Source organism: Perognathus longimembris, chromosome 12 (genome assembly GCF_023159225.1).
Source record: "Perognathus longimembris pacificus isolate PPM17 chromosome 12, ASM2315922v1, whole genome shotgun sequence".
NCBI classification, from domain to species: Eukaryota; Metazoa; Chordata; class Mammalia; order Rodentia; family Heteromyidae; genus Perognathus; species Perognathus longimembris.
In genome coordinates, this window is record NC_063172.1 from 57,950,455 (window position 1) to 58,022,543 (window position 72,089).

Genomic DNA, 72,089 nt, shown 5'->3' on the forward strand with positions numbered 1-72,089 from the left:
TAGCACAAGTTTAGGCTAGTCACAGCAGAGGATCACAAGAGCCTAATAGCTATGCCCTTATGAACACATATAAGATGATGCTAAGTGAAATGAACTCCATGTTATGGAAACGAGTGATATATCACTGTTGTAATTACTTTCAACATGCCATGTAAAACCGTAGCTTCTATTGTTGATGATCCTCTTGTATCCCCTTCCTGTGGTTGTACCCGCACTACCACTGTATCTTATCCGAGTACGTTGGAAACTGGGTATACTGGTATTAGAACTAGGAAAGTGAAAGGGAATATCAAAATTGAGAGACAAAGGATAAAAAGACAAATGACTACAAAAGCAATACTTGCAAAACCATTTGGTGTAAACCAACTGAACAACTCATGGAGGGGGGAGGGAAAAAGGGAAGGGGAAGGGGGGAATGAGAGAGGAGGTAACAAACAGTACAAGAAATGTACCCAAGGCCTAATGTATGAAACTGTAACCTCTCTGTCACTTTGACAGTAAATAAGAGAAAAAAATAAAAAGAAACCCCCAAAACCAATTGTCTATGATTTTCAGATCCACAAGTGAAGATTTTCTCTGAACATGTGGTTATCTGTGTATCAAGATATGGAAGTCATTAGTTCATTCATTTAAACCTTTCACAACGATTTTGCATTTGAACACAGAATATGTCAGGCGTCTCCAGGTTGGGTATACACGGATGGCAGCTGGGCTATCCTTCCTTGCCCAGCTGAACACATGACGACTTCCAAGAAGGTGTGCAGAATGGGATCCTTAAAAGAAATGGATTTCCAGGACATTAAACCCCAGGTGTATTCTGTCCTGAAGCAGGCCTGCCTGGGAATTGTCTGCGACCTACTCTCTCACCTCTCCTGCTCAACCTTGTCCTATTGTACACAATGTGGGCAAAGGTTGGCCAAGGCACAGATGCTTAGTTCCCAAAGAAGAGATCCATGATAGCAAGAGCCAAATTAGACACATTGCAAGGTGCTTCTGAGGGCACCGAGTTTCCTCATCCCTGTGGGTGGCTTGTCACAGGCTGCTCCATGGCTTCTCTGTTTTTTTGTTTTTTTGTTTTGCCAGTCCTGGGCCTTGGACTCAGGGCCTGAGCACTGTCCCTGGCTTGTTCCCGCTCAAGGCTAGCACTCTGCCACTTGAGCCACAGCACCGCTTCTGGCCGTTTTCTGTATATGTGGTGCTGGGGAATCGAACCTAGGGCCTCGTGTATCCGAGGCTGGCACTCGTGCCGCTAGGCTATATCCCCAGCCCTCCATGGCTTCTCTGTCTTAGAGCAAGAGAGGGGTGAGGTGTCACATTATCTGCTGTTAATCCTCACTTCCAAGTCAGAGGAAACATTTTCTAACAGTAAGTTTGTGATTGTTTAGACTCATTAGTTTGAAACACTCGCATTGGTGCTTTTGATTACAGGTCAGACCTTCTACATCAGTTGAATGTAAATGCATAGCTTCAAGTATATGATGAAAAATAGTCTTAAATTATATGTAATACAGACTATACTGGGAAGCACATCTTTTCAGTTTCTTGCATTTATTATGTAAACAGTTATAAGTGCCAAATAAGAAACACGTCGTTTTAGGATTAATCAAGTTAGAATGAATGCTATTGACACTTGCCATATTTTTTTCTTTCTTTAATGCTTATTGCCTTTACAATGATTGCTTTCATTTTTTAAAATAATTTTGGTAATTTCAGTAATATGTTTTGGAATTTATGTCTCTTAATCTGCATATGTATTTTCTGGTACTAAAGCTTGAACTCAGGGTCTCACATTCTCACTTGGCTTTTTTGCTCAAAGTTGTTTCTCAATGACCTGAGCCACATTTCCACGTCTGAATTTTTGCTGGTTATTTGGAGATAAGAATTTCACAGATTTATCTGCCCAGGTTGGCTTCAATCCAAGATCCTCAAATCTCAGCCTGAGTATGTAGGAGTATAGGAATGAACCACTAGCACCTAGTTTTAATTTATAAACAAATTTAGAGCTTCTGGGAGCCATTGGCGTATGCCTGTAATCCCAATTATTTAAGTCATTATCAGAAACCACATGTATCAAGCAGTCATTTTACCTTCATCTTTAACGGACAAAGCTGAACCAGTTATTCAGAGACCTTGTGGTGTAGTCCTACAGTGGAACGGCATTTGACTATGGAAAGGAATGGATTGTTGCCAGACATTTGTGGATGACTCTCACAAACATAATGCCAAGACAAAGAATAATACCTACAAATACGTACTGTGTGATTCTATGTACATAAAGCTCAAACCTAGAAATATAAATCTATAGAGTAATGTCTGAGCGAGGATGCCAGGAAGTCTCTGAGATCTCCCTATGGTCCTCTTTGAGACCAGCATAGTGGCTACATGGTCTTGTTCACTATGTAAACCCCACCCACCTAGGTGGGTGTACTAGGTATATATACTGGTAGGTATATACATTGGTGTGTACTTTACAGAATGTAAGTTCTAAAGATTAATTTTAAAAAGACATTACTTTGCTGAATGGCAACACCTTTGTGCAACTACTTAAAGATAATAAAAATATTTTTTAAAAAGACATGATTCTTTTTATATTACTTATTTATTGTCAAAGTGATATACAGAGGGGTTACAGTTTCATACATAAGGTAGTGGATACATTTCCTGTACAATTTGTTATCTCCTCCCTCATTTCCCCCCTCCCCCTTCCCCTTTCCTTTTTCCCCCATGAGTTGTTCAGTTGGTTTACACCAAATGGTTTTGTACGTATTGCTTTTGGAGTCGTTTGTCTTTTTATCCTTTGTCTCTTGATTTTGATATTCCCTTTCCCTTCCCTAGTTCTAATACCAGTAGATACAGTATCCAGGGTACTCAGATGAGATACAGTGATAGCGCAGGTACAACCACAGGAAGGGGATACAAGAGGATCATCAAGAAAAGAAGCTACCGTTTCACATGGCATGTTGAAAGTAATTACAACAGTGATATAACACTTGTTTCCATAACATGGAATTCATTTCACTTAGCATCATCTTATATGCGTTCATAAGGGCATAGCTATTGGACTTTAGTGATCCTCTGCTGTGACTAGCCTAAACCTGTGCTAATTATTCTCTATGAGGTAAACCATAGAGTCTATGTTTCTTTGGGTCTGGCTCACTTCACTTAGTATAATGTTTTCCCATGTCCTTCCATTTCCTTCAAAATGGGGCAATGTCATTTTTTTCTGATAGAGGCATAAAATTCCATTGTGTATATGTACCACATTTTCCTGATCCATTTGTCTACTGAAGGGCATCTGGGTTGATTCTATATTTTAGCAATGAGAAATTGTGCTGCAATGAACATTGTTGTGCTGGTGGCTTTAGTGTGTTCTTGTTTGTAATCTTTTGGGTAGATGCCCAATAATAGGGCTGTTGGGAAGACATGATTCTTATCATCAAAATACAACTGTGAAAACTGTTTTGAATTAAGTTTTCTTTTCATTCATTCAGTCATTTATGAATGAATGATACTAGAGATTGATCCAGGGCTTTGTTCACTGAACCAGGACTGTGTACCTATTAGGCAAGCCCTCTACTACTTAGCTACATCCCCATTCTGAATCTTTCTTTGATCTTTTATCATTGTTGACAAGGGTGATGATATTCAAGTGACAATTATGCCATTTGGAATATTATTTAGCTGTAACATGTGCAGGTAATGAGGCTTCTTCAGGCCATACCTCCTAAGGATTCAAGATCCTCTGAAGCCCTTCTGGTGCAGGCTGTCACTGCTAGGTAGGTGTAACTATGTAACCAACTTTCACCTGAATTCTGCTTCTTGAGACATCTCTTATTTCTGGCAGGAGAGGAAGAATTTGATAACACCATGAGAGGATTTCTTGCCTAATTGTCAAGGCATGTCCTTGGCACAGAGCCTGTGAACTTTCTCTGTGGGCCCTTTGGGTCCTGAACCAGCTATCCAGAAAGACACCCAAGCACAGGGGACCAAGCCTTAGGCAGATGTGCGGTGTGTGTGTGTGTGTGTGTGTGTGTGTGTGTGTGTGTGTGTGTGTCCTGTATAGGCAGGTCCATCCTTACCTCCAGTCACTCACTAGAGAGAAGCGCCCTCCTACTCCTTTATCACCCTCTACCCAGTCCCTTCATCTTCCCCACTGGTCCCCACAGTGCCTCAGCAGAGTACCCTATAAACATGAGGAACCTCCAATGTGAAATGGAATCTCTTACTTTGATATTTGATCCCACAAATCTTTAATGGTAGATCCATGTGCATTCATCAAGAACATATGCATGATCAAATTTCAGATTATAATTTCTGCATATGTTATGTCTTATATTCACAACTTAAAAAGTAATAGAAATAGTAACATTTGGACAAACATGACTTATACCTGCCATAAGAGAAATTCTGCCCCTTCAAGTTATCTCAATGATGATCTCCACATCCAAAGCATGTGTATCAGGGACATAGTTGCTGCCAATATGAATGGCCAGCATACCTGACTTGCCTCTTGTTGTGTGAGGCCTTTCTTTGCCCTCTCTGTCTCTACACATGTGTCACTCTCAGATGAGTCTGGAACTTAGCCTTACTCCTTCTTGAAATATGTTTTCTTCAAGCAGCAGAGTCTGGGCACAGAAAGAGTGTTAGCTTTTCATCACTGTGATGCTAAAGTAGTCCAATTAAAAGCAGAAAGATTTATCTTGACTTACCATTTCAGAGTTGGAGGTCTGCGGTTGGTTGGCAGTTAGGCTGCCGTGAGTTGAGAACTTTTTTCTCCACCATGTTCTCCTGACAGGTTATTCTATCTCATCACTGCTCCTCAAACAACACAACCAAGCAACTGTAGGCATAACAGCATATACCTGTCTTGGTTTTCATGAGGAATAAACTGTGATAATGAAAAAAACTGAATTGCTAAATTGTTGACATGAAGTGTGTGTATGTGTGTGTGTGTGTGTGTGTGCATATGTGTGCGCATGCTTGCGCATACCACATTTGAACTCAGGGCCTGGGTACTGTCCCTGAGGTGTTTTTGCTTAAGGTAGCACTTTACCACTTGGGCTATAACTCTGACTTTAGCTTTTGGGTAGTTAATTGGAGATAAGTCTCATGGACTTTCCAGCCTGGGCTGGCTTCTGTGACCCTCAGATCTCAGAGATCTGAAACATGTCAGAATTATCCAAGCAGTTACAATTGTCTCTGGGCTTGGTTTACTTCACTCAACACGATTTGTTCTAGGTTCATCCATTTCCCTGAATATAGCTTTATATTATTTTAATGGCTGGGCAAAATTCCATTGTATGTAGGTACACATTTTTGGATCCACTTATCTATTGTAGGGCACCTGGGCTGTTTCCATAACTTGGCTATTGTGAATCGTGCAGCAGTGAACATGAATGTGCAAGTGTCATTTGTGATAGTCTAGAGGTTGCAATATGAGAGAGAGAATGCAATATTTGCCTTTCTCACTTTAGCTTATTGCACCTAAAATGATGATTTCTAGGTACATTGGTTTTTCTGAAAATGACATTATTTAATTCTTCTTTATGGTTTAAGAATAGTCCATTGCATAGACTACTTTCTGTTTGTCTGTTGATAAACATGCAGGCTATTGTGAATAATGCTGCTGTCAGCATGGATGAGCAGTGATGTTTATGAATGCTGACATGTGTTCTTTTGGCTATATGCCCAGGAGTGGTATAGCAGGGCATAGGGTAGTTCTATTTTTGTCCTTGGAGGACCTTCCATACCGACTTCTATGGTGGGTGGTTACATTAATTTACATTTTCACCAATACTGTATAGGGGTTACTTCCCTTCTTCCCCTTGTAACAAATTTCCAACATGCTTAGCTCTAATGGAAATACTAATAGAAACAATACAAAGATTTTATGCCCTCCTTGCACTTGCAGATTGGTAATCATCAAGAAAAGAAACAAAGGCAAATGCTGGTGAGGATGCAAGAAGAAAGGAATGTTTATATGTTTCACTACAGAAATTAGTATGGAGTTTAGTTGACAGGAATAAAGTGGATCTATCATATAACTTGCTATATAATCTTGGGCGTATATCCAAAAGACACCTGTTTATATCTCAGTTCTATTTACAGCAGTGAAGCTGTATGTGTCCAACAACCAATGAACAAATCATGAAAATGTAGTATATATATGCCATGAAGTAGTATTATTGAGCCATAAAGAAAAATGAAATTATGTCATTTGCAGAAAAATTACAGAATTGGAGACCATCATTGTTGGGGCTGTTTCTCTGACCCGGCTCGGATGCTTATTTCTTTCTCTCTTATTACCCTCCGTATCGTCCTCTCCCCTAACCCTCGGCCTGCAGGTATGTTGGGGTGAGACGTAGGGGTGACTCCGGCCTGGCGTGCACGCGACCTACGTGGTAATGTGGCCGCTATCCTTCCCTGGGAGCTAGCGTACATAGACCACGGAGTAGGCTTCTGAGAGTGAACTAACTTTATTGAGGGAAGGTCAAGGGGAGATGATTCCGAAGGGAGGGGGTTGGCCAGGATTCCGATAGGCTAAGCGGCTGTCACCTGAGTCCCAAGGGGCTGGTCACTTGACCTCCAAGGGGCTACGTCACTTTGAGCGCACCAAACCAGGGCGGGGCTGGTAGGCGCCAGGCTGGCTGCCAGCTAAGTCGGGGGTCTATTTGCCCAACCAGTTTCTCCGGATTCCAATGTAGAGAGGATGGAAGGGCCGCATTCCCCAGCTGGAGGAGGTGCCTCAAGCCCCTTCCATCCAGGGGAGAAAGATGGACCCCAACACATCATGTCAAGCTTCAGCCAAGCATAGGAGGACAATTATCTCATGTTTCACTTATAAACAGAATCTAGACTTGAAATGATGATGATGATGATGATGATGATGATGATGATGATGATGATAATGGAACATGTGAGAGGGAAGGAGGGGGAATGACAATGAGAAAGGAGAGTGAATATGTTTTATTTACCACTCAATTTCAATATATATATACTGACATAAATATATATTGAGTGACTGGACAAAAGGCTCCTTAGCGTCAATGGTTGAAAGCAAAACAGTTCTGACTTCAGAAGTAGCAGGATACATTCTTGTTGATGAATTTGGGACTATTTTATCTAGAGCTAAATAAAAGATACTGTTGGCTGTCAAGTTAGATGAAAATATGCTAATCTTCCTGGGGTGTTAAGGAAAATTTGGATTATGCTTTGAATATTTGCTTTAAAAGGCAGAGAGATGTGAACATTTCAGGAAGCTTTGACTCACAAAACTATTAAAAGAAAAACAGTTCATTTCCTTACAAATATTTATTCTCCACTTTTTTTTTCAAATTTTTATTATCAAACTGATGTACAGAGAGGTTACAGTTTCATACGTTAGGCATTGGATACATTTCTTGTTCTGTTTGTTACCTTGTCCCTCATGCCCCCCTCCCTCCCCACTTTTCCCTCCCCCCCCCCCGCCCCGAGGTGTTCAGTTCACTTACACCAAACAGTTTTGCAAGTATTGCTTTTGTAGTTATTTCTCCTTTTTTACCCTGTGTCTCTCAAATTTAGTATTCCCTTTGAATTTCCTACTTCCAATACCAGTAAACACGGTTTCCAATATACTCAGATAAGATTACAGAGATAGTGTAGGTACAACCATAGGAAGGTGATACAAGAACATCATCAATAATAGAAACTACACATACACGTAGGACGTTGAGAGTAGTTACAACTGTGATATAGCAATTGTTTCCATAACATGGAGTTCATTTCACTTAGCATCATCTTATGTGTTCATAAGGGTATAGCTATTGGGCCTTGTGATGCTCTGCTATGGCTTGCCTAAACCTGTACTAATTATTCCCAATAAGGGAGACCATAGAGTCCATGTTTCTTTGGGTCTGGCTCACTTCACTTAGTATAACTTTTTCCAAGTCCTTCCATTTCCTTACAAATGGAACAATGTCATTCTTTCTGATAGAGGCATAAAATTCCATTGTGTATATATGTACCACATTTTCCTGATCCATTCATCTATGGAGGGGCATCTGGGTTGGTTCCAGATTCTCGCTATGACAAATTGTGCTGCGATGAACATTGTTGTGCTGGTGGCATTACTGTGATTTTGTTTGTGGGCTTTAGGATAGATACCCAACAGTGGGGCTGCTGGGTCATAGGGGAGTTCTATATTGAGCCTTCTGAGGAATCTCCATACTGCTTGCCAGAGTGGCTGAACCAGTTTACATTCCCACCAACAATGAAGTAGGGTTCCTTTTTGGCCACATCCCCTCCAACAATTGTTATTATTAGTTTTCTTGATATATGACATTCTTGCTGGGGTGAGATGGAATCTCAATGTTGTTTTGATTTGCATTTCCTTTATGGCCAGTGATGTAGAGCATTTTTTCATATGTCTCTTGGCCATTCTCATTTCCTCATCAGAGAAGTTTCTTTGTAAGTCTTTAGCCCACTTGATGAGGGGGCTATTGGTTCTTTGTGGTTTTGTTTTGGAAGAGGGTAATTTTTTTAGTTCTGCATATATTTTAGAGATGAGGCCTTTGTCTGTTGAATGTCCGGTAAAGATCTTCTCCCAGTCTGTGGGCTTTCTGTTTATCTTGAGAGCTATGTCCTTTGCCGTGCAGAAGCTCTGCAGTTTGATGCAGTCCCATTTGTCCAACCTTTCTTTGATTTGTAGCCTTTCAGGGTCTTTGTTAAGGAAGTTCTGTCCTGTGCCAAGGAGCCCAAGTGTTTCTCCTACTCCTTCCTTTAGTGTTTTCAGGGTGCCTGTTTTGATTTCAAGGTCTTTAGTCCATTTGGAATTGATTTTGGTGCAGGGTGATATATAAGGATCTAGTTTTAGTTTGTTGCATGTGTTGAGCCAGTTTTGCCAGCACCACTTGTTAAAGAGGCTATCTTTCTTCCATACTATTGTTTTAGCTCCTTTATCAAAGATTAAGTAGGTGTAGTTCTGTGGGTTCAATTCTGGGTCTTCAATTCTGTTCCATTGGTCTTCAGGCCTGTTCCGGTGCCAATACCAAGCTGTTTTTATTACTATAGCTTTATAATACAGCTTGAAGTTGGGTATTGTAATTCCTCCAGCACTGTTCTTTCTGCTTAGGAGTGTTTTTGCTATTCTAGGTCTTTTATTGTTCCATATGAATTTCTGGATTGCTTCCTCTAGTTCATTAAAGAATGGTGTTGGGATATTAATGGGTATTGCATTGAATTTGTAGATAGCCTTTGGCAATATTGCCATTTTGATTATATTAATCCTCCCAATCCAGGAGCATAGGAGGTTTTTCCATTTTCTTAGTTCTGACTTAATTTCATTTTTCAAGCTTTTAAAGTTCTCATCAAAGAGGTCTTTCACTTCTTTGGTTAAGGTTATTCCTAGGTATTTTATGTTTTTGGGGGCTATTGCAAAAGTAGTTGCTTTCCTGATTTCAGCCTCGGTCTTCGGGTTGTTAGCATAGAGAAAGGCCACTGATTTTTGAAGGTTTATTTAATATCCTGCAACTTTGCCAAAGTTTTGGATCAGCTCTAGTAGCTTGGGGGTAGAGTCTATGGGATTCTTTAGGTATAGGATCATGTCATCTGCGAAGAGAGAAAGTTTAACTTCATCTTTTCCTATTTGGATCCCCTTTATATTCTCTTCTTGCCTAATTGCTCTGGCTAGGAATTCTAGTACTATGTTGAAGAGCAGGGGAGAGAGTGGACATCCCTGCCTTGTTCCTGATTTTAAAGGGAATGGCTTTAGTTTTTCACCATTTAGAGTTATGCTTACTGTTGGTTTGTCATAAACTGCCTTGATTATATTCAGGAATGTTCCCTGGAATCCCAGTTTTTCCAGGGCTTTTAGCATAAATGGGTGCTGGATTTTATCGAACGCTTTTTCCGCATCCAGAGATAAAAACATGTGGTTCTTTACCTTGTTCCGGTTGATGTGGTGGATTACATTAATTGACTTGCGTATATTAAACCAGCTTTGCATCCCTGGGATGAATCCAGTTTGATCGTGGTGTATGATTTTTTTGATGACCTGTTGAAGTCAATTGGCCAGAATTTTGTTGAGAATTTTTGCATCTATGTTCATCAGGGAGATTGGTCTGTAGTCCTCTTTCCGTGATGAGTCTCTGCCTGGTTTTGGGATGAGGGTTATACTGGCTTCATAAAATGAGTCTGGTAGTGAACGTTCTCTTTCAATTTCATTGAAGAGTTTGAGAAATATTGGTGTGAGTTCTGTTTTGAAGGCCTTGTAGAATTCTGCGGTGAATCCGTCTGGACCTGGGCTTTTCTTGGATGGGAGATCATTTATTGCCGTTTCTATTTCAATACTGGATATGGGTCTGTTTAGAAGGTTTAAGTCTTCATGGTTGAGTTTGGGGGTATCAATTTTTTCTAGGAAATCATCCATTTCTTCCAAGTTCTCGAATTTGTTGGCATAAAGGTTTGCAAAATAGTCCCTTATTATTTTCTGAATTTCGGTTATTTCTGTGGTGATGCTACCTGTTTCATCTCTTATCTTGTTTATTTGAGTGTGCTGCCTTCGTTTTTTGGTCAGGTTTGCCAGGGGTCTGTCTATCTTGTTGATTTTTTCAAAGAACCAACTCTTTGTTTTGTTGATTCTTTCGATGGTTTTTTTCGTCTCTAATTGATTTAATTCTGATTTGATTTTAATTATTTGCTTCCGTCTATTGACTTGGGGTTTGGCTTGCTGTTCTCTCTCCAGAAAATTAAGGTGCTTCCTTAAATTACTGAGTTGCTGTTTCTCCAGTTTGTTGATGTATGTACTCAGAGATATAAATTTTCCTCTGAGTACTGCCTTTGCTGTGTCCCAAAGGAGCTGGTACTTTGTGTCCTCAACTTGGTTGAAGTCCATAAACATTTGAATTTCCGTTTTAATTTCTTCAGTGATCCACTGATGGTTCAGCAGTGTGTTCTTTAGTCTCCATGAATTGTGGGATTTTCTGTGGTGGCTGAATGAGTTGAGCTCTAATTTTATTCCATTGTGGTCTGAGAGAATGCAGGGAATGATTTTGATACTTCTGAATTTGTACAGATTTTCTTTGTGCCCTAAGATGTGATCTATTTTGGAGAATGTTCCATGTGCTGCCGAAAAGAATGTGTATTCTGTCCTTGCTGGGTGGAATATTCTGTAGATGTCGATTAAGTCTAGTTCGTCTATGCAATTGTTTAGTTCTGTGGTTTCTTTGTTCAGTTTTTGGCGTGTTGATCTGTCCAGAGGTGATAGTGGAGTGTTAAAGTCCCCCACTATCATTGTGTTTGGGTCTATGAATGTTTTTAGAGCCAGTAGTGTTTGTTCGATGAAGTTGGGTGCTCCTGCATTTGGTGTGTAGATATTTAGGATGGTTATTTCTTCCTGTTGGAGAGATCCTTTTACTAGTATGTAGTAACCTTCTTTGTCTCTTCTTACCTTTTTTAATTTGAAGTCAATTTTGTCTGATACTAGGATTGCAACTCCAGCCTGCTTATGGGGGTCATTTGCTTGATAGATTTGTTTCCAGCCTTTCACTTTTAGAAGATGTTTACTTTTGCTGGATAGATGTGTCTCTTGGAGGCAGCAGAAAGATGGATCTTGATTTTTGATCCAACTTATGAGCTTATGTCGTTTGATTGGAGAATTAAGTCCATTAATGTTGACAGTTAGGATTGAGAGGTGATCGTTTGTTCCTTTCATTATCACTATCTTGTTTAAAGCGGTGTCTTCCCATTTCTTGATCTAGTGTTTACTAATTTGGGTTCATTTCTCTGTCTGTGTTGGGATCTTGATTATTTTCCCTGTATAGTACATCTTTAAGGATTTTGTGTAAAGCTGGTTTGGTGGAGATATATTGTTTCAGTTTTTCCTTATTGTGGAAGACTTTTATTTGACCTTCGGCTATGAAGGAGAGTTTGGCTGGGTACAGAATTCTTGGTTGGTAGTTATTTTTATTTAGAGTTTGGTATACTTCATTCCAGGCTCTCCTTGATTTCATGGTCTCTGCTGAGAAGTCTGGGGTAATTCTGATTGCTTTTCCTTTATATGTGATTGTTTTCTTTGCCCTAACAGCTTTGAGTATTTTTTCCTTGCACTCTGCTGAAGCTGTTTTGATCACAATGTGTCGGTGGGAAGTCCTATTCTGGTCTGGTCGATTTGGGGTTCTAAATGCTTCTTGTATCTGTATAGGCCTTTCCTTCTGGATGTTTGGGAAGTTCTCAGCTAATATTCTGTTAAATAGGTTGCCTATCCCATTAACCTCTTTCTCCAAGTTTTCCTCAATACCTATTATCCTTAAATTGGGCTTCCTGATCGTGTCTTGAATCTCCTGTAGCGATCTGTTTTGTTGCTTGGACTGGATTTGTATTGATTTTTGATCTTTCTCCATAGAATCTAAGGAATCTTCAGCTCCTGAGATTCGATCCTCTGCTTCAGTTAGTCGGGACTGTAGGCTAGCTACTTGATTTCGAATCTCTTTTCCTTCTGATTGGTCTTTCCTGATGATTTCCATGTCATTTCTTAGGTCCTGTATGGACTTCTTTACTTCATTAACTTCATTACTTTGGTTTTGAGTGTTGTCTCTCATATTTTTAAGCTGGGTAGCTATCTTTTCATTTGACCCTTGAAGCTCATTTATCTTTCTATTTGTGGATGCCATGAAATTCTCCATTAATTTTTGCTTTGCCTCCTCGCGCTCTAACATAATTGACTGAAGAGTTTCAAACTTTTCATTTATCATGTTTATCAGTAGACTTTGTAGAGCATTTTGGGGGTTTTCTTCTATGTTTTTGATTGACTGCTCTGCTTCCTGCTTGTTTTGAGTGGGGGATAAGACTTCATTGTTTGCCATCTTTCTTGTGTTTCTTCTGCCCATTTGAATTGGGAATGCCAGTCTACTAGCACCTGTGAGCACCGTTTAAGACCCAAAGCAGCCCTTACCAAGCACTGTTGTGTAAATCTTACAATTTCACAATTATATACAGATAACTTGTATACCTGTCTATAAAGATAGATTTGGTGTTCCTAAAGAATACAATTTCAATACAACAACCGATCCTGGGCCCTGTATTCAGTAGTTACTTATTTACTGTTACAACCCTACATGCAATTCTTGTTTTTATATTAAGTTCTTTTAGGACTGGCTTTCTCTATGAACCCCTTTGATTAACTTGTATTAAGCTGGGATACCCTCTATCCAATAACAAGGAGTCAATGGAACTTGGAGGTCCAGGCAGTAAGTCAGGAGGGTAAGTTGGGGGTAGTAAAGAGAATAGAGTAAAATGTATTGGGGGGGGTGATTTTGGTTTAGTTTCAGTGACGTGGAAATGTGGAGAAGAGTAGAATCAGTAGAAAGAACAATGTTAAAATGACAGACACTGGAGAGTTAGCAGAGAAGGGTGGAGGTGTTATTTATAGGAAAGTAATTTTTAAAGGAAGAGGACGCAACGAGAGAAATAAAGTAAAAATACTGGAAGACAGATACACAAAACAGAAAAATTATTTAAAAAGGAAGCATACGTGAATAAAAAGGAAAATAACAGAAAAGGAACAACACAAACAAATAAACAAACACGAAAAAAAACTTGATAAAACAAACCGGTATAAATGGAAAACAAACAAACAAAAAACAAACAAACCAAAAAAAAAAAAAAAACAACCAATGATGTTTCAGATGTGAAAAAATTAAAAAGGAAATTAAAAAAAAAGTTAAAAAAATGTTTGAAAAGAAAAAGAAAAAAAAAAAAAGGGTCCTCCTTGTTTGGGTGGTTTCTCCCCAGTCTCTGGTTTCCCTGCAATGGGCTGCAGTCTATTTTCCTGATTGGCTGGTTTGACTTGATTTCAGTTGGCAAGGGGTGGATCTGTTCTGACCCTTCTCCCCTGTTGGTGCAATCGTGGGTCTCTGAGGTTCGCACAGCTTGCAGGCAGGCCTTGGGCGTCCTCTGTCGATGGGGACGTGGGCAGTCACAGGAACTGTGGCTCCCCTGTCTGCTGTGGGGCCGCTGCCTTTGATGCCTGGTCTTGACTAGGCTGTGAACTCAGCAGGGCGGGGCGCCTCTGGCCTGTTTTGCTCAGCTGAGAGTTGCTTGCCTGAGGGAGGCGGCCTCCTTGGCATAGGTAGCTATGGAATGCAGCTCCGTTTTGGGCTGGGAATTAGCTTCCTCTGTGATGGGCCTGTTTAGCTGTCCCAGGAACTGTTTGTTCCTCTGTCTGTTGTTTCCGTGCCCCTGGTAGCTGCTCGCAGCTTTTGCTTTAAGTTTAGAAGTTCCGGCGGGCAGGGCGGGGCACCTCTGGCTAAGCCCCGGACTCGCCTCCCGCTAGGGCAGGGGGCGTTCTTCTGGGCGGAGCTGGTTCTCACTGATTCCGCCCCTCCTGCCCTTTTCAAAGATGGCTTTTTTGACCTCGCTTTCCCCAGGCCCGCTTCAGTTCCAGTCTGGTCTGACCCTATGCCAGTGGCAAAGATGGCGCTTTGCTCTGGCGTTGGGGACAGGGATGCCTTCCAGAAGCTGGACTGTGGGCACAAGTGAGAATAACTTTTGTGGGGTACTCACGCTGTCTCTGCGATGTCAGGTCCTCCGTGCTCAGCTGCCGTCTGGAGTATTTAACGCTTTAGCTGTGCGGAGTGCGGGGGTGCTGTGCCCGGCACTGTGCCGGAGCCGGCGCTGGCGCCGCGGCGGGACGCCGCCCGGAGCTCAAATCTGTATTTTCAGATCAGCAAAGTCGATTTTTCCTTCCTGTTCAGAATCCCTGTACTGTTAGAACTTACTTTGGCTGTCTTTCTAGGAGTAACAGTTTCTATGGGGTGAGAAAACTACGATATTGGAGGGAGCTCCGCTAGCGCTCTGCTTCTCCTCCGCCGTCTTCCTCGGGAACCTTATTCTCCACTTTTTAACCTCAGAGTAAACTATGCTTTATTTGTACCAATGTATCAATAACAGGATCGATCTTATGCAATGAGTACTGGCTCTACAGTTACCAAGACAGATACTGTAATGTATTTGAGGTTTCAGGTTTTAGTCTTATTGCTACTCACAAGCCCATGAACCCAACAGAGGCAAACCTGGACTGACATTTAGAAATTGGAGTGCAAGAAACAAACATCTCCAGGCAGGAAAGCTTGTGCAATGCACAGTTTTTGCACCAAATGTTCAAAAGTATAGCCATTAAAACAACATTTTATTTCCTTTATTATGAATGATAAATTTTGTTTGCAAGCCACTAATATATAGTAATTTAATGCACCTCCACCCCCCCGCCCCCCCCCGTAATGGGATTTGAACTGACAGCCTTGCACTTGCTATGTAGAAGTGCTATCGTTTGCACCACACCTTGGAGAACTTTGTTGCTCTTGTTACTTTTCAGGTAGGGTCTTATCCAAAGGGTGTGGACCTGAATTTTCCTACCTACTACCTACCATGTTGCTTAGATTGCAGGATTATTCCACTATTGTCTGGCTTGTTTGTTGAGATGGAGTCTCACTAAATTTCTGCCCAGGTTAGCTCTGAATCATGATTTTTACTAAGCGCAGCCTCTCAGGTAGCTAGGATTACAGGCATGAGCCACTTCACAAGTCTAATGTGTACTTTTTTTCTTATAAAATAAAAGAGTAAACAATTGTTCAACACACTGGTATGCAGGCAATTGGTAAGTTATGGATTTGTTTTGTCTAATAAGCAGGTTCAGTTCCACTAAGAGCTTTCATATAATCTGATAGGAATTATGTTGTCTCTTAGGCAACATAAATAAGCTTTCACTTTGTGAAATAAGCATATTTTTTCCTAATTATAAATTAATATGCATCTTAAATATGTTGAAAATTTATCAGCCTAAGATACTAGTATATAAGGTCATTACTTAAAATTGTCACTTTCCTGTAAGTATTCTTAAAATTGCTAGGGCCAATTTGCATTAATGCTGCCTTATAAATTTATGTTCATAGTTTATTGAAAAAGCTCTGTCATTATTTGTTGAACTAATAATGACAAGAAGGGCAGATATGGTGGCTCACACCTCTGACCTTCGTTACTTTGGAGGCTGTGAACAGGAGCACCAGTGCGGATGAAAAGCTTGAAAGACCCAATCTCAAGCAATAGAAAGCAGGTACTGCTGGGTGCCTGTGGCTCACACTGATAATCCTAGTGAAACAAGGGTGCTGTGTCTAAGTAACCTGCCTTGTCCACACAGGCACCCGGGCACCTTGCTGGATGGAGGGGGCTTTCCCCCCAGCTCTGGAACACTTAGATGGGACGTAGGCCTTTCTTTGAATTGCAGATGTGTCATGCCGTTTAGTCCCAGGAAAGTTTTGCTACAGAGTACTCACCCTGATGATGCCCCTATATGGTTCGCTTTGCTTGATACTTTGATTGTTGGGTTTGGGACCCACTCCAAACACGCAATTGTTACCTTTAAATCTTTGTGCAAGCTACTTTCTGGGCTGCGGGTCTTTGGGACAGGAGTTAACTGGCAGTCTCTGTATCTCATGATCCAATTCCTGTATAACACCAGCTCCTCAGGAAGCTAAGATCTGAGGGTAACGATTGGAAGCCAGCTTGGGCAGAAAAGTCCATGAAACTCTTATCTCCAATCACCCACCCAAATGCTGGAAACTGAGCGATGACTCAAGTGGTAGAGTGTGCTAGCCTTGAGCAAAAAAGTCCAGGAATAGCACCCAGCCTTGCATTCAAGGCCCAGGAATGCACATGCATGCATGCATACGTGCACATACACACACACACACACGCATGTTTGTGTGCTTGTGCACACACACACACACACAACACTAGATGCAATGGTGGACACTTGTCATCCCAACTATGAGGTAAGTACAAACAGGAGTATCCCTATCCAAGGAGGTTGCAGCATAAATATGAGCCTTTTTGAAAAGTGCCAAAGGCATCAAGTTTGGCTTAAGTGGTGTAGTCCTTGCTTGGCAAAGAGGAGGCCCTCAGTTCAAACCCCAAATATGGAAAGAAGAAACCTGCATAATTTAGATGTTTAGATAAATGTCAATAGGACCTGTTAAGGTGGCATACACCTATAATCCCAGTACTTGTGGGGGGGGCAGGGCAGAGGCAGGAAGATTGCAAGTTCAAGGCCAGCCTGGGCTCTATAGACCAAAAACAACAAAAAGAAAAGAAAAAAAAAAAAAGGAAAGTAGTAACTAGTGTGCACTGTCACCTGAGAATAAGGTCGGTCCTTACTTTGGGAGCAGAGTGAGTGGGTAGAGGGCAGTACTGGAGTTGGAACCTAGGGCTTCATGCAAGTGCTCTACCACTTTATTAGCCACATCTCCATCTTTTTAAATTTTAGTGACTTTTCAGTTACAGTTTAATGCTTTTGCCCAGGTCAGCCTTTGACAACCATCCTCCTGTCTTCCATCGGTCAAACGTCACTCTTAGAGTTTATTCTTAACTTCTGTAACTCCATTTTGCTTTTGTGACTCCATCTGAAAGACAGGACTGCACCCCACCCATGAGACTAGTTCCTTATGGTTTGACATTGAAAGCTATATGTACCCATTATCCACTGTTTAGTTGGTCTCTAGGTCATGAACATAGAGATAATCATAGAAACGGTCATGTTGCCCTCACTTGATGCTTGCTTACAGCATTGTTTTAGCTTCTTTAACTTCATGTTTAGCTTGGACCCGCAGGAAAGAACCATTAGGGACTTTCCACCCCGGAGCAAATAAAGATGTAAACGTTTGTTGCAAAGCAGCCCTGAGAATAGGCTTGCTGCTGCCCTTGGTGTGCGTGTAGGGTGAGTAGTCCTGGCTGGTAATGATGACTTTCTAATTGGTTGTATTCGTGTCTGTGGGGTCTTTCCTGGTGGTCTTCACCAAAACATTTTGGAGGCCCCAGGAGACAAAAGCCGGGACCCCAGGTTGTCTTGCCAGGTGGCCAGGGTGTGAGGGAGATGGACCAAGTCCATTCATAAGGGAGGAACCACCGGAAGTGTTCCAGGGCCCCGGGAGCGGCACTTCTTTTCTCTCTGCTGCTCTACAGGCCCTGGAGGCTTCCACCCCCCCCCACCCCAATTATTTTTGACATCAGACAGTTGCTTGTTCTTGGAAAACTCTGGAGGTACGTTTGTGTGGGGCACCGTCTTGTGTAGGATATCGTGGAGGAGCTGGGCGCAGAGTGGACCCAGTGTCTTAGGACCGTTTGAGTCATCCTTTGTAATTGACTCGAGCCTTGTTCAGGACTTTTTCACTTGAGTCTTGGTGTGTGAATGTGTGGTGGCCACTGAGTGTTGGTTCTTTTATTGTTCTTGTTGGTGTTTGTCTGCTGTCTTTAAAGTCCTTTGAAGCACCTGCTTTTTTTCCTCAGGAGAAGAGAAATCAAAAAGAAGCTGCCCTGTATGGAAAGGCGAGATGGGCCTGGAAGAGGTCCCGGGGGGCTGAGTGGGAAAGGCCCCAACTCAGCAGGCTTTGGTTTTTGTTTTTATCCTGGTCTTGTCTGTCAGGGCCTCTCTGGGATCCCTCTCCCTACTTCTCCAGGGGAGATGCTTGAATTCTAAACTATGAAAGAAGACTCGGCTTTGTCCCTCTGCCAGCAGAAGGCAAAGCGTGTTCTAATGGATTGCGCTAAGTTGAGGAGAAATGCCGAGCCCCCAGCCCCCCGTCCCTTACGTGTGGAATGGCAGCGGAGAGAGAGAGACAAGGGGGGGGGGATTCGATGGTCCATGCGCCTCAGCCTCCCAGAGGGTGGGCAGAAGAATTTATTACGGTGACAAAGGCAGAAGGGGAGGGACTTGGGGTGACTAACTGATTAGCTGAGCTGGGCTGCCCATCAGGTGATGTCATGAAACTTCCTCTGTGGGCGGGGGCTACAGCCCCCCAAGAGCTGGGTCTCTGTAGAAGTCCCTGCCATGATGGCATGCACGTGTTTGCCCCAGGGGCTGGGGGCTTCTCTTCCTGTTAAGGCCAGAAGGTGGGAGGGGCTCCCTCCCACACTGCCCAGGGCTGGGGGAAGGGCAGCGTGAATCCCCAACACTTATCTTGTTATTAAAAATTAGTACCAGTTTATAATGTAGATCCTTGGTTTCTGTGTCATTGTTCTTCATTTGGACTCTTTGGGGGAACAACCAAAGTTTCAGCCTCCCGTTGGGCTGCTCTGTCCCCTTCCGTGGCCCTGGCATTTGCTTTTGCTAGCAATCTGGCTGAGGCTGCAGTTTGCTCAGTGAGAAGAGATCAGCCCCAAATAACCCCCTCCCTTCCTCCAGCTGAAGGTATTCAAAAGGCTAGTTGGTATGCCACTGCCTTGCTAAGCAAGCAAGCCCTTGAAAAATGGAGCTTGGGGAATGCTAAGGTGATTTATTAATCTGTTAGCAAGTTTTGTCTTAAATGATGGCCATCTGCAAGAGTAAGATTGGCAAAAATCTATTGCCACTAAAATTTCCAGAAAATATATGGTCAATATTCATTTTTGTGTGCTTTAAGGTCTTTGTGCACAAAAGTGTGTGCATGTGTGAGTGTGTGTGTAAACATGTTCAAGATAAAAATCTGTCAGCATATTGTAAAAAAGAAAAAGGTGAGCTTGTACTTAAAACACAAAAAGGTAAATGGGTGGGTTTAAGTTTAAACTTAAAAAAGGCCATCAGGTTTGGGCATTGCCAAAGGATTCTTTAATTTGCAAATTAAAAAAAATCTGGTATTTTAATGCACAAAGTTGTTTACACTGTAATCCCTAGTCATCTGACTTAGCAAAATGAAAATCTTTTGAAGACTTGGGATTTACTTCCCTCCATTGTTAAAATTTGATGCTAAGTATCAGAAAATTGGGGTATAAATACACTACCTACTCTGCCTATTTGTTAGGAACTGCATTGGGTTTTATCTCAGTCGGGACACTGGAAACCTGATGGTAAAATGGGGAATGTAATTTCTATTTTAAAAAACTGCCCTTGGGATACTTTTTTTTTTTTTTTTTTTTGCCAGTCCTGGGGCTTGGACTCAGGGCCTGAGCACTGTCCCTGGCTTCTTTTTGCTCAAGGCTAGCACTCTACTACTTAAGCCACAGTGTCACTTCTGGCCGTTTTCTATATATGTGGTGCTGGGGAATTGAACCCAGGGCTTCATGTATACGAGGTGAGCACTCTTGCCACTAGGCCATATTCCTAGCACCTTGGGATGCATTTTTTAAAAAAATGTTTTACAAAAAGGGTTAAAAAGAAAGAACTGTCCATTTGCTTTTTGACTGTATCTGTAACTAATGTAGACCTTTTATTAGGAGTGAATCATCAACTGTGCTGCATGTTAAAAGGACACATCTTTATCAATACAAGGAGTGAAAGGAATGAGACCCAGCCCTGTTCCTAACCATCTGTGATGAAGAAAATCAGTAAGGAAAGTTAGTAAAGAAAGCCGAGAAAAGGAAAATCAAGGAAAGAACAATGGTTTCCTCTGGATAAGAAAGGATTTGGAAAGTAACCCCAGTAGGTTCAAGCATGTTGGTATGAGTATGTTTAAAAAAAAAAATAGAGTTTATGAGTAAAACTAATAGGTAATTAAGTTGGCTATGATTTAAATAAGGTCAAGAGTAATACATTGGGTGTAAAACCATCATGTCATTCTTTATGTCCATTGATAAGAGCAAAGTTTATCAAGTCTCTATTCCTGGTGCAATGCTGGTACTTGTAATTCTTGCATTAAGAAAAACTCATTTGAGTTCAAAGGTTTTCTGAAGGTAACTCAGACTACAGGAGAGAAAACAAACAACAAAAAAGTGGCTGTTTTTAACTTTTTTGTTTTTGTTTTTGCTTTTTGGCCGTCCTGGGGCTTGGACTCAGGGCCTGAGCACCATCCCTGGCTTCTTCCCGCTCAAGGCTAGCACTCTGCCACCTGAGCCACAGCGACCCTTCTGGCCGTTTTCCATATACGTGGTGCTGGGGAATTGAACCGAGAGCTTCATGTGTAGGAGGCAAGCACTCTTGCCACTAGGCCATATTCCCAGCCCAAGTGGCTGTTTTTAAAGAGACTCCTGAGAGGCAAAAAAACCCAGTGCCTCAAGCTTTCTAAAGGTTAATATAAATGCAAATTCAAGCAGCATAAGTGCTACTAGGTCAGTAAAAAGCTTTAAAACAATCCGGAATAGGTTCCTGGATATAAAAAATGGTAAGGAAAATTATCTTAAATGTTTGTTTCAAACTGGAAAAAGGAAAATTAGGACTGTAAGAGTTGCAGGAGAGAAAGTTGATTACTGAACTGCCGGCCTGTGGCGAGATGATGCATGGCCGCAGAGAAGGGGCGAAGTTTGTGGACCTATCAAGAGCTAGCTAAAGGCCTACACGGTTGACTCAGGCATTGTTAAGGTCACCAGAGATTAGGTAGCTAAGAAAATGCTTGTGCAAGCCAAAGTGCTGGTAAGCTACACTGTAGCTCAACTGTCTATGCAGTTGTTCAAGTTAAATATTATATGCGCTTTCCAGTCTGGAGTATGTATTACTCCTAAAGACATCTGGTCCTGACAACCCCTTGGTAACATAGGCTAAGGTTTTAGGTCCCTGGCTAGGAAGGGTCAGCATCCCTGAGTCAGCCTGAAGAAGTTATACAAGATGAATCTTCACCCATCGATGCTCCTTAAGATCAAGAGACACCACAAGGAAAAAAGTCACCTAAAGCCCAGGGAAATAGAGGGGCAGATCTGGCAGCCAGGGAGGCGGCCCTAGAAGCAGTGGGGCCCCCCAGATCCTGGTGATGATGTCAGAACCAGATCTGCTTCCCAAGGTCCCCTATGAGAGAGGGAATGGGCAAAGCAGTTGTGACCTGAGTAAGAAAAAAAGCAGGTTGGCTGGTGGTGCCAACAGCACTGGGAAAACAACTGGTGGCTCAACACCACCAGACTCTCAAACTAAGAGATGTCCCTGGGGCAGAAATTACTAATCACTCCTTTCTCCAGTGGTTACATGCCCTCTAGTCTGCTCAGAAGGCTATTCACCTAGGAGGTCAGAGGAACAGAACCCCAGCCTGCACTTGGGTCGATTCACTAGTTCCAACCAGGAGACTTGGGCGTGGGTAAGAAGAATTTGGCTTGGACTTTGGGACCCACCTGTAAAGGACCTTCTCCTGTGATCCTTACCACACCAAAGGTGGTGTAAGTTGCGGGTGTTTTCCTTTGGATATGCAGCTAAATGAAGTGGAAGATAAAGAAGAAAGATGGACCATTTTCCAAACGTCTGAGCCACTCAGATGGAAATGGGCCTCTTGATTGTGTTTTCACTAGTATTCCTTCTTCTCCTCAAGGGACAGGCATGTAGCAATCACCATCCGCAGATACGAGATTGGCAGATCAGGAAGACGGGATGGGAGACCCGTTGCAAATGTAACTACCACTAGTCTGCCCATATTTGAAGTAGATCTTTGCTTCCTCATAACATTCACACATGGTCAGGGAGTGTCCAGATTGCAAGATTGCTGGGGAGACTGCATAGAAAAAAGTCTTCAAGCCCTTTCATTTTATGTCTGTCCGGTGACTGTGGGGCCTTTCTGTCAGGAAGACGGCCACTTCCATGTTAGCTGAGAATGCTAAACAGAGGCTTTATGGAAGCATGTAGATTCATGCTCTATGAAAACATCCATGTTCTTTGAAAAAGACCACCTAAGACCTGCTGCACTGGCAACTACATTCCCATGGTCATCAAAGTTCTAACCTGGGATGGAGTAGGTAAGCACTCTTGGGACACAGGTAGGACCTGGAAAATAAGACTATATGTAATGGGCAAAGACCTGGGAGATAGATTCACTTTACAAAGAAGGGTTCCTTCCTAGAACACTTGACCCATAGGCCCAAATAGCCACCTTTATCTGCCTGCCCCAGAAGGACCTAAAGTTCCCCAACAACTCCCTGTTTTGGTGACCCCAGGTGCATTTGCATCTGTTAGGGCGACACCAGTCGCCCCAACCCCAAACCCCAAGGCTAGTTTTTCAACGTTGAGAGGTCCATCTGGTCCTAAATCATTCTAGCCCAAGCCTAGGTCAAGACTGTTGGCTGTGTTTGGATCTGTGACCTCCCTACTACATAGGGGTTGGGACTAACCAGACCCCCCCCCCCACACTCCTGTTAAAAATCAATTAGGTTGTAATTGGAATCATCGCTAAAGCATCCTGGGAGATCTACAAGGTCAAGGAACCTGTGTTGTCTCATCCAAACATAACCTAAAGAAATCTCCCTGCACAGATACCTGCTATGCTACCCTGCATACATCAAATGCAACAAATCAAAGAGACCGCCTGCTTGGCACGCACACATGCGTTTAGCCTCTGATTTCTTAGAAAGCCAAGCAGGGGGAGCATTTTGTGTATTGGCCCAAGTCATTCCTCAAGTACACATTTACAGTGGGGAAGAAGGACGAACCCATCATAACCTAGATGCAGGACTTGAAGGGCCTTCTGGTGGGAGCAGGGAGTGCTGGCACAGCAGCTGTTGGGCATCTGCATTAGTCATAGGAGACAACAGCTTCAGGGAACTAAATGCTTAAATAAATAAGCATTTAGGACATTTAGAAAAGTCCTCTCCCAACTAGAGAGCCCAGTAGATTCTTTAGCTGAGGTGGTCCTTCAGAACCACTGAAGAATGGACCTCATCTTCATGAAACAAGGTGAGCTCTGCATGGCCCTGGGGGAGAACTGTTGCTTTCATGCTAATCAGCTGGGAGTCTTTAGAGAAAGCTTTGCTCTAGGTAGAAGTAACTTGATAGAGAGAGAAGACATAAATCTGACAATTCGTATCAGTCCATGTTGACCTGGTCTCCTTGGCTTACTAACTTAATCACGGCTGGAACAGGCCCTTTGGCCCTGTTGCTCCTAGCTTTTGCAGTTAGGCCATATTTGATGAACTGCACTACCAATTATATTAGGAAAAGAGTAAATCCAGTAAAGCTAATGTTCATAAGAAGTAATTATGACCCCTTGCCCAGTGTGAGTTGACAATTTGACTCATTCCCATAGAACCAGTGGGGAAAATGTAATAGGGCTTGTCAAAACTCACTCTTAGGGGCTGGGGATATAGCCTAGTGGCAAGAGTGCCTGCCTCGGATACACGAGGCTCTAGGTTCGATTCCCCAGCACCACATATACAGAAAACGGCCAGAAGCGGCGCTGTGGCTCAAGTGGCAGAGTGCTAGCCTTGAGCGGGAAGAAGCCAGGGACAGTGCTCAGGCCCTGAGTCCAAGCCCCAGGACTGGCCAAAAAAAAAAAAAAAAAAAAAAAATCAAAAACTCACTCTTAGAATTTACTCTTAACTTCTGTAACTCCATTTTGCTTTTGTGACTCCATCTGAAAGACAGGACTGCACTCCACCCATGAAACTAATTCCTTATGGTTTGACATTTAAAGATATATGTATTCCATTGTCCACTGTTTCATTGGTCTCCAGGTAATGATCATAGAGATAATCACAGAAACAGTCATTTCGCCCTCATTTGATGCTTGCTTACAGCATTGTTTTAGCTTCTATAACTTGGATCTGTAGGAAAGAACCATTAGGGACTTTCCACCCTGGAGCAAATAAAGTTGTAAACTTTTTCTGCAAAGCAACCCTGTGAATAGGTTTGCTGCTGCACTTGGGGGTATCCCGAAGCCCCAGTGTAGTTCTGGCTGGTAATAATGACTTTCTAATTGGTTGTACTCTGTGTTTGTGGGGTCTCTCCTGGTGGTCTTCCCCACAACACACCTGAGTTGCTGGATTATAGGCAATTCCCACAAGGTGTAGCACACTGGTAGACTGGCAGCTTCAACAATTCTGTTGTTGTTGTTGTTGTCTGGCTTGAACCCAGGGCCTGGGCACTGTCCCTGAGCAATTTTTGCTCAAGGCTAGCACTCTACCACTTGGAGCCACAACACCATTTCTGGTTTTCTGGTGGTTAATTAGAGATAAGAGTCTCACAGACTTTGCTGTCTGGGCTGGCTTTGAACAGTGATCCTCAGATCTCAGACTCCTGAGTAGCTAGGATTCCAGGGGTGAGCCACCAGCACCTTTCTTCAGTGATTCTTTATACACTGCAGTGATTTCAGTGTTAGGAGGAATTCCAAATAATCTTTCATTTAATACTTTTTATTTGATTCCCACTTTCGAGGCTTGAGCTATTGGTGTTTCTCCTCAGTTTTAGGCTGAAGTGTATTTGGTTTCATTCGTCCTTTGAAAGAAGCCATGAAAGTCTCCCCTCCAAGGTATTTAACCATGGCAAGTGTCATTTTTGGAGCCATTAAGCTAGAGAAAAACATAGAACAAGTTACAGTCCTTTGAGTAGTCAAAGTGATGGCTTCTCAGAGATGGAGTGCAAGTTCCACTTTGGTGGTCTGAATTGTGTGGCACTTACGGGGAATGATCCCAGAGGGCACTACTGTGTCCCAGCTGAGGGCCAGGTGGTCCTCAGCCCCAATGACTATGATCTTTGACATCCCTTTAGAACCATTTGATACATGCTCATCCTTCTTGGACAGTCCAATTGGCCCCTCATTTAATGCACATATTTTTTATAGACTAAGAAACAGTAGTGAAAACTAGGAAGAAAACCAGACCAATTAAGAAGACTACATATAGGTTAGTAATGAGGAAGCGATTCCAACCCCTAGTTTTAAATGTAGTCTTATTTCAATGCACACCTGGAACTGGGAATCGTTGCATCAGTTCCTGATGGTAGAGGCTATGGTTGCCAATCATTTCTACATATTTCAGCCCTGTTCTCCTCAACCCAACTCGACAAACATGATTTCCACGCTTATTATATGCTAGGACCTATTCTAAGCAGGGGCAGGGAGAAGGAGACATTCAGAAAATCCTTTCTTCCTGCAAGGAGCATACAAACTGGCTAGTTACCTATGTCCCGTGATGGGTTCATGCAGTGGAGACCTCTGTCCTACCTGAGAAATCAGGCCAGCTATAGAAGCATGGAATATCCTGGTAGATGTACATAGTACAGAAAGCACTTTGTCAATAATATAATGCTAAATATTCTGTGCCATGATGTCACAGGTGGGAAATTCCACACCGAATCTCATGTGACAGGTCATAACCAAAATGCAGGTGGCATTGAACAGAGTACATAATATTGCTTCCAGTTTAAGCGTGTGAGGTATGTGGGAAACAAATGAATTTAATTATGTAAACATTATGTAAAAGCATGCGGTCATTATGTAAATGATATGCAACACACCCCCAAATCGGAAAAGATTTCACATTCAGAACACTTCTGGCCCTAAGCATTTTGGGTAAGGGAAGGCAGCCTGTTTGTGAAAAAAGTTTCAGCTCTGTAAGCAGGATGGAAACTTTGGTTTGAAATTTTATTCCAGCATATTTTAGCTGCTTAGCCAGGCAAAAAGCCACTTATTCTTTTTAGATCTGGTTTTTTCTTAAATGTGGTATTATTCGTATGAGGCTTTCAGTGCAGTAGTTGGGACATGGTAGGTTCTCCGTAAGGGTTAAATGTGAACCGGGGCAGAATCTATGCATAAATATCCCAGATCTCATTGCATGGGCATTTAGGAAGTTCAATTAAATGCTGAATTTTTTGTCGGTTATGGGGCTTGAATTGTGCACCTGAGCACTGTCCCTGAGCTCTTTTCTTAAGGTTAGTGCTCCACCACTTTGAGCCACAGCTGCACTTCCAGTTTTCCAATGGTTACTGGGAGATAAAAGTCTCATAGTTTTTCCTGCTGGGTCTGGCTTCGAACCTTGATCTTCAGATCTCAGCCTCCTGAGTGGCTAAGATTACAGGTGCAAGCCATCAGTGCCCAGCCTGAAATGTTTAATTTTTGACAACTAATGTCTAGTGTTCTTTCCAGAAACATTTAGACTTTTCTCTCTTTTTTTTTTAAAAAAACAAAACAGAATTAATGAAGTTAAACAATTACTTAAAACCCAAAAGAAACTTGTGTGGTAGATCACACATGTAATCACAGCACTTCAGATCCCAGTGCAGGACGACTAGAGTTTGAAGCCTGTCTCTGCCACATAGTGAGGTTGATGGCAGCACAAATGATTATACAGCACAATTCTCCAAATCAACCCCCCGTCTCCAAACAAGACCAAAACAAACCCCCACCAAACCAATAAAATGAACAACCCCTAAACAACAATACAAACCCCCAAACCTTCCAATGAATTCGAGCTATTTGTTTTGTCTCTGTGTTGGATCAGCAAGGCCTTGCTCTGCAAGGTCTAAACAGTTGCTAAGGTTTGCCAATGTTTGAAGTAACCAACACAGCTATTAATATGCCAATAAATTGTCCTTGTACTATTGAAGTTCTCCCTTCTTATCCTTAAGAAAAAGCAGCACAGTTACTTTCTGGATCAAAGAATAGCAGTGATTGAACATTTGGTTCACAAGTAACTTAAAGGATATTGAATCATTATTAACTTACTGTTTAAGATACAACATAAAATCTGCCACTTTGGGTAAAGTGCAGTAAACCTTTTCCTCTAAAATAGCATCAATAATCTTTTGGGCTACATACTTCTGCTCCAGTATAGGTAACAGGAAAGGATACCTGGAATGACAAAAATTACATGATAAAAGCGGTATTTTTGTCATCATGACCACTGATTGTCACACATGGATATATTCTGGTAATATGCAGCTGTAAACTGAACCAATATTAGTGGATATTATTGATCTGTGTTTTACATTTCCCTTGTGGTTTTTATTTTCTGGTTTCAGCATCAAGGTAATAGTTCCTTCATCAGGAGAGTTGGAAAGTGTTCATTCCTTATCTAATTTTTGGAAGAGTTTCCAAAAAATTGATGTTTAATTCCTTTTCAGACTTCAGATAGAATTTCTCAGGAAGCTGTCCAGATGTGGAATTATTGTGTGTGAATTTTTTAGATTACTGATTGAACATTTCACTTCTATTTATGATTTCCTTTGTAAGTAGATTAACTCAGGTATATGTCCCCAGGAATTTTTCAATCCCATCACAATCAAGTTTGTTGGCTTATGAGTATTCTTATTTGTTATTATTAGTTTTCTTTTTGTAGTATTAATGTCCTTTTATTCTTGATTTCACTAGCTTGAGTGTTTTCTTTTTACTTTTGTTTGTCATTCTACCTGGTTTCATTAATTTTGTCAAACTTTTCAAAGAACTAGCTTTTAGATGTATTGATTTTTCTCTGGTTTCCCATTCTCTATTCACTTATGTTGTAATCTATGTCCTTTGTAATCTACATCTCATATCATACCCAGCCTTTAAGCCTCCCCTGTGCTATAACCTTTTCCCTCTCACCCTGGTTGCTGACTGGTTGTGGTATCCTTTCCAATAGTCCGTTTACTGGTCTTACCTGAGTAAACTCGGGTGCTGGGCTGGGAATGAGAGAAGCCTGTAGCTGAGACTTTGACCTCCACTTGGTTGAGGGTGGAGGTCTTCTCTCACTACCTCTGACTATCTCATCTAAATTGACCCCCACTGACCTTGGTAGAGGATGTTAGGAACTAGTGCTGCCATCTACCTGCCACCACCATCTTGGATAGGATTTCCATAATTCAGAGGCTGGGGAGCTGTTGGTATCAACTCTCTTAATTTATATTAATCTTTTAATTTAGGAAGCTTGGGGAGGCAGTACCAGATACATAGCTGCTGAGTCAACTGAAGATTTTATATCTACAATCTCTTCTAGAAAAAAAGAATTGAGCTCCTCACCACTAGCCCCACTCGAGATCTTCCCTACTCAGTGGAGTTGGATAAAGAGGCAGTACTCCATGGATCAGACCAGTCACTCAATAGAGATCTTCTACCACACAAAGATAGGATCTTCCAGTGCTGCTGCTGTCAAACTTCACAGTGGCTCTTTTCCCCTTTGATTGCTGAGGGGAAGTGGAGCGGCAACTTTGTTGCCATGTTCAATCAAGCAGCTATTCCACAAGGCATGGGTGTAACACTGTGTTCAAATGCCATGGCCTCCCAGTGTGCTTACTGAGATCTCACAGGTTTTGTTACATAACCTTTCTTGATTTGGGTGTGCTCATTGATAAATCTCCAGAGATTTTAATTAATTGTAAATTTTGATCTGGTCAGTATCTAGACTACACAGAGAGTCACTTTGGTAGAAAATTTCCCCCTCTATGTGCCCTCAAAATCTACCTATTTTTGGAAATTTGCTTAATTTCACAGCATTAGTGAACTCTAAAACCCTATTATCTTTTGCCAGTTTTTTTGTTGGTTGTCTCTATTCCCTACAGATGCGGCTGGTATATATCCTGGATCATGTCAGGTCATTTTCTAACCATTGAAATGATCACACAAGTCCTATTAATTACATACTTCTAGAATTATACACTTCATATACTCTACTTTTTGTAAAAACACTCACACTTCATTTACTTTAAACTTTTCTAGATAAACTTAACACATATAAAGTATCGCTTTGCAATCCTTCCCATATAGATTAGATTTAAGATATTTTATCTTTCGTGCTATTTGTGCTGCTTTTCAGGAAAGAAATGATCATCTTGCCAGGTGCTGATGGCTCATGTCTATAATCCTAGCTACTCAGGAGGCTGAGATCTGAGTCAGTTCAAAGCCAGCCTGGACAGAAAAGTACTCTTATCTCCAATTAACCACTAGGTTGGAGAGTGCTAGTCTTGAGATAAAGAGCTCAGAGACTGTATCCAGGTCCTGAGTTCAGGGTCCACACACACTCACAAAAAAAGCTCCAAAATGTTAAATATTTGAAAAAGTTTTCTTTATCTGACTCTCTATTATATTTTTCTGTTGGGATGAGCATTTCAGGTATATTTTCAGCAAAAATTCATAATTATATTATCTTTAAAGTAAATACATTTGTTAACTTCATTTGCATTGAAAAAAATGTTGGTTCTTTTGAAACAAGTTGCACAATGGAACTTCCCGCTGACCTGAAATTTGCAATCACAGCCCAGATTGGCTTTAAACCAAAGGTCCTCTAATCTCAGCCTCTTGAGAGTGTTGGGATTATAGGTATGTGCCCCAAGTCCTGGCTCATATATAATTTTTTTTTAATCAGATGAGGCATTTAAATTATTTCTTTAATTTTACTGTTCATATTTCAAGCCTTCAAAATGGCCAGATGATAATTGGAATTTGTTAGAAAAGTATTGAAAGAGAAGATTACTAAAGGAGTTTACTTACTTGGATACACAACCATCAAACATTCCAGTTTTGATAAGATAAGGACAAATAATGGTGGTTTTAATGTTAGTTTTCTTTATCAGATTTAATTCAAAGAAGAGTGATTCAGCAAAACCAAAGGCTGCAAATTTAGTTGCCGAATAATCTGAAACAAAGTATGGAATTGTTATAATAGAGCTTTACAAGTTATTTTTTGGAATTTTTTTTAATCTTCTTTTATTTCTCTAGTTTAAAGTCATTCATGTGGCCAAATGCCCACTCTTACATCCCTCTAATATATACCAAATGAAAAGGTAGAAATCATTTCATTCCTTCTTAACACAAAAACAAATACTCCTCTTGCTAAAAGAGGAAAATCTCTTTCCTTATATTGCTATTATAGATAGGGCTATAGAAAGGAAAACTGACATTATTAATAGAGCTACATGTTCTCCTTGGTGCAGGAAGAGCTTCTCTCTATCTAATTTCTGGAGGAAAGCAAAAACCCACCAAATGAAGTCCTCACCTGTTAACCCATTAATTCCAATTATTCCTGCTACACTTGAAATGCAGACCAAGTGACCATGGTTAGCCTCAATCATGGCAGGGAGGAAGGCCTTGCAAGTCTAAAAGACATAAAGTACAGTTATTATTCCATTACGTCTTTATTTTTAATAAATACTTGGGAACTTACCAATTCATTTCACAAATACCTAATTAACCCCTACGATATATTTCTGTGGCAGTACAAAAGTAGGAACTAAATAGCTGCAGTACTCAAGGACTTTAGAGCTTATTGTGTTTTAATTTATAAGAACTATTATATGATTTTTTTTTCTTTTGATGTAAAGTGTACTAATTGAATCAAATGAGCTTTTTACACTTACAGTTAACTAAAAAAATCTTAGCACTTAATTTTTCTAATACATAGAGCTCTTTCTGCAATTTTTGTTTGTATTTAATTGCACTTAACTGCTAGACTTTATATAATAAAGATTTGCCCTCACCCTCCTGGGTTAAGGGAATGGGATGTAGTGCTTGAGAAAACTAGCCCTGGTAAGTAAAGTTCTTTGAATTGCCTGCTATGACAGATATATTCTGACCTATTTTGGTCACTTTTTAAAACTTCATTTTTCCATCCTCACCAAGATACTATTACAACCCTATGCCAGAAAAATTCCTAGTTCTATTATTTATGTGCCTCATATGTGATCTTAGGAAAAATTTCCATTCTTCCTTCTCCCAATATCAATTTTTTTTCTTTCTTTTGGCCAGTCCTGGGCCTTGAACTCAGGGCCTGAGCACTGTCCCTGGCTTCTTTTTGCTCAAGGCTAGCACTCTGCCACTTGAGCCACAGCGCCACTTCTGGCCGTTTTCTGTGTATGTGGTGCTGGGGAATCAAACCCAGGGCCTCATGAATACAAGGCAAGCACTCTTGCCACTAGGCCATATCCCCAGCCCCTCAATTTCTTTTTTCTAAACCCTGTTTATAAATACTTATCCAATCCTTTCAACAAGGAAGAACTAATTGCAAGATTTTCATCAAAATAGCACATCTTCCAACAAGTTTGTCTGAAGGTACTCTATCTCTCTGTGGCAATGTGACTTTGACTAGTAATGGTTAAGGTCATGACATGAAAACTTAGAGGTGAACATGCAAATCTAGATGGGTATGCACTTTTTTCTTAATAGAAAAGATGAAGCAAAGGTGAAGAATTGTACCAGCTAATTTCAGCATTCTTTTGCCATGACTGTAAAACCAAAATGTTTCGTATCATCATGTTGTCAATTATGTCATTCTGATGTTCTCTCATACAAGAAGAGTTCAGTAAAACTTTGATAATAACCATCATCAATATACAAAGTACAACCTAAACCTTGTCAGCATTTCACTCTCATGTTTTTAGATAGGTGCTCACTTACAGAGAGCAGTCACGGGATCAAAATAGCATCTTTACCAAATCATCTTGTCTTCATCACCCTTGTTCTATAGCTGTTGAGCAAATTTTGGCTGAGTTTCTGCTTGGATGCTGAGCGTTTTTTCCTCCCTCCCTCCCTCCCTCCCTCCCTCCCTCCCTCCCTCCCTCCCTCCCTCCCTCCCTCCCTTCTTTCTTTCTCTCTCTTTCTTTCTCTCCCTTCCTTCCTTCCTTCCTTCCTTCCTTCCTTCCTTCCTTCCTTCCTTCTTTCCTTCCTTCCTTCCTTCCTTCCTTCCTTCCTTCCTTCCTTCCTTCCTTCCTTCCTTCCTTCCTTCCTTCCTTCCTTCCTTCCTCTCTTTGTTTTCTTTCTCTCTTTCCTTCTTTCTGTTGATAGTGGGGCTTGAACTCAGGGCCTGGGTACTATCCATGAACATTTTTGCTCAAGGCTAGCACTCTACCACTTTGAGCCACAGCTCAAAGTTAATTGGAGATAAAGGGTCTCGTGGGCATTTCTTCCCAAGATAGCTTTGAACCATGATCCTCAGATTTCAGCTTCCTGAGTAGCTAGGATTAGAGGAGTGAGCTACTGGCTCCTGGCGCAAATTTTTCTTTTAAAGCATATTTTGTAGTTGAATTGATCATAGAAACCTATCATTCATGCACACCAGATGGATATTTACAACTAAAGGAAGTTAAAAGAATACAAATAAATGTTCAGTTAATAATTACTTATCAAGGATGTATTTTGGCTTGTATTTTTAGCACCTTGGAAATTAACAGGGAATACATATGGATTCAGGGTTACACCTTATCCATAATCAAAGTAAAATTGCACACAAGGCAAACTTACTTAATAACCAATGTTTGTGCATCGATTGGGGGGTCTTTTTCATGGTTTTATCATTTGTGAGATGATTGCAATGAAGTTTCAAATCCACTTGATTTTATTGTTACATTTATGTGACTTAAAAAGTTAATGGAAGAACCTAATAAATTAACTTCTTGTTTTTTCTCTCATTGATTCATGCATCAGAGAGCTCATTCCTGTTTCTACAATACATTTCAGATCATGAAGAATGCAAGTATGTATTCAGTTAAATGAATTGCAACTAATGGTGGCTTTCCTATAGAAATGATTGATGGTGGTAAACTTCAGGTACTACCATAGAATATATCTCCTTGGATCCCCACATTGTCTTCTATAAGCTATCAATTTCTTCTCCTTGGTAACCTTTTAACATTACCAGTAATTGTGTTGCTTTGAAATGTTTACTAATAACTTCAAGATTTGGGAATTATATCAAGGTTGATAAATTGATCAGAAATCTTTACTTATCTGTAAGTTTTTTAAAAAGCTTAAAATTTATGAAGTGGTGCTGTGGATCAAGTGGTAGAATGTTAGCCTTGAGCTGAAGAGCTCAGGGACAGGGCCCAGGCCCAGAGTTCAAACCCCATGACTGACAAAAAAAAAAGCTTAAAATTCAGAGAGAACAAGTATTGAGTCACCAATGACAGTTCTGACTTGCTTTTGTAAAGCTTCAATTGAGATGGCAAGTTCAATGTCGAATAGATTATCTTTTGTTGGTGTGTGTGTGTGGGGGGGTGTTCCTGGGGCTTGAATTCAGGGCCTGGGTGCTGTCCCTGAGCTCTTTGTGCTCAAGATTGGCACTCTACCACTTGAACCACAGCTCCACTTCCAGCTTTCTAGTGGTTAACTGAAGATAAGAATCTCGTCGCCTTTCTTGCCCAGACTGGCTTTAAATCTTTTTTTTTTTTTTTTTTGGCCAGTCCTGGGCCTTGGACTCAGGGCCTGAGCACTGTCCCTGGCTTCTTCCCGCTCAAGGCTAGCACTCTGCCACTTGAGTCACAGCGCCGCTTCTGGCCGTTTTCTGTATATGTGGTGCTGGGGAATTGAACCTAGAGCCTCGTGTATCCGAGGCAGGCACTCTTGCCACTAGGCTATATCCCCAGCCCCATGGCTTTAAATCTTGATCCTCAAATCTTAACTTCCTTCATACCTAGCATTACAGGCAAGAGCTACCAGCATTCAGCTTGCTTGGGGCACATCTCAAGTGACAGAACTATCCAAGCTAATGCCTTAACTTAACATTAACCATTTGGCCATTAGCAGGAAGAGGGATGCTAGAAATGAAGTAGTTTTGGTTTCTCCATATTTCTTAAGTAGGTTAGCCTTGTTTTAGGACCTCCCCTGAGGAAATGTGGGAGAAAACTATCCAATAAAAAAGAGAAATTTGGCCTTTTCCTGTGTAAATATATTAATGTAGACATTTCATTAGATATTTGTGTGAATGGATAGAAAGGCTCAGCTGGTTTGTCAGTGTTTTATTGAAGTAATCAGCCAAAACTTTAAACTTTTACACCCTAAAATCACTTTCTGCTTTCTTTCATCTGACATTGCAAGTTATTGAAGTAGAAGTAAGAAGTCTCTAGTTTTCCTCATTTGCCTGAAGGCATCTTGACTACAGGCCAGACCCCATGTCTTGAAAAGACACAGTATAAGGGGCTGGGATGTAGCTCAGTGGCAAAGCGCTTGCCTCATAAGTGCAACGTACTGGGTTCAAACCCCAGTACCAAAAAACAAAAGACAAAAAAAAAAAGAAAGAAAAGATACAGTATAAATGGATGCACTCAACATTGTGCTATGACTTGGGATGTACTAGGAGTGGACTCATTGGTATTGAGTTTTCTGTGTGAAATAACATTTATGTGATAAGCAAATGGCTACATAAAAGCATAACTCAAGCCAGACTGAACAGAAGAGAATTAATTACAGAGTCATTTTCTTGATATTGGGAAAGGGATTGGTTTCAGGATCCCTCTCCTATACAACCTAACCTCCAGTATATTTTAAATCACCTTTATATGAATATCATGTATAATACAATGCTATGCCAACAGTTGTATTCATTAGGAAATAATTACAAAGTTCAGTAGAGGTACAATTACCTTTTTAAGTGTTGTCAATTTAAGTGTTGTTGATTTAATCAGTGGCTATTGATGGTGAATTCTGTAGGGCCACTTAATAAGATTAATGTTCTGCTTTTGATTTTCTTCTTGATCTAGTTCTAATTCTTTATTTAGTAAGATATACTTATGCAAGCTGAAATGAATGTCTTTTTGAACGAGGTCTTCTTTTGTTCAGGATATAATTAAAGAGCTTCAGAGAGCAACCAAAGTACTGGTGTGTCACATTTAAGAATGTAGGGCAAGCCTACTGGTGCAAAACAGTGGCTAGAGTTTATAGGTGGAACTGATAGATACAAGCTGCTTCCAGAGGGAACTGGATCCATATCTGTCCTGTAGCTCATGGTTACCTGAATCCATACCTGTTCTGACTCATGGCTAGTAAGGGAAGCCATTGCTTAGCAGGCCAGGCACTATAGTAGGTTTGAGAGAAGAAAATTTCTCACCGGAAGTACTGCAAGAAAAACCTGTGCAGACATAGTGCCTGAGTTTGATTTACTGGCTTAGAAAAAAAAAATACAACTTCTAAGAGAGACATGAATGTGGTATCTGATGTGTTCACTTATTGGCTGCTGTTATACTATCTAAGTCACACCTCCAGCCCCTAGACTCCTCCATTAGTAGTGTGAGTGGAGAGTCTTTTCACAATTTTCAGATAGAAATCAATTCCCTGACTTCAGAGGTCACTCAAAAGCACGTCTCTAAATGTGCTGACACAGACTAAGAAGGCTTGTGAGTGTTTATTGTACAGTTTTACTGTTAACTGTGTAAATGATTCAAAACCAGCAACTGACGGGCTGGGAATATGGCCTAGTGGCAAGAGTGCTTGCCTCCTACACATGAAGCTCTCGGTTCGATTCCCCAGCACCACATATACAGAAAACGGCCAGAAGGGGCGCTGTGGCTCAGGTGGCAGAGTGCTAGCCTTTAGCGGGAAGAGGTCAGAGAGAGGGCTCTGGCCCTGAGTTCAAGGCCCAGGACTAGCCAAAACAAAACAAAACAAAACAAAAAAACCAGCAACTGAGGCCACACACAATATAAAACTAGACCAGTGACTCTGAAAGTCCTAACAAGTGTGAAGGAACTCCCATGTGAAGCAGGAGAAACAAGACTTGTCCGAGAGAGAACATCTTGTGAGGAAGGGCTCTGGGGTTTAATCAGGACCTTGAGAGGACTGAATGTGTACAGAGGCAGATAGAGGACATTCCCATTGTCAAAATCAAGCTGCATTAGAGTAGGAAGATTTCTGAACTAGCCTAATAAAAATCTTGGGAGCAAAGTGGAATGGGTAGAGAAGAGGGAATTCCTTGCAAATTTGGAATAGGGAAAGACAAGGAAAAGTTAAACTCAGTGTGACAGGGTGATACTTATCTGGAATGAGACCCCCACAGTCTAATGGTGGAAAATTCACCAACTGCCCAGTGTATGGGCACGCTGGCCAGTTAGTTTTTTGTAGAAATACATGAGATTTTTCATACTCACGGAAAAGCAAGCAAGCAAGATTTACCCAGAAATGAGAGATGACATTGACGGCAAAAGATTTTTCTATCATATCATCTGGTGTGTCCAGAAAGGGCTTGCCTGTGACAATGCCGGCATTGTTAATGAGGATGGTCACATCGCCAACTTCTTCTCTCACCTGGCCAGAAGTGAGGCAAACATTCAATCCACTGAGGTGGTGCATTTAGATATTTACTTTCCCAAATCACTTACTTTCCCAAATCACTTGTTCCCCCCATCCCCATTTTATTTATGTTCAGACATGCAGTGCATAATAAGGGGTTCCCATGCTCTGGCCACCACTGAAATCTGCTACCAGAAACCAAGGACAGCCCCTAAATACTAGTGCCTCCCGGAATTACTCATATTAACTCATTATAAACCAGTTTGCGCACCGAGTGCTCTTTCTTGGGGAAACCACAATAAAGTCACTTGTCCATGGTGTCCACATTTGGCGTGCCATGGGGGCTCCCTCCGTGTTTCCCTTGGTGGCTCTTCCTGCTGCACCACGCCCTCCCCAGGGGGCTGGGAGAAAAGCAAAGCAGTGAGGCTCTGTCCTGGTCTCTTGATCTGCACATGGCGCACTGTTCACATGATTCGGGGTGGAAATGCCCCCTGCAGCTTACTCAGGGTTGATAGAGTATGTGACAACTACACAGTCTTTGCTGGTATCCTTAGAGTGTCTATCAACATTTGGCATGAAACTAAGAACAGATGCCAATGTATTCAAGCTAACAGGAAACTTGGCTTAAAAATGGGCTAACTGCTGGATACCAGAGGCTCACACCTGTAATCCTAGCTACACAGGAGGCTGAGGTCTGAGGATCAGGTTTTAGAGCCAGCCCTGGCAGGAGAGTCTGTGAAACTCTTATCTCAAATTAACCACCAAAAAGTCAGGAGTGGAGTTGTGGTTCAAGTGGTACAGTGCTAGCCTTGAACAAAACAGCTGATCATCAGCACTCAGGCCTAGAGTTCAACCCCCAGGATGGGTGTACACACACACACACACACACACACACATGCAGGTGTGTGTACACACACACCATGTGTTAATTGTCTTACCTTATGTTCCACACTATGTTTTCAGAATTTGATAATGATGGTATTGTTATGATTTCTTTCTTTCATTTCCTTTGTTTCTCTCTCTCACTCTCCCTTCCTTTTTTCCTTCCTTCCTTCCTTCCTTCCTTCCTTCCTTCCTTCCTTCCTTCCTTCCTTCCTTCCTCCCTCCCTCCCTTCCTCCCTCCCTCCCTCCCTCCCTCCCTCCCTCCCTCCCTCCCTTCCTTCCTTCCTTTTCTTCTCTCTTTCTTTGCTGATACTGGGGTTTGAACTCAGGGTCCTGGCACTGTCCCTTAAGATTTTTTGCTCAAGGCTGTGTTCTACCACTTGAACTGTAGCTTCACTTCTGGCTTTTTGGTGGTTAATTGGAGATAAGACTCTCAGGTCTTTCCTGATGGGGTTGGCTTCAAACTACAATCCTTAGATCTCAGCTTCCTGAGTAACTAAAATTATAAACATTATACTGTTGGAGGGGATGTGGCCAAAAGGGAACCCTACTTCATTGTTGGTGGGAATGTAAACTGGCACTCTGGCAAGCAGTATGGAGATTCCTCAAAAGGCTAAACATAGATCTCCCCTGTGACCCAGCAGTCCCACTTTTGGGCATCTACCCAAAAGACCACAAACAAGAACACACTAAAGCCACCAGCACAACAATGTTCATCACAGCACAATTTGTCATAGCTAGAATCTGGAACCAACCCAGATGCCCCTCCCTAGACGAATGGATCAGGAAAATGTGGTACATATACACAATGGAATTTTGTGCCTCTATCAGAAAGAATGACACTGCCCCATTTGTAAGGAAATGGAAGGACTTGGAAAAAATTATACTAAGTGAAGTGAGCCAGACCCAAAGAAGCATGGACTCTATGGTCTCCCTTATTGGGAATAATTAGCACAGGTTTAGGCAAGTCACAGCAGAGGATCACAAGAGCCCAATAGCTATACCCCTATGATCACATAAGATGATACTAAGTGAAATGAACTCCATGTTATGGAAACGATTGTTATATCACAGTTGTAACTACTTTCAACGTCCCATGTGTATCTGTAGCATCTGTAGCTTCTACTATTGATGATGTTCATGTATCACCTTCCTGTGGTTGTATCTACACTATCTCTGTAATCTTATCTGAGTATATTGGAAACTGTGTATACTGGTATTAGAACTAGGAAATTGAAAGGGAATACCAAAATCAAGAGACACAGGGTAAAAAAAGACAAACAACTACAAAAGCAATACTTGCAAAACTGTTTGGCGTAAGTGAACTGAACACCTCATGGGGGGAAAGGGAAAGGGGGAGGAGGATGGGGGGTATGAGGGACGAGGTAACAAACAGTACAAGAAATGTATCCAATGCCTAATGTATGAAACTGTAGACTCTCTTTACATCAGTTTTATAATACAAAATTGAAAAAAGTAAATACATATAACATACTTTAAATGCTTACTATATTAATTATAAAATTATACACATGAGTCACTGGTGCCCAGCTTAGAGGACACGCTTTCTGACATGTAAAATCAAAATGAAGACACACAGAGATGTTGGGGGAAGCTTCTCACATCTTATTTTTATAAAAGTGAATACTGGATGCAGTATTTGGGGGCACTGAACACCTGTCAGCTTACCTGAGCAGCAACTTTGTAGACTTCTTGCCTTTTGCTACAGTCACAGGTATAGGCAAAGACTTTCACATCACCCTTCTCTTTGACTAGTCGACACGTCTCCATATTGCCTTCTTCATTAATGTCCCACAGAACTACAATGGATCCCAAGGTGGCAAAATGGATGGCCAATTCTCTCCCAAGTCCACTTCCACCTCCTGTTATAAGGACAATCTCTCCAGCAACATCTTTTCTTTTCAGGGGAATTATCTTAAAAATGAAAGCTTCTGAAAAGTAGTACAGACATTTTCCCAAAAACTGGATGGTATCCACTATCACATACATGCTGAGTAAAGAAAGCAATATTTTGTAAGTAAAATGGTAGGTTTAAGGTAGTAAGTTCATTCCATTACAACTGCAGTCCAAATGAATAATTTAGTAGGGCAGTTTATCTTTTTCCATTTTAAGATAATTATTATAAAGGTGATGTGTGGTGGGGTTAAAGTGTCATTGTCAGATAATGAGAACATTTCTTTCTGGATAAGGTTACCCCTTCCTCCACTCTCATCCAGTTTCCCCTCTCATTCCTGCCCACAAGTTGTATAGTTCATTTTCAACATAGTGTCTACTGAGGATCAATTTATTTTTGAGATGATGTTTCTCCAAGATACATCTATCTATCTATCTATCTATCTCTATAAATTTATAGAACTATGGATATGTGTCTCTCTATCTCTATATAAGATTTAGCAACAAATGCTAAAGAAGTATTTTAAGGTGAGGCAAGCAAAAGTTGAATTGAAGCAAGGAAATTGCATATCTCTTCCATTAGCCCATTTGAATTCATTGAGAATTCTCATTCTATCCTAAAAGGTTTTATCCTTAGAACATTTTAAAGACCTCCACTTACCTTAATGTTCTTTAAGAGTTAATGCGGATTTCAAGTTTCCAACCAGGAAAGACAGGTAGCTTTAGAACACTCGCTTGTTTTCCAAGTTATATAGGCCTCTCTGGGCACAGGCACAGGTGTTAGCTATTATGTAGTTTGATCTCTTAGTGAGGAAATAAAACCATTATCTTCTCATCTACTAAAAACAAATACAGGAACAATGGAAAAGGTTTCTGGGCCAAATAATTTTTATGTGGACAGAAAGTGAGTATAGGATTTTCCTCCTATCTTCTCTGTATAAGAAAGATATGTGGCTGGACTGGGATATGGCCTAGTGGTAAAGTGCTCACCTCAAGAAAGACTTGTGGCTTGATTTCGAAAGAAATTCAAATAGCTTATAATGATAATCATTAAAATGTAGCAATATATTGGTCTGTCTATTTGTCTGTCAATCATCTCTTTTTCTATCTATATCTGTCTGTCTGTCTGTATCTCTCTGTCTCTCTCTCACTCTCTCTCTCTCTCATCTATCTATCTGTATGGGTGACAGTTCTGGGGCTACAACTTGGGGTCTTGAATTCTTGGTACTCTACCACTTGAGCCATATTAAGCCTTTTAATGGTTAGTTGGAAATAAAAATCTTGGGAATTTTTCTGCTGGGCTGGTTTCAAACCATGATCTTTAGATCTCAGCCTCCTGGGTAGCTAGGATTACAGGCATAGGCTACCAGTGCCTAGGAAATTTTACTAATGCATTAGTTATGCTTGGGGACCACTTGGAGGACAAAATTTTTAATAGTTTTGAATCATGTGTTGTCTAAATGATCACTAAACAAAGAAACCACTGAAGGCATTTCGTTTTAGAATAAAGGAGAAAAATATACTGGAACTATAGGAGAGCTCATCAGAAAGATTACTGCTCCCAAGAGGGTGTGTTGGCAGTTGGGACACCTATGAAATGGTAGATTGGGAAAAAGTTGGTCCAGTGCCAAACAGCTCTCTCTGGCTGCCTTAGTTTTATTTACGCCTAGACTCGTCCTATAAGAATGAGGGTCATATGGAGATGTGTCTCTCCAGAAGTTGCGTCTTTTATAAACTAGAAGTGTGATTGGAATCCAAGTTTGATTCCAGAAACCCTCTTCTGCTGACCAGTCTTCAAGGAAGTTGCCTGGATTACTTAGTTAACTGATCTTTGAATCACAAGAATTTTCCTTCCATTTTCAGGTATGTGCTTCATGCTTTCGGTTCAAAGATCCCTTCTGAGAATGAAGTTGGTCAACACAAATGTCACACAAACCTTATAAGCAGAATGAATGGGATTCAGATTTGGAAGCATGGATTCAAGGACTGGCCTTGGTGCTAGTTGGTGAACAACTTACCAACCTTTTGTCTACCATCACCGAAATGAGAATACTATGTTCTTCCAAGGACACCATACAAACATAGTCAAATTTAAAAAAAGAAGCAAGCAGTTTGTAAATTGAAAAATGCTAGCAACCATTAGTTTTTGTCTCTTCACCAAAGCCTCTTTGACGATGACAGTTGGCATCGGTAGAGATGCTCACTCTCCAAGTCTGGAAAGCTTTTCTTTGTGGTTTAGGGCTGTGTCTCAATCATGAAACTGCTGAAGGGGACTTTCAGAAGGGTTTGAAGCTTGCACCAGAGATAACAGAAGTCACATTCTCAATGTTCACTGTTGGCAAGTGTGAGAACCCTTTAAGGGGCCAAACACAGGCACTCATATGTGCACACTGGGACACACAAACTCTTCCCTTTACCCCTCTCAGTGGTCTCCCTTGATCTTTCGGCACACATCGCCCCTCAACTAACAGAAGCTGTAAAACCTAAATAAAGACATTAGAAAAGAAGGATGAACAGCTCAGTACTCGTGGCTCATGCCTGTAATTCTAGCTAGGAACTGATGACCTAGTTCAAATCTGAGAGACTCTTTATCTTCAGTCAACCAGCAAGAAGCCAGAAGTAGAGTTGTGACTCAAGTGGTAGAGCACCAGACTTGAGTACAAAGCTCTGCAAGAAGGTAAGGCTCTGAGTCCAAGCCTAACTATGGGCACACACACAAATAAAAGAAGAAGTAAAGGAGAATAGAGACACTGGCAATGAGAACAGAATCACTTTGCATACCTATTTATGTAGTGCAATAATTATGCTCAGAGAAACTGTCTCAAAGAACAGAACCTGAGAAACTAAAAGACCTACTATTAGCTGCAAAAATGCTGCAGTAAATGACACAGGATCCTAGAGACAGGATCCTAGAGAACTTAAACACTGCCAGAAGCTGCGTCTTAAGTGATTTTTTATTTTACTTGTCACTGCATGCCTTTTGATGCCTGGATGACAAACACAGTGCTGTCATGAAAATGTACCAGGTTCGCATTGGTGTGATGCATGGCGTATGGATAGGAGTTTCAACTACTAAAGTCGTCTGGAGTTGACCTGTGTTCTGTAAGAGTGTGCTTCATGGATGCAATCTTGCTACAAGCATCAGCCCCTCCCACGAGTCTATGAAATCATTATTTCTCCGTGGGAACATCAACTCCCTAGTATAAATGGGAAGAAGTGAAATACAGTTGACTTATTGAATGTGTTAGATAGTTAGGACCTATCATTGTCTCCAATTTTTTTTTTGCCAGTCCTGGGGCTTGAACTCAGGGCCTGAGCACTGTCCCTGGCTTCTTTTTGCTCAAGGATAGCCCTCTACCACTTGATCCACAGTGCCACTTCTGGTTTTTTCTACAAATGTGGTGCTAAGGAATCGAACTCAGGGTTTCATGTATGCGAGGTAAGCACTCTACCACTAGGCCATATTCCCAGCCCCAGTAAATCTTTCAATATGTTGATTTTTCTGTTATTGGACTGGCCTAATTCTCTCTGTCTTGTTCATACCCAATGAGAATTGTACCGAAACTCACAGTTGCTTCTCCATTAATACAGCCATGTGCTGCTTAATGACCGTTCAGTCAACATGAACCATATATACAACAGTGCCCCATGGTACTGTAATAGAACTAGAAACTTCATGTTTAGTGATGTCATAAGTCTTATAAACTTCATGGCACCCATAATTGCTCACAGGTGTGTGGTAGAATTGGTGTAAACAAACCTGCTGTCTTGCCAGTAATGTAAACCATGACAGTATAATCACGTATAGCAACTCGTACTTAATAATGAACTTCGTTGGTCTTGGTTTATATTTTTCATGATTTCTATACAGTGCCCTCCATGTACGAAGATCAAAAGGTTGTGGTGGGACAGCAGGGCTTCTTATGTTGACATCTGCTTACCACATCTCCTATTTGTATCTTCACTTGATTGCATCTAGTGATCACATCAAATGGCTGACCCACATCCACCAGCTTGTGCACATGGTGAAGTTCTCACGGGAGGGAATATCCTAATGGCGCCTTTCTCAAAGCACTGCTTGTGGCTAAATGATGAACGCTTGTATTTTTCAAATTGAAGAAAAAAAGATAAAAGATTAGCTTATTGGATGAATTCTTTTGAAGTTGTCACTGATCCTTCAATTTAGACACCCATAGAAGGTCTAAGGTGGTTTAGAATGGTTTACAATCTTCCGGATGTAACCTGGATTCCAATTCTCCTGTCCCTCTAGTCTGTCTTTTTAGCCTCAGATCCACAATGTGGCTGCTATTGTTTCAAGCATTGCATTTGAAAGACAAGGGAAGATGAGAAGGAAAAAGATCATAAAGACCCATAAAGTCTGGTTATGCTATTTCTACATATATCTGCAGAGGAGGCTGGAAAACGGTATCTTTTAGGTGAGCATATTGCCTTTCTAATGAAATTAGCATTGAGTTATTAGGTAAGGGGATTTCATTCTGGCACAACCAGCTTAGGGTACGAGTTCCTACTTGTTATTAAATTCTTTTTTTTTTTTGGCCAGTCCTGGGCCTTGGACTCAGGGCCTGAGCACTGTCCCTGGCTTCTTCCCGCTCAAGGCTAGCACTCCGCCACTTGAGCCACAGCGCCGCTTCTGGCCGTTTTCTGTATATGTGGTGCTGGGGAATCGAACCTAGGGCCTCGTGTATCCGAGGCAGGCACTCTTGCCACTAGGCTATATCCCCAGCCCCTATTAAATTCTTAATAAAGTTGTCTTGATTCCCATTTAATTCAACCTTTGAATATCTCTTCTAATATGATTTAGTGTGACAGTCTATGTATGTATACATATCTATGTATATATACATATCCAAATGCATACATGCACACAAATACATTTATGTATGTAGTTGAGGTCCTTATACACATAAAACAAAATGCTTACGTATACACATAAAGTATATATAAATGTATATTTTTACTTATGTATACACACGTGTCTTTGCATATTTTTTCTCATTGCCTTCTGCAAATTCCCTGGGGGAATCTGGAATTAATGCTGAAAAGAAGATATAAAGGATTAGAACCAATGAGTACAGAGCTATTAAGTTAGACAGGACTTTCTCCTGTGTTATCTAGGAATGGTTCTATTAAGAATAGTTTGGGTGCTCTTACATAGGGATTTGCTATTGTTCAGTAATCACTGATTTCTCACTATAAGCTAGTCTTCTTCTTCTTCTTCTTTTTTTTTTTTTTTTTTGGCCAGTCCTGGGGCTTGGACTCAGGGCCTGAGCAATGTCCCTGGCTTCCTTTTTGCTCAAGGCTAGCACTCTGCCACTTGAGCCACAGCGCCGCTTCTGGCCATTTTCTGTATATGTGGTGCTGGGGAATCGAACTCAGGGCCTCATGTATACGAGGCAAGCTCTCTCGCCACTAGGCCATATCCCCAGCCCCCAAGCTAGTCTTCTTTATAACCGTTTTTGGTGTCTGTTGTAATTGTGAATTTCAAGTCGCCATATGTTAAGTACAGAGGTAGGGCCGTTGGGGAGGCCACTGCATAGACCCAAAAGAGGTCTGAGCTTAACGAGTGTCTTGGACACTATTGATCAGAAGAGTAAAAACACAGGTGGAAGAACTATTTAAATCCCCCTATCTCTTCTTCACTCCTTTGTTCTTGGCAATTTGTGTTTAAGACCCATTCCTATCAAGAAACTATTTTTCCACAGGTAACTTTTATCATCAAATAATCACAATATACCTCCAGTCCACAAAGCTAAGTTGCCTTGTCTGGACCACTAGATCTGGGTGGAAAGCTCTCCATCTAACCTTAAACATAATCTAAGAAGGGAAACAGAGGAGACATGTTTATTAAGGCAAAGCAAAGTGAAAGTATAGCCTTAAGACTGTGAGGTGCACACATTTGACAATGAGCATCTTCCATGAGTTTCTAAAGATTTTGAGCTTTCATTGGGAAATCATCAGTCCTAGAATCTGAATTAGGTACAATTAGCTTCTCTCACACTAAGCAGGGGTCTTAGACTCTTGATGGTTAGATTGGAATTGTCACAGAGCTTGGGTGAGTGGTGATTTGGTTTGACAAATGCGAATGATAAAGGTATAAGGCCACCTATCAGTCTGTAACACTACTGCGATTATTTTCCATTCTCATGGACTGTGGGACACACCTGCATGTGGCAAAGTGTCTGGTTCACAGCAATGGGCCATTGTTCAGAGCCTTTGGATTTCCTAACTGCCTATCTAATCTTTATGTTGCTTTCATTATCAATCACAGCACACCTTTGTCCCACAGAGCCAGGACTGGCCACAAAAATACCACTTCATTTCCCTACATCAAATTGTCACTGTTCTCAAGCCTCCATTTCTTCTAGTGGCAGATCACTGATCTTACCACCTTCAAGTTCTTCCATAAATCATCTAGATCCAAGCCTAGTTTCTTTTGAACAGGTAGTCATTTCAGACTCTTGTCTCTTGCCCAACTATTGGGCAGCATTAGTACAGCAGGGATTTCTCTCTCTGTCTCTCTCTGTCTCTCTGTCTCTGTCTCTCTGTCTCTGTCTCTCTGTCTGTCTGTCTGTCTGTCTGTCTGTCTGTCTCTCTCTCTCTCTCTCTCTCTCTCTGTGTTTTTGGTGCTGTTACTAGAGCCTGAACTGATGGCCTGGCTGCTGTCCCTAAGGTTTTTTGAACAAGGCCAGCAAGGCCAGTACTCTGTCACTTGAGCCACAGCTCCGCTTCTGGGTTTTTTGGTGCTTCATGGGAGTGTCAAGGACTTTCCTGTCCAGGTTGGCTTTGAACTGCAATCCTCAGATCTCAACCACTTGAGTAGCTACTTTCAGCTTTTTGGTAGTTAATTGGAGATAATAGTCTCATAGGCTTTCCTGTCCAGGTCACTTCTTGTGTTTTTATAGTTAATTAAAGGTAAGAGCCACCCAGGCTGGCTTTGAACTATGATCCTCAGATCTTGGCCTTCTAAATGGTTAGGATTACAGGTGTGAGCCACCAGCACCGGGATTTCCCATGTTTCTTAATGCTGATGTAACATTCTTTTGATTCTTTGTGGCTTCTACATGGCGACATCTCTAGGCTCTCTACCACATCATTCTCTGCACATGCCACTCTTTTTCCTGTAGCGAGATCAATTTCTTTACCCTTGTCTCTGAATTCCCTCTAGACTTTTCCCTCAAAAGGTGGTTGTGGTGTTCTTTCTGTGCGAGAGGCTCACTGTGCTCATATCACCCGGTGTTCCTTTCCTTGACTGAGTCAGACCTCCCAGCTCAACACGAGAGCTCAGGAAAGGCCCTGAAGTTTATGTCACCATCATTGTCTTCAATGGTTTGGTTTGAAAACTCATGCTTTTAACTCTTTCTCTTTAAGTCATATTTTGTTTTGTTTTGTTTGCCAGTCCTGGGGCTTGAACTCAGAGCTTGTCCTTGGCACTCTACCACTTGAGTCACAGCGCCACTTCCGGCTTTTTCTATATGTGTAGTGCTGAGGAATCGAACCCAGGGCTTCATGTATATGAGGTGAGCAATTTACCCCTATGGCATATTCCCAGCCCCTTAAGTAATATTTTAATATCCTTTTCACTTGGCCGATTCATTTCAGACCTCGATGACTTCCCTGGAGAAACAGACATTGAGCAAAAGTTTCATACTTTTATCTTCAGGATTTGTCCTTCTTTCTGTTTTCAAGGAATGATTTTCTTTTAGGGAAAAAAACTTAATAACATGCAAAATTCTTTCTTAGTAAAAAAACATTCTACTTAAAACCTTCTTTACACCTCCCCTCTATCCCACTTCCTAGTGTCTTCTCTTCTTCCTCCTTTTCCTCCTCCTCCTTCTTTGTTCATGCTGATCCTGGGGCTTTAACTAAAGGCCTGAGCTTTTTTGCTCAAGACTACCACTCTACCATTGGAACCACAGCCCCACTTCTGGCTTTATTGGAGCAAAGTCTCATGGACTTTCCTGTCCAGGCTAGCTTTCAACCATGATCCTTAGATCTCAGACTCCTAAGTAGGTAGTATAGGTGTGAGCCACCAGCACTTGGCATTTTTATTGTTTTTTTTTTTGTAATTTATTTATTAAAGAAAAGTTATTTTTTTGACAAGGTATTGTGCAAAAAGGGCACAGTTACATAGTAGGGCAGTGTGTACATCACTTGTGATATCTTACATCCTGTTTTTCTTTCCCTTCCCTAGGTTGGTAGACATATATACAATATACAATGTACCAAGAACATATACCATAGCCACGTGGCCTACACCGAAGAAAATTTGCCTAGGGCTTTAAATGTAATGTCAATAGACAATATGTCGACAATAGTGTTATATGAACGTACGTACATAGCTTTTGAGCTATTGTGATCCACTGAGAGGTCAATTTTTGACCTTTATATGTTGAGTAGTTGTTTGGTTTATTTTTTTATTGTTTTTTAACCAAACTATTTTTCTGAGAAATGAAACAAATAAATACCATCTATCTCTGTCCACACATACTTGCAGACCTTATGCAGATTTTACTGTTACTTGATTTTAAAAGGTCCTTTTACATATGTACTTCCTTGATCTTACTTGTTACATTTTATTTAGGGCTGGCAAAGATAACAAACTCCAAAATGGCCATCACCACAAAAGTTCCTTAGTATAAGCAAGTGAAAAGTAGAAGGGAGAGAAAGTCCACCGAGAACTCTACATTTTTTATTATTATCAAACCTGTGTGCTGAAATTTCAGTTTAGGATACAAAAGGTAAATTATAGGTAATTATGCGGTCTTTCTATACACAGAGAAGAAGAGGAGTGAGCCTCATTGAGGCTTTCCTTCAACTCCGATCACTGCAGGCTTTGCAAGGCAGGAATCCCAACTGAAAGATTAGAACTGGCTGGGTTCTGCTCCCTTGCGTATAGCTAAGGAACCAGGAGGCTGGGCTGCACACGTGAGAGTCACCCAGCATTCTTCCTCTGTTGTAGGTGATTCTAGGACAGGGTTCTTGACAGCTTTAGTTGGACATGGTCCCTAGGTACACTTCCTGACTTAATCCCAGCTACCTGAAGGCCAAGGGCAATCCTATTTCTAGTGTCACCTTGACTTGCATATGGGACAGGACATCATTGATAACTGTCACTTTTGTAGGTATTCTTTCCTCTAATGCCCAGACTTTCTGTAGTTAAAATACTTTTACTTGGGGCCTGTAGGAGATTCTTTCTAAGTGACTTGGAGCCATCCTGGCTCCTTAGAAATTAGACAAAAACTTGGTTTGCCTCTTGTCCAGAATCTAGTCCCATGTCTCATCTCATGACCTAATCTCATTTCCTTCTCTGGATGATAACCTGACTGGTTTGGGGGCCAAGTGCTAAGTTCCTCCTAATGACTGGGACTGACTGTCCAAAAATGGGTTACCTGATGGCAAGAGATCAGGTCATATATGAGAAAAGCCAAGGAGAAGAACTCATTGTTTCTCAAGTCCTCTAATCATAAATGAAATGATAGGAAGAAAACAACCAGTGTCCAGAGCAAATCAAGCATTAACCTGCAGGGAAATGTCTGGTTGTTAGCCAGCAAAAATAATTGCATAAGTCCTCCCCAACCATGGAAATAGGGTAGCAAAATAGACATGAAATGCACTGAGAAAAGCAAATAAGCTGAATAGTGGTTGGCTTGCCAGGATTGAAGGAGGAAAAGAAATCACCTGAATCAAAATAGGAATCTCAAAAGAAAAAAAATAGGAATCTCTTTGACTCTTCTGGCCTGGTTTGTGGAAAGTGTTATGCCAAGTCGCGAGATGACCACCAAGAAGGCCACCGAGACTCAGAGGTTCCGAAATGCAAAAGCAAGGCAAGGCTTTATTCAAGTGAGCTGCAACTCGGGCCTCGTCCTACCCACCGACACAGCGGAGGTTAGGAGGGAGCCTCAAGATGTGCTTACACAGGGCTTACAAAGGCAAAAAACAAAGTTACAGCCATCAGGTGTTCAAGCAAGCAAGATTAGGACACAGGTACAAATCTGATTGTCTCAGGGCTCGAGGCACTCTGGGGGCAGTCAGAGTTAAGCATTCCCAGCGGTTAGAGTTCTAGACCGACTGGGCCCTAATGGGCTTGTCCTGGGTTTGCTCACAGGGCCTGCTTATCTCAGGTTCGCGTGGTAAAGTGGGGCCTGACTTCAAAGTCTGGCACTTCATTTTCCCCTTTGTTCTTTGGTACCTTGGGAGCCAATCATGGCTCCATTCTGTCCGTTTCAATGGCTTGCCTATCTAGGGGATGATATAGAGATAAGGCATGGACCAGTAGGGCCCAAAGTAGTAACCAAAAACAACTCTGGTCCCTTGGTTTTAAGGGGGGGCTGATGGGTGAAGATCATCCATCTTCTGCAGCTTCTTCAGGCTGACTGAGGGGCGTTGACCTTACCTATAACCTTAGTCTACTTTACCAAGGGACTGCAAGATTACTTCAAACAGGAAATTAATTTTCAGCTATACAGACTTACCATTAGCTGTATAGTGTTTAAGATACAAATGTCAGCAACAAAATAATACATAAACTTCTCAGCTGTGCTCTAAGGGTTGGGTGGCTATACCCGTATTCCTGAGCAAGCCCAAAACTACCAATGCCTTCTTACTTGCATGGGACTTTACAGGACTCCTGCTAGTTGCTAAAATAAGGGGGTCACTCCACTTTGGAGTGAGCTGCCAAAATAGCATCAACATTAGCCTGAGTAGCAAGGAAAGAAGGCAAAAAGAAAATTATAACAATGTTCAGTTTAACTTTCTTTTCTTGAGGCGAAGGCGAAGCGGCTGAGTAGGGTGCTTGGAGACCTCCCATGTTCCACCACGGTAGTTGTCGTCCAGGGCAAAGGGGTCAACTGGCCTGGCATGGGAGCAATGGACCCAAGTGGCGATGCCGTGTACCTTGAGGGCAGTGGGAGTAGTCAGTAGCACCACGTAGGGTCCCTTCCACCGTGGTTCTAAGGATTTGGGGTTATGCCTCCGGATGAACACCCAGTCCCCTGGTCTGAATAAATGGGGGGTAGGGACAGAAGCAGAATCATATAATGCCTTAAGTTGGGGTCACATATTCTTGTGCATGAGCTGCAAATAATCGAGTTTACACAAAAATTCAGCATCATCCAAATCAGCAAGCAATTCAGTCTGAAGGCTAGGGATAATGGGTGGGGGTACCCGTACATTATTTCAAAAGGTGTAAAGCCAAGCTGATAGGGAGAATTTCTTCCTCTAAGCAGAGCAAAAGGAAGGAGTGACACCCAGTCTGCACCAGTCTCTAAGGTCAATTTAGTTAGGGTCTCTTTTAGAGTCCGGTTCATTCTCTCTACTTGTCCTGAACTCTGGGGTCTATAAGCACAATGCAATTTCCAATCTGTCCCCAGTGCGGCGGCTATTCCCTGACTTACTTTTGAGACAAAGGCCGGTCCGTTGTCCAACCCAATGGTGGATGGGAAGCCATACCTGGGTAGGATTCCTTCCAGGATCCTCTTAGCCACTACATTCGCAGTCTCATGCTTTGTTGGATAGGCTTCCAACCATCCTGAAAAGGTGTCTACAAAAACTAGCAAATATTTGTATCCAAATTTTCCAGGTTTAATTTTTGTGAAATCTACTTCCCAATACACGCCTGGCCTATCCCCACGAAGGCGAGCTCCTTTAGTAACTTGTTTTTTGTTTTTGTTGTTTTTTTTTTTTTTTTTGCCAGTCCTGGGCCTTGGACTCAGGGCTGAGCACTGTCCCTGGCTTCTTTTTGCTCAAGGCTAGCACTCTGCCACTTGAGCCACAGCGCCACTTCTGGCCATTTTCTATATATGTGGTGCTGGGGAGTCAAACCCATGACTTCCTGTATGCGAGTCAAGCACTCTTGCCACTAGGCCATATTCCCAGCCCCCTTTAGTAACTTGTTGATTGAGGGCATTGGTGAGCTGACAGGCCTTGCAATTTTTAACAATATCTTCAATAAGTTGATCTCCTTGTCTAATTTTCACTTTGGAGTGTTGGAGCAAGTCCTGCATTCTTCGGGTTCCCATGTGAGAGGCTCAGTGGATTCTCTTAAGGATCCCCTTACCCAGCCCTTGTGGCAAGATAAGTTTCCCTTCACAAGTTATCCACCAGTCACCATTTCCTTCTCTGTCCAGGGGTTTTGTGGGCCATGGGAATTTTCTTTTATTCACTCCAAGTCTTCTTGGGAATACTGGGGCACAGGAGGCAAAGCTCGTGGCTCTGGGTCTACTAGAGTCAATACTTCTGCTCTGGGCTAGAGGGCTGCTTCCTTGGCTGCCTGGTCGGCTAGATCATTCCCTCTAGTCACCGAATCAACTCCCTTTTGATGACCCGGACAGTGCATAATGGCAATCTTTGCTGGTTCCCATAGGGCCTGGATGAGGCTTAAAATCTCCTGCTTGTTTCTAATGGCCTTTCCTTCGGCTGGCAGTAGCCCCCTCTCTTGGTATTCATGTCAGGTAGGCCTAAGGCAGGGGCTTCCAGAAGGCTTTTCTTGATTGCCTCAAAGGCTTTTTGCATCTGCTCAGTCCAATGAAATTCTGGGAGGTTTTTGGTGGCTTCATATAGAAGCTTGGCCATCTCGGCGAACCCAGGTATCCATAGCCGGCAAAAGCCTGCTGTTCCCAGGAACTCTGACTTGTCTGGCTGACTTAGGCACAGGGATTTTCAGCACAGTCTCTTTACGTGCATCCAACAGCCAATGCTTGCCCTCTTTTAATATGAAGCCCAGATGGGTGACTTCAGGTTTACAAATTTGTGCCTTTTAACATTCTAGTTTGTAAAAGCTTTTTCCTGACTGGCTGGGGAACTGATCTCTGATGATCTAAAAAAAAAATTACCTTTGCAGGCCTTTAACAGATCTCAATAAGGACACAATCTCAGGTCTACAAGCTTTCTTTCCTGAACAGATGTATCAGCTTAAAATTCTCACTGCCAGTCAGAGCTTTGAGTAGATGCGGGGGGTTGAGATTTTAAACTATCCTCTCATTTGACAAACTTATCCTTACTAACCACTATCACAGATGACTAGCAAGTTCCTGCCCAGTAGACAGACATGGGCATTGGAAGGGCATGCTTACAAACTATTCTTCTATGACTTCCCGGCTTTGATTAACTTTTGAAAGGCCAAACAGGAGTGACTCTAGGATCTGACACCATCTCTGCCATCCAAGCAGTGGCTTACTGCCTCTGGATGCTCTATCACTTTGTCCCAGGAGGAGTGACTTTCCACTGGACTTGGTCTCAGGGCCTGAGCGCTGTCCCCCAGCTTTCCAACTCAAGACTAGCACCCTACCACTTTGAGCTCCACACAACTCTGTTTCCAGCACTCTGCTGGCTGATTAGAGACAAGTCTCTCACAGGGACCTTTCTTTGCCTGGGCTGGCTTTGAACCGCAGATTCAGATCAGTGAGTCTTACAAGAGGCCACTTTACTCCAATTAAAAGCTACAAGGTGGTCCACACAGAAGTAGTTTTTAAGCATGTTCTTACCTGGAACTTATTAAGAGCCAGTATTAGAGCTTGACAAACTTGTAGGAATCGCCTGTGCTTCTCTGTGGGCCTGCTGGAAACTGTTACAAAAAACCTACAAAGAAGCTGGAATGGCAATTAAACATTTTGGTAGCCATAATTCTTTTCTCACTTTGCAATAATTATTTAGGACAATTTTACTTCCAAATTTCTTATCTAGAAATGTATTCTTGATTTCCAAAGCCTTTATACTAACCCAACACTTTAGCTTTTATCTGCATTGGAAAAACTGAAGCTCACAGGCATTCTGAAACCAGGTGCCGCCCTTTGCCTATGGGCTGCTTATTTCAAAAGATCCTTTTTTTTTTCTTCAGTCCCAGTTACTGCATGGCATGAGGACCTTTGATCTCAAATGACAATTTTTCCTTAATGCAAGAATTACAATTAGAAATACTTATCAATTCAGCTTTCCAATATATTAGTGAGAAACATTGCCCCATTTTGCCATTTCTTCCTCCATACATAGAGTTAATGAGAGTTTACTTCTATCCCTATTAGTTTAATATATATATCCTTTTAAATCCAAATTTCTTGACACTTAGCTCTGATTTTTTTTAATTAAACATTTTTTAACTATAGTTCCTCTTTAAAACAATGCAATAATCCTTTAAAGCATTTGGTAATGCCCAAACTTGATGACCATTGGAATTTAAACTTAAACTCACTCAATTTTACATCATACTAACAGTCTTGAACATGTTCACACTCACACATGCACATACATACATATTCGAAAGATCTTAAAGCGCGTAAAATGAACATTGGCCATACATTTTCCAGTGGCAAGAGATATTTTTGCCAATATTACTCCTGCAACACGCAAATTTTAAGACAAAACCTTTAACACATGATTTTAGCATTCTCCAGCCTCATTTTCCAGGGCTTGATAGTCTTAGTAAAACATTTTTAGCACACCAAATAATTTTCTGCTTAAGAAGGCTGGGTGGGGGTCCCCCCAGAGTCCTTTTTGTGGACACTCACACTGATTGTGAACCGTCACCTGAACATCTTTCCAATGAGCTATGCAGGTTTGACACAAAAGAGACTGTCAGACTTACAAACACAGATGACAGTGCTGCGCGGTGGGGTCACTCCCTGCCACCTGCAGATGGCTTGGGCTGGCCCCGTGTCTGCCCCTGTCAGCAGCTGCAGGTCAGGACTCGGGGCCGACGCCTCCGTGCCCTGGGCTGCCGGCGCCAGGACTGGGCAGGCCCCTCCAGAGCGGAGGGCACAGCTGAAACATTTTTCCCAGAGTCCTCTTGTAACTGGGGTGGGGAGGGGGAAATATTTCCTCCTCTGTGCTTCCTCCCTGGAGGACAGGTGGGCACAATTTCTTCTCTTCCCTCTTGGTTTCTCTCTTGTCACCCCGTGAATATTGGGGTAGGGGAAGGAGTGGAGAAGGGAGTCGGTAAGAAAGGCTGAACCCAAGCTGGAGTGTCCCTGTCAACTAGTTCCCTCCGGGTTGCTATATAAGGAATCTGGTCTAGAAAGCCTGAATGAGGGGCATCGATTAGGCTTTGTAAAGTCCTGATCTTAACTATGTCAAAGCTCCCCTCAGGTGGCCAATTAGCTCTCTCAAGGATGGGCCATTCTGACTTGCACAGGGTGATCCACTTTTCCTCCTTACGGGCCACACCTCAGTTCTGAGCTATCTCCTTGACCTCCATCCAGTGAGCTAGGGTCAAATCTAGGGGGCTAGATGGAGGTCCCCAAGATAGAATGTTACCCATAGCTCTGATCAGATGTTTAGTTCAAAAGGCTACAAAAAAACCCAAACAATTATAACAATACAACACACAGGCCTGAGAACAATAAAAGCTACGAGTTGGAGATCTCGCAGGTTGGCCCACAACCTCCTCCTGCAAGCTAGAAGCTGCAGGAGCAGACCTAAGTTGGCCCACAACCTCCCGCAAGGGTGCAGGAGGAGTGGACCCAAGTGGACCCAAGTACAAGGTGGGCGAGTGAGTCTCGGTTAGGAGGCCCTCCCTCTTTCAAGGGTGGAGAGTCCGGGGCGTCCCCCAGTCTCCCCAGGATTGCCGAGTAAGCACGTGCGCTTCGACAACCCCTTCAAGAAATAAAAGCAAAACAGACAAACAGACAAATTACAGGACAAGACAAATGAACAGCGCTGTTTCCTTACCTTCGGAGTCTGGGGTCTCGGGGGTCTCTGGGGCGATCCCGGACGAAACCCCAAATGTTATGCCAAGTCGTGAGATGACCACCAAGAAGGCCACCAAGACTCAGACATTCCGAAATGCAAAAGCAAGGCAAGGCTTTATTCAAGTGAGCTGCAACTCGGGCCTCGTCCTACCCACCGACACAGCGGAGGTTAGGAGGGAGCCCCGAGCTGCGATTGCACAGGGCTTATAAAGACAAAAAACAAAGTTACAACAATCAGGTGTTCAAGCAAGCAAGATTAGGACACAGGTACAAATCTGATTGGCTCAGGGTTCGAGGCATTCTGGGGGCAGTCAGAGTTAAGCATTCCCAGCAGTTAGAGTTCTAGACCGACTGGGCCCTAATGGGCTTGTCCTGGGTTTGCTCACAGGGCCTGCTTATCTCAGGTTCACGTGGTAAAGTGGGGTTCGCGTGGTAAAGTGGGCCTGACTTCAAAGTCTGGCACTTCAGAAAGATGTTGCGAGATTTGGGTCACTAAGTCTGAAAGCCAGAAAGTTTTTGGTTTTGTCAGAGAAAGAATTCAATTCAAAGATAAACACAAGGAGACTTCAGCAGGACTGGGGTTTATTAATGCCAAATAAAGAAAAAGCAAAGCAAAAGTTCACTCTCAAGATGGGACTGTAAACTCAAGAACCAGGGCTGCTCTCAGACTCCAGAGCTCGTTGGGGGTCTGTAGGCAAGGGAGTGACCAGTCCTGAGAAACGGAGCCAATATGTCATTAATTCCCAGTGACAAGGTTACATGTCTTCAACTTCTTTATATTGAGTTGGGGAGTTCCCTGGGTTATATGGTAAGAAGGGGACAATTATTTCCCTTAGGCTGTGAGGACTTTGGATCAGTTAGACCCTGCTCCATGGCACAGTTGTTCCTTCAGTGTCAGTAGCCCTGAATGTGAGTTCTTACCAACATCTAAGCCATTGATCTCAGGGTTCTTTAATCCCAGTCTTACTGCTATGTCATTAATGAGTGAAGGCTTTAGGGCTGACTCTCATGAATGAATTAGTGTCTTAAAAAAACTAGCAGGAAATAACTTTCCTTTAATTTATTTTTGCACTGTTGGTACTTTTATCATATCAGAACACAATGTTGTTCCCTCTTGAGGAATTAAAATAAAGCGCCATCTTCAAAGCATAGTAAAACCCTTATGAGATACCAAAGCTTCTTTACCTTGTTTTATTTTACCAGGCTCTGTTACTGTGAGAAATAAAACTCTATAATTTATAAATGATCTAGTCTCAGATATTGTGTTATAGTAGCAAGAATAAAGACAAATTAGTACACCATCTGGGTATTGTTCATGAAAATGCATAAGTAGGCTTGGTACTAAGTACTGCCTGCCTTTTCTTTACTACGGTATGTGTTCAGAAAGTAGAGTCAAAGCTTATTCCCAAGTCTCGAATTTAATACTGTTTGCTTTGTTAGGTTTGGGCTTACACAGGACCTGGTGCTCCTTCCTTCCCATTGCTACCTTTTGGAATGAGGATGTCTGTCCTGAGCCTGTCCCATCATCAGGAAGCTCATTACTTATGTGATTTCACAGGCTCACAGCAGGTGGGGAATTTCCCTCAGGTTGAATCACATCTTGAGTCTCACTCATACTTAATTTACATATTTAGAGGAGATTCGGGTCTCAGACATTGAAGTGCTGGGATGAGTTAAGATTTGGAGGTTATTGAATTAAACATGTTTTTTATGTAAGAAGAACATGGATTTTAGGAGAAGAACAGAAGTGCTATAGTGAATGCCCCCTCCCTGACAATCTATATGTGAAACTTAATAATGTATGTCCTGGTGCAAAGAAGTAAGGGATTGGATTATGAGGGCAATTAGATTTGTGTTTTATAAAGGGATTTGGGGCAAGGGGAGGGGTGATGTTGTGCAAAAAAGCAATGTACTCTTGACCTGACTTATGTAACTATAACCACTCTGCACGTGGCCCTTATAATAACAATTTAAAATAAATAAATCAATAAAAGGACTTGGGAACTTCCTGTGGTTGTACCTACACTATCTCTGTATCTTATCTGAGTATATTGGAAACCGTGTATACTGGTAAACAGTGGAATATAGGGTAAAAAAATACAAACAACTACAAAAGCAATACTTGCAAGACTGTTTGGTGTAAATGAACTGAACAACTCATGGGGGGGGGAGGAAAAGGGGGAGGGGGAAGGGGGGAATGAGGGAGGAGGTAACAAACAGTACAAGAAATGTACCCAATGCCTAATGTATGAAACTGTAACCTCTCTGTACATCAGTTTGATAATACAAAATTGAAAGAAAAAGGACTTGGGAAGCTAGCTAGTCTTTTATTTCCCCCTTTTGCCCTTTTCATTTCTGCCATGTAAAGCCCCCTACAAAGCACTAAATGCCAGTGCTTTGATTTTGGACTGTCCAGCCTCTAGAACTGTAAGAAATACATTTCTGTTGTTTATTGTTTATTTGCCCTGTCATAACACAATCACATTACTCTTTGTAATAGTAGCATGTATAGACTAAAACATGTTTCCTGGCCATTTGAAATACTTGGGGGATAGTTCTGAGAATTGAACTTGGACCCTCACACTTGTTAGTCAGGAACTCTGACTCTTGAGCCATACCTTACTTCCTCTAGTTATTTTTGGGATAGGATCCCCCTCTGTCTGGCGCTTGAACCTCAGTCTGCCTACTTTAACTCTCCCATCATTCCTGGGATAACATGTATGCACCACAATGTCTCGCTTCCCTTCATGGAGATGGAGTCGATGGGTTTTGCTGCTTGGAATGGTCTGAAATTTGATCCTTCAAATCTCTGCCTCCCAAGTAGCTAGTATTATAGGCATGTAATTAAATTAAATTTAAAATTAATTTTAACTTAAAACAAAGTAGTAAGATGAAAAGTTTAATTCTCAGTCGCATCAGCTACATTGAAAACACTCAGTCATTGCATATGTTTAGTGGCTACTGTTCTGGACAACACAGATTGAGAATACTTCTCTTCTTGAAGACAGTCCTATTAGAGCACCGAAAGGACTTTTTGGCTCTTTTAGAGTCAAGTAAGTCCTGCTTGACAGGACTTACCTCACTGAGGAAGATTTTGATTGCCTTTGATAAAAGATTACACCTATAATTAATCTGCTGTTGCTGCCACCTTCTCCTCCTCTTCCTCCTCCTCCTCTCCCTTCTCCTCCTCCTCCTCTTCTCCTCTTCCTCCTCTCCTGCTTCACTTCTCTCTTCCCTTCCTTCTCTCTCCCACTTCCTCCTCCTGGTGTTATTCTTAGGTTTTAGCTTTTGTTTGTTCCCAAATTTGTTCCTTGACTCTGTTTACCACATGTGGTGAGACTAGCTCAAGTGATAGAGTACACATCAAGCAAATATAAGTTCAAAATCCGGTACCCACAAAAAAAGGAAGCAAAACTAGTTAGATGATTTACCAAATCCTAGCACTTGGCAGGCTGAGCAGGCAGACTCTGCGCTTGAGATCAGCCTGGGCGACATAATGAAAAACCAAACCAAACAAACAAAACAATGGCTTTAAAATTCATGTTTAATAATAAGGCTTTAAAGTAAGTATGTTTAATCCAGAAAATACACTGTTGCATAATCTTCAACGGCCTTTCTCCCTCCTTTACTCCAGGTATGCAAAAATGTCCTGGTTATCTTCCTGATCTGGACTTGGTTTTTGTCCATTTCCTTCAACGGATGGCAGAGGCCTGTCCCAATCTGAGGGCAGTGGCAATAGATTTAGCTCAGAATCTTGCTACTTGGTCCTGGAAGAAGGAAGAGACTGTCTCTGCTGGACACCAGACTCAAAACCTGGGACCCATCACTTCAACTCCTGTTAGTGTACCGTTCGCTTCGTTTCTTGACTGCACATAGATTATTTCTGAGCATAAATGTGTCTTTTTTTGTGTGTGCCAGTCCTGGGGCTTGAATTCAGGGCCTGGGCACTGCCCTTGAGTTTTTTTTTCTCTCTCAATGCTAGTGCTCTAGCACTTGAGTCACAACTCCACGACTGGCTTTTTGATCATAAGCAGAGATATGAGTGTCACAGACTCCCCTGTCTAGGCTGGCTATAAATCACAATCCTCAGATCTCAGCCTCCTAAGTAACTAGGAATGCAGGTGTGTGCTTGGCTATAAATGTGTCTTTTAAATAAAAACCTGTCCACTGGCACAAATAAGCAAATTAATTATACAAATTAACAAATAGCCATAAAATGGAACACATATTACAACAAGAAAACAACAGTAAACTGTCAAATTTTTAAAAAGTGCTCTCAATTTGTCATTGCTAAAATATGGAACCAACCCAAATGTCTCTCAGTAGATGAATGGATCAAGAAAATGTGGCACATTTATACAATGGAATTCTATGCCTCTATCAGGAAGACTGACACTGCCTCATTTGTAAGGAAATGGAAGGACTTGGAAAAAATCATGCTAAGTGAAGTGAGCCAGACCCAAAGAAACATAGACTCTATTGTTTCCTTCATTGGTAATAATTAGGATAGTTAATTCTAATAATTAATAATTAGGGTAGTTCTAGCAGAAGTTCACAATAGTTCAATAGCTATGCCAATATGAACACATAAGATGATGCTAAGCAAAATGAACTTCGAGTTATGGAAACAAGTGGGATATCATTGTAGTTATTTTCAACATGCCATGTGAAACCGTGCCCTTCTTTTCTTTCTTTCTTTTTTTTTTTTCATATTCCCTTCCTGTGGTTTTACCCCAGATGTCACTGTAACTGATTTTAGTACCCTGGATATTGTATATATGTATATTGGAATTAGGGAAGGGGAAGGGAATACCAAAATCGAGAGACAAAGGATAAAAAGACAAACCAATGCAGCAGCAATACTTACAAAACCATATGGTGTAAACCAACTGTATAACTTATGGGGGGAGGGAAGTGGGGAAGGGAGAGGCGGGGAAAAATGAGGGAAGAGGTAACAAGTTGGATAAGAAATGTACTCACTGCCTTACATATGAAACTGTAACCCTTCTGTACTTCACTTTGACAATAAAGAAAAAAGTGCTCTGCAAGCGCTCTAGTGCAAGAGCCTGCCTAGTCCTTCCCATCGTTGGGAGAGCCAACTGACATGACTCAAATGGCAGCGAGCTTTCTGAAACGTTAGCTTTTGCGCTTAGATTTGTAACTTCCTCCTAATTGCTTTTCTAGATCAACATGTAAATGAGGGAAGTCCTCAAGTTTTCCTTCCAGAGGTTTCCAGGGCAGAAAGTAAGAAGGGACTTCATCCTCTAGAGTGGAGGAGAGGGACTTGAACCTAGTGTCTCAAGGGAGACGCTGCTTCCCTGTGGGTGGAGGAAGTGAGTTTGTGACGTGGCTCAGTCCTTCAAACCCCTGAATCTCTCAGGAATGGCCTACATCCCTCACCTTGCTGTGGAAAGTTCTGAGAGAAGCTGCTCGGTTCTACTTATGCCCAGGAGATGAAAGGCACTCGGTTCAGAGAGGGCTACTCAACACCGGCACTTCACTTAGGTGTGCAAAACAAAGAAGAAGATGGTCATGCAGCATTTTGCCGGCCAGCGAGCAAGTGGTCAGGGGTTCTCTGCGCTCAGTCAATCTCGAGGGCTATGGAGAGGTCTGTGCAGAGTGAACCAAGGAGATGAAGATCCCTTCAGGATATTTTGTACTTGAAGTAATCCATGCAATTCAGGGGTATAAAGCAATTCCCCACAGAGTAAAAGCCATTCATGTATGCCCAGAGAAACACATCAGAATATGTGGTCAGGAGGCACACGGAATGATGGGTGAACTTAGTAATTAGGAAAGTGTGGCTAATATGTAAAAAATCGATTGACCACACACGGCGTTGGAACATACAATACAGGTATGAATCCGGATTAGTACCAACTCTTAGGACACTGTTAGGCACTACAAGCTATAAACTAGAATTAAATATTGGTAAATTCCATGATCAGAAAAATCTTATCCAAGAAACGCATCATGTGTACTATGAGACATGATCAAGGATGTTTATAGAGGTTAGTAATTGCAATAGCCAAAATGTGCACACAACCTAAGCAGAATTAGTAATGAAATCAAACTTATAGCATTTTCATATAATGTAATACTGTATAGAGATAAAAAGAATAAGCCATAGGTACATGCCAAAACATAGGTAAACTTCACAATTAAAATATTGTGCCAAATAGTTAGATTGGAAAGAAAGCTTGCTTCCATTCATATGGAATTAAAAACATTAATAAACCAATGTCTGGTTTTGGAGTCAGGGGAGTGTTTACCTCAGGGAGTGAGGGAATAGCTTTCACAAGGGGCTGTAAAGTTGGGTTGGAGATGCTGGTTGGAATTGTCATTGTGGAGGTTGGTACATGGTGAGTGCTGTCGTTGGGATGTTGGATGTTCCCAAATGTCCTTGTGTCAAGTCTGGGTCTCCTGAGTGGCACTGCTTGAATGTGGCAAGTCCTTTTGGAGGCAAGGTCTACCTGGAGGTTCTAAGGTCATTGGGGTCTGTCCTCAAGGAGGACTGTGGGATTTCAGTCTCTTCCTCTTGCTTCCTACCTGATGAGAGATTTCTGCCATGTTGTGTGCCTCTCTAGAGGTCCAAAGCAAAGAGTTTCTCAGTCATTTTACTGGAACCTCCAAAACCACAAGCCACTGTTAGCCTTATAAGCCTTATTATGCTTATAAGCTAGTTGCCTCAGGCATTCTGTTGTAGGGACAGAAAGCTCACTAACACCATGTATTTATTTTGTGGTGATTCAGTGAATTAGACACTCATAATATGTAGAATTCTCCGTGTATAGTGTATTCAGTGAATAGTTCAGGGAAAAAGTGTAAGTGTGGCATAAGTGAGTGTGTTTCACTATTATGAGACATACTCTAGATGTGACTTTTGTGCAGGCACCAATTCCTGGTCTGTAATATAACTGTGTTTTATTTTGTTTGCTTTTAAAAAAATACTCTGGGTACTGAACATTGGAAGTTATGAATTTTTCTGTAGGAATTGATAAAAATTTACTTGTTATATATTCATTATAAAACACTCTAGGTTTTTACTCAACTTGTTTTACATAAATGCAGATTTTTTTTTTTTTTTTTACAGTACTCGAGTTTGAAACTAGAGCCTTAAGTTTGCTAGGTTGGTACTTTGCCACTTTAACTACCCAGCTATCCTTCTCCTCCCCCTTTTTTTGTTTTTTTTTTTTGTTATTTTTTAGATAAGGTCTTGAGGTTTTACCTGGTAGGAAGACTGCAGTCTTATGCCTACATAGCTTATTCTCGTATCTAGCTTACTGTTTGAGACGAGGTCCGGCTGACATTTTCCTGGGCTAGTCTTGAACCATGATCCTCCTGATTTCTGCCTTCTAAATATCAAAGATGGCAATCAAGGACAACCATGCCTGTCCCCCAAACTCAGACGTTTTGATAAATGCACAGCGATGACAGTTATGTAATGTCCTCAGGAATGAGGAGAGAGTAAAACTGAGATGCGGCGATAAGAGGTTTACATGTGTGAGCATTTTGTGTCACTCACTCTCTGCAGCTCATGGGAATGCGACTCACAGCCCCTTTGGGAGCCTCCAGGAGGCTCCCTGTCCTGTGCCTGCACGCAGCCACGGTGGGCCTGTCCTTCCCAATCCACTGTGCTGCACCTTAGGGGCATTACACTCCCTCTTATCTCCTCTGCGGTGCCTTGGCACCAGGTATTCATGCAACCCTTTCATCTGCTTAATGAAAGATTCGATCTATGCGATGTGGCAGGGCTGCTGTGAGCATTTCAGGAAGAGAAGAGATAAAAGCACAAATACAATCATTCTTTTTAGGAGAACATCTTCTCCTAAAAAGAAAAGTATAACTTGGTTTTGGTAACATTTTCTTTCACACCTCTTTTTTGTCAGCTCTAGAATTTGAATTCAGGACCTTGAGCTTGCTTGTTTGGCTTTCTTGCTCAGAATGCCCATGCCTCTTGCCCAACTTTTTCTTGATTAGTTTGCTGATGGAGTTGACTCATGAACTTTTCTGCCTAGGATGGCACCTAACCATACCCTTCCAGATTTCAGCCACTTGAGTAGCTAAGATTACAGGACTACAGACACGAGCCATCAGTGCCTACCTGGCTCAGATGTTTTTGTTTTTTGATGCCAGTTCTGGGGCTTGACTTCAGGGCCTGCACTCTGTTCCTGAGCTTTTTTGCTCAAGTCTAATGCTCTTCCACTTGAGCCACAGCTCTACTTCTGGGCTTTTTGGTAGTTAATTGGAGATCAGAGTCTGGTGGACTTAAAACTGCCTGGGTTGGTTTGAAGCATGATCCTCAGATCTCAGCCTCCTGAGTAGCTAGGATTACAGGTGTGAATCAATGATGCCTGGTTTAGATTTTTGTTTTTTAAATCAGAGAGTTTTAGACTCACAGCAAAATTGGGTAGGAGGTGCCGAGACTTTCCTTGTGATCCTTTCTTGGCCCCACATTGGTCCGTTTCTCTCATTTCATCATCCCAACCTTAGTGATTTTCAAATGCAGCAGTGGTACTCACTAGACACTATGTTGTGGGGACAGAGGGAAAACCAGAGAAAGCAAGAGAAGGGGGTGACATTGTTCAAAAAGAAATGTACTCTTTAGCTGACTTACGTAACTGTAACACCTCTGTATATCACCTTTATGATAATAAGACAAATATATTTACAAAAGAACCCCAACACAATGAAGGAGCCCATGCCTACACCTCACAACTCACAGAATGCGGTTCATGGACAGTTTCTCTTTTGCTGCTGTACGGGTTTGGAGAATTGTAGAAGGACAGAGAACTAATTATACAGATTTTCTGTAAAATTATTGAGCACACATAGATGAGTTCTGAGGTTCTGCAATTAGTTTCTGTTCTGTGGGACACAGCCATCTGGCAAGAACCCCCCTACAAGTGCCAGGACCCGGGCTCACAGGAAGCCTGGCACCCTCAAAGACTCAGGGCAAAGTGGCCAGGTTAGGGAGACTCCAAGATCCACGTGGAAAATGTGGGAGGCAGAGCAATAAGAAACACTTTGTTCTCTGATCTTTATAACTCTGGGTCACATTTACCTGTTATGACACCCAAGGAGGCCCAGAGGGGGAAAGCAAGACAGGAAAGAGAACCAAATTCAGGTTGCTGGCTTTTCAGGCTGGCCCCAGAACTCACATGTTATTAGCTCTCAGAAGGAACCCAGACCTGAGTTAGACTCCCAGGTGAGGCTGGAGAGGCCTAGGTGAGTGAAAAGAAGAGACAGCCAGGCAGTAGGGAGAGGAAGGAATGGAGCCGCAGCGCCCTCTGCAGGTTATGTGGGTTCATTCTCCGTTCCTCTCTAACTTTTCTCAAGAGCCTTAAAAAAATAAATAAAAATGAACGGTGCCTTGGATTCTTTTTACCCTAAATCCTAGGCATTGGCTAGTCATAACTTCAGTCCTCAGGCTGATTGTGGAACACACACTGGGGGCTACTGCTATCTCCTTTGAAAGTAGCAACCCAGGTGACCTTGGGTAAATGCTGAAAACAACAAAATGAAAAGAGTTAAAGAAGCCAAAATCTAGTGATGGATTTTCAGATCGAAGCCTGGGAAGCACAGGAGATATCTGGAAGTGGAGGGAAGCTCACACAGCACTTTCATGTCATCCGTATGTGCGCATTCTGGGGCTTGTACTCAGGGCCTGGGCCCTAGCTCAAGGCCAGTACTCTACCATGTAAGCCACAGGCCCCTTTCCCAGTTTGGTAGTTAACTGGAGATACGTGTCTCACAGACTTTCCTGACTAGGCTCGCTTTCAACGGTGGATCCTCAGATCTCAACCTCTTGAGTAGCTAGGATTACAGGTGTGAGCGACTGGTACTCAGGTTTTGTTTTTATTTCTTTTTTTAATGTATGCATGTATCAAAGTCCTACAGCTTAAACTCGGGGTGTGGGTGCTGTCCCTTTACCTTTCTGCTCAAGGCTACCTGGTGCTCTACCGCTTGAAATATAGCTCTACTTTTGGGTTTCTTTTTTTGGCTGTTAATTGTATTTAAGAATTTCATAGACTGTGCTGCCCTGGTTGGCGTTGAACCATTATCCTCAGATTTCAGTCTCCTGAATAGATCTAAGTATGAGCTACCAGCTTTCAGTTTCAAGTCACAGTTTTGCACAACTCAAATCATATTTATAATTAAGACCTTTCTGGTGCCCAGGTCTGAGGTGAGTGTGTGCTCTGCGCAGGCTCATGCCCCTGTCATGTAGATGTGGAGGAGGAGCTGTTGACTCCACTCATCCTTTCCCAGTTTCATTGCCCAGCGCTTCTCCTCTGTTCCTTCCTGAAGAGTTCTGGCCCATCTCTTAGCTTCCTGGTCGTGGCTAGAGAGAGACTTGGATAGGATAGAGACTTTGAGCAGTACGTGTCCCCGGTATACGGCCCCTGGCAGAGGTGACAGGTGGTGAAATGGAGATGCAGACAGTTGTCTGTGAACCACTCAGAGTTCTTATGCCTGACTACCAGCTCACCACAAATAAACAAGAGCTCCTGTGAAAGGAGTTGCGCTCACTTTGAAAGCTAATCTGTCCATGATACTGTGAGCTTGTGTTATTTTCTCAAACATATTGTAGAGGATGGGTATGTAGATGTATGCTGGATTTGTGAAATAATGACTATTTTCAAAAAGGCACAGAGCCTTTTCTCTTTACTTTTTGTATAGTTTCGATTGTATTCCTGCTTCTGAAGCTTGGAAATTCTTTGCTCAAGTCCTGAGAATTATATTCATGACATTTTCTTTTCTTTTTGCAAAGTATCGGCTCCTACATTTCTCGGATCTGATTTGAAGATGTGCTTTGTGTGACACTGTCTTATTTTTGTTCTTTCTTTTACTCCGGTTGGAGACCAGTGCCTGTCGTAGCCCAGGAAATCTTCCAAACTCCTAGTCCCGCTTCAGTCTCCCAAGCGCGGGACTGCAGGAGTGTGGAATCCTCCCACCGCTTGCCTCACGGATATGTAAGCCCGTTTCACATTGTTTTAAATAGAACCAATTGTCAATTTTAAAATACTTGGGATACTAGTTTAAAAATCTAGTTTCAGATTTCTGACGACATAGAGCTGGTATTTCCAAAAGAAACTTGGCCATGGCTGAAGACACCTAATACCTCAAGTACACTACTGCCGGGCCACGCTTTCCTCCCCCTGACACCATTTCAGGCCAGCTGCTATTTACCACTTGCTGCTTCGCTTCAGTACTTGCATCAAAAGCAGGAGAGTTTTCAGGGCACTTCTTGGAAGAAAAAGTTAGTTTACCCAGGGCCAGGAGGGCTGACGAGCATAGTGCTCTGGGAACATGTGGGCCTGTGGGTCAGGCACTGACCAGGAGGGCCAGGTCTCCTGAAAGGGATGTGCCTAGATCCCTGGTAGGGTCGGACTGAGAGGGAGAGGATGTCAGATCAGAGCAGAGCACAGAGGCTTAGACAAGTTTGTGGTGGGACACTCTACTGATCAGATACTTATTCTCTACTTTATGGAAATGCTGGCCCGATGTGAGGGTCCTGGGACAATGACTTAGTAGATGGGGGTTGAGATATATGGAGCTCCAATTAGAAAAAAATAGTGATATTCTATATTCCTGTGTCTGAATGTTGTCACATATGCTTTCATTATTAAGAGTGGTCATATGGTCCTTGTGTTTCGGGAGCTTGCCTTTTTTTTTTTTTTTGGCCAGTCCTGGGCCTTGGACTCAGGGCCTGAGCACTGTCCCTGGCTTCTTTTTGCTGAAGGCTAGCATTCTGCCACTTGAGTCACAGCACCACTTCTGGCCATTTTCTGTATATGTGGTGCTGGGGAATCGAACCTAGGGCCTCGTGTATCCAAGGCAGGCACTCTTGCCACTAGGCTATATCCCCAGCCCGGGAGCTTGCCTTTTAAAGTAAGTATAATCTTGTTCCTGATTATCTGGTTGTCAAAATTAGTTGATTCATCTACTCCATTTTCATTCCTTAGCTCACCCATTCATTCACCCATCCATTCACTCACACATCCATTCTTCAGATAACAGAGAATCTACTATGGTCATACTTCAAGGAAGGTGAGTGAAACAAAGTCGCAAGTTCTTGCATTTTGTGTTAGTAACCTGGATAGGAGAAATGGAAATGGAATGGAAAAGATACTCGTTGGGAATAAGAAGTTGGGGGCTTTTGTCCTATTTCTAATTTTCAGCTTCTGGAACAACTAATTAAACCCTTTGGGGACTCATTTTCTTCCTATATAATATAAAGTGAAATGACCTTTCCCTGTTAATTTTTTTTTTTTGGCAGTACTGGGGCTTGAACAGGGTCTGGGAGCTAGCTGTCCCTGAGCTTTTTTGGTCAAGGCTAGTACTCTACCACTTGAGCCACAGCTCCACTTCATTTTGTATGTGTGTGTGTGTGTGGGGGGGGGTTCGTTGGAGATAAGGGTCTCACAGACTTTCCTACCCAGGCTGAGTTTGAACCGTGACCCTCAGATCTCAGCCTTCTGAGTAGCTAGGCAGATATGACCTGCCTGGCTTTTAGCTCTTACTTTATCAAATGTGTTTACTTAGGATTTGATCTATGAAGAATCAAATGAACCCAGATTCTCAGCTTCCATTGGAAGAGGAAGGAGCCAGAGTGAAGAGCCGGCAGTTCCGTTGTGTCCAAGTCTGGGGTGTGCTGCAGTGACTCAGAGGGGAAGGGCCTCAGAGAGCACACTGACAAGAGCTTCGTGCAGTTGGGGTGAGGGCTTTATTCTGTCTATGTACAAGGAAGCCTTTGCTGATGCTTTGTCAAAAATAAGGACGAGGGGAACACCAAACGATTTTAGCAGGATAGAGCTTAAGAGACTGGCAAGAGGACACAGACCCAAACAACAGCTTTCAGGCTGTCTCCTTATGCAGACCACGAGGGTAACACAACACAAGCCACACAGGACAGGGCTCCACCATCAGGGAGCAGGTGCTGGGGGGGGGGGGGGGACTGGAGGGAGGGAGGCTGGTGAGCGAGCGCCCGGGGCGGGGGGGGGGGTGGCCCACGGCTAGGAAAGGGGATTTAAAACCGCATGAATCCTCCATATCGTTTTCCCACCTCGGGAACTTCTTTGGAATAACTTTCTCCTTCTTCCTCCGAGGGCAGGGACTCGGCGAAGCGCTTGAGGAAGCCCCCGTATCTTTTCTGGTAATCCATCCACCACTCGGGGCGGCCCACCCTCCGCATGAAGCCTCCGTAGCGCTTCTGCAGCTCCTTGGCGTCCTCGTCCCCCGGGGGGCTTCTCCGGAGGCCTCGCAGGAAGCCCCCGTACCTCTTGCCCGGGTCCTCCTGGTGGTCACTGCTCTCCAGGGGCTGGGGCTCTTGCTCGGGGTTGTCGCCGCCGGTGCCCAGCAGCTCTTTCAGCAGATCGGAGGAGTTGGCCAGGGCGTCTCCCTCTCCCGCGTCCTTCTTCATGAAGCCGCCATACCTCTTGGCAAGGATTTCCCCTCCGTGGGCCTCTTCCTCCGGCTCGGCGGGATAAAGCTCGTCCATCTTTTTCATGAAACCTCCGTATCTCTTCATGAACCCCCCGTACTTCTTGGCCAGCAAGTGGCCCTCCTCCTGCTTGCTGCTTTCTGTGAGCGGGTGGGTGATGTCTTGGGGGAACTCGGACGACTTCACCTGCAGCAGCTCCTTGCAGGCCTCCCAGACTTTGGACGAGGACTGGTGGCCTTCACATTCCAGCATGCAGGCCTGCAAGACACTCAAAGTCACAAGGGAGGAACCTCTGGTTTCCTTTTGTCACTAAACTGCGGCAGGCAACATGCTTGCGTTCACGGGCTCATCCCATGAGGGGAAGGTTATCTACATCTTTTTTTTTTTTTAAGTTTTAGCAAGGATTTATTTTAGCGTAACAGAATTAAAGTAGGGAGAAGAGAAATGGAGCAAAGAAATACTTCCGTCTCTCCACGCAAGGGATGAGGGTTAAAATTCTCTCTCCACCTTACCATCATAACATCACATTCAAGAGGCAAATGGAGCAAATAAAAACTAGAAAAAGGAAAGTGGGAGAATGAAGTGAATCTAATTAGAAACTCCCTGCTGAATATACTGAGAAATGTCAGAAGTTTAGAAGATCCCTCCCACTTTCAGCTTGGGTTCGAGGTCTTCAGAATGTAATTGTACTGATTCTTTTTCTCCCGCAATTATCATTTTGTTTGAGGTTTTTCTACCCGAAAGGGAAAAATTTTCTATTTCCTTAATTCAGGATATTTTCCTAATTACACAAGTATTGTCAATAAAATTAGTATTAATAGGATTCATTTGCTGGCGGTGTTAATACTTTATTACAACAGTAGACAGTGTTCCTGCAAACATTTTCCATCTTCCAAGAAAAAACAACTGAAGGTAAACTTAGAAAAAAAGACACTCAAAACATTCCATTTAAATCTCATAAATTATTTTGATTCTGGTACGTTGATTGGTTATAAATAGGGATGTTTTGTTTTTTCCTGGTTGATTAAAACACATTTCATTATCTAGAATCAAATGCATTTAATTAAGTCTTTACCCAATGTAAAGGTGAAAGCAGATAGGAATGCACATGTGAATGCATAAATTAGCCATGCTGATTTTTTTGAGCAGCTACTGGTGTAGGAATGATTAGTATATATGCGTTCCCTTTATTATACAATAATTAAATTCAAGTTATTGTGAGATTTTGGCTATAGATTTCGACAATCTTCTTGAGATGTTTTTCTGTTCAACAGATGCTTATGTATGGTAAACAGAGCGTTAATATCATATAAACAGTTACGCAATCCATGCCATATTTCTTAGCATATATGTGGGTCTATTAGCTCTCTGAATCTACTTATAGAAAAATGTGTTAAAGTTTCTTGACTTAGACAGAAAAGCTAGGCCCATTCTAGGTATTTAAGAAGAGACTGATATATTCATATTAAACATGCACACATTATTTTTCATGATGAAAGAAAGCATTTATTCATGTAACAAAATCTTTAGGCTATAGTTTACCAGCTCTTAGTGATGATTTAAGATTTATGCCTAAGAAAAGCAGATATTTCTGTATATAAAACTTTAAAAAAGATAATCTAATTAAAATGGTCCTGCTTCATTCTGGATAATAACTGATTTAAGGTTTAAATGCATTAAAAGTTTAAGTTATTGAAGTGCAAATTGTATTTCCATTAAAATGTATTTATGGATAGAATGCCAAAAATTAATATTGAATGTTTTGTGTACTCAAACCAAAAAGCTATTAAATGTATGTGATTTGGAAATCCTTCAAAAATAGGGATAAATAAGAAGAGCACACTCATGCTAAAATGATGAAGTTACTATGTAATTCTTACAGACATCTATGTATCGCTAGTGGTTCTTGTTACACCTTGCTGTCTGTGGTACAGGTAAGGCCTTTGTGTAATCGGCTCTACCACAGTACTAAGCACAAGCGTCTGTCACTTGGGAGAAGCTTAGAGAAGACTTGATATATTGATTTTACCACATATAGTTGACTAAACAACCTCAGTTTACCTGTGTGTATGCATTTGTGTGTGTGTGTGTGTGTGAGCACACACGCTTGTTTGCATCCCAGCAGAAATCCTCAAATCCCAGTCATAACAAAATGAGCTTTAACCAAATCCTTTGTTACCGAGAAAATAACCTTAAATGTAAGATGCAATATGAAATAAGTTATTTATTCATTATTCAAAATGCCTTAAGAGACTTTTTGAATGATTGCTGGTTGTCTTTTATGTTTTAAACCAAGTTGTACATAACCCCATATATCCTATCATTTGTGTTAAAAAGAGTGAAAAGCTATACCAATGAGAATGGTGAGGAAAATTTGGGAAGATCAGCCTTTTTAGATGTCACCTTAAATTTTGTGACGTGAGGAGTGGAGGTTAGAAGGGGAAAACAAACCAGAATCGTTGGTAATATCCAGGAAGGGTTGGCTAGCCCACCATGAACTCTGGGCGCAGCCGACTCTTCAGCAGTAGAAAAGGGAATCCCCTACCTTAAAAAAAAATTGCCATTTTTACAGCAGGGTGAAAGTGCTCATAGATTAAATTTTTTAAAAAAGTAGAACATGCATTGTTAAATATCAGTTATACTAATTACCAGATCACACCATTTAAATTGGTCTGCTATGACTTTGAGGTCAGGTTGGATATTTAAAAAGTTATTCTAGAATTCACACAACCCTTATGTAGAAGGCAGAGAACCCTAGAACCTGAGGTTGAGCTGCATCCTTGCCTAGAAGGGGACAAAAGCTAGCACACATGTAAATGGATGGTGGTTTGGGGTCAGGAAGTGGGCTTTCAGAAGGGCATCTTTTTCAGTCCTGTCTCCCTTTGTGTATAAATTTCTTGGCTCACAAGATCTATTCTTATGTTTATAGTATTCACTTAATTTTAGGGGTAGCTTAAAGCTCATGATTTTCTCAGGAGAAAAACAGTTGAGTGAGGGGGGCTGTTTTTCCTATTTAAAATGGACCATATTTTTTCCTCATAATTTAAAATATGCCACATCACGATGTGTCTTCTTTCAAAGCCTAAGTTAGCACACACCAATGGAAACAGATCAGATAATTCAAATATTCAAATGAAATAGTTAACCTGAAATACACACTTTGGATTTCTTTTTTGAGTCCTTTCCTTACTGTTCCTTTCTCAAGCATAGCCATAACATTGAATTTCTTTAAAGGCTCAAATGGATTAATATATTACTTTCTACCACCGGCCTTCCTTCCTTCCTTCCTTCCTTCCTTCCTTCCTTCCTTCCTTCCTTCCTTCCTTCCCTCCTTCCTTCCTTCCTTCCTTCCCTCCCTCCTTCCTCCCTTTCTTCCGTCCTCTTTCTTTTTAAAAAGCAATACAGAATTTGCAATAAATTTCAACAGTAACGCGAATGAATCACCTAAAATTTCACATTCATAGATTCGGACTCAGTTGAACACCCTAGGTAATAATGCAAGAGCTCCTGGATTAGATTAGAATGACAGTCATTTTGTCATCAACTGTTCCCCCCCCC

General features: G+C 41.9%; 2 protein-coding genes across 2 annotated transcripts in view; both read right to left on the reverse strand.

Moving 5' to 3' along the window:
- Positions 1-24,877: 24,877 nt before the first annotated feature.
- Positions 24,878-39,756, reverse strand: LOC125360474 (short-chain dehydrogenase/reductase family 16C member 6-like). The gene is made up of 6 exons (XM_048358436.1): positions 39,162-39,756; positions 36,474-36,605; positions 30,592-30,691; positions 30,087-30,231; positions 27,348-27,473; positions 24,878-25,194 (listed from the first exon to the last, which is right to left on the reverse strand). The coding sequence occupies exons 1-6, from the start codon at positions 39,480-39,482 to the stop codon at positions 25,068-25,070; spliced, it is 951 nt and encodes a 316-aa protein (XP_048214393.1). The 5' UTR covers positions 39,483-39,756; the 3' UTR covers positions 24,878-25,067.
- Positions 39,757-68,109: 28,353 nt separating this feature from the next.
- Penk (proenkephalin) overlaps positions 68,110-72,089 on the reverse strand; it is a 5,597-nt gene continuing 1,617 nt past the window's right edge. Inside the window, exon 4 of the mRNA XM_048358435.1 lies at positions 68,110-68,789. Within this exon, the coding sequence (XP_048214392.1) occupies positions 68,118-68,789 (672 nt within the window). The 3' untranslated portion in view covers positions 68,110-68,117. The remainder of the gene's footprint in view (positions 68,790-72,089) is intronic.

What these genes read in the sequence shown, in the direction of transcription:
- LOC125360474 (XM_048358436.1), bottom strand. Translation starts at nt 39,482, where the DNA reads ATGTATGTGATAGTGGATACCATCCAGTTTTTGGGAAAATGTCTGTAC. An exon ending in TTTGATGGTTGTGTATCCAA is followed by an intron (nt 27,474 to 30,086) that starts GTAAGTAAACTC and finishes TTGTCATTCCAG; the next exon opens with GTATCCTTTCCTGTTACCTA. An exon ending in TTTATGTTGTATCTTAAACA is followed by an intron (nt 25,195 to 27,347) that starts GTAAGTTAATAA and finishes GTTTTTCTCTAG; the next exon opens with CTTAATGGCTCCAAAAATGA.